Source organism: Marmota flaviventris, chromosome 14 (genome assembly GCF_047511675.1).
Source record: "Marmota flaviventris isolate mMarFla1 chromosome 14, mMarFla1.hap1, whole genome shotgun sequence".
Lineage (NCBI taxonomy): Eukaryota > Metazoa > Chordata > Mammalia > Rodentia > Sciuridae > Marmota > Marmota flaviventris.
Window position 1 is genome coordinate 88495859 of NC_092511.1, and position 69932 is coordinate 88565790.

The following is a 69932-nucleotide window of genomic DNA, read 5'->3' on the forward strand; positions in this document are numbered from 1 at the left end:
TTCTTCACTTGAAATTGATCTGTTTAAATTGTGTATATCATCCTGATTCAATTTGGGCAAATTATATGACTCTAGAAATTTGCCAATGCCTTCAATATTGTCTATTTTATTGGAGTACAAGTTTTCAAGATAATTTCTAATTATCTTTTGTATTTCTGTAGTGTCTGTTGCAAAATTTCCTTAAGCTTCTTGTCAGCAAAAGAAACAATCAGTGAGGTGAATAGAGAGCCTACTAATTGGAAACAAATTCTTACCACACACACGTCAGATAGAGCACTAATCTTTAGGATATATAAAGAACTCAAAAATCTTAACACCAAAAAATCAAATAACCCAATAAATAAATAGGCCAAGGACCTGAACAGACACTTCTTAGAAGAGGATATACAATCAATCAACAAATATATGAAAAAAATATTCAACATCTCTAGCAATTATAGAAATGTAAATAAAAACTACTCTAAGATTTCATCTCACTCCAGTCAGAATGGCAGCTATTAAGAACACAAACAACAATAAGTGTTGGCAAGGATGTGGGGAGAAAGGCAAATTCATACATTGCTGGTAGGATGCAGATTGGTGCAGCCAATATGGAAAGCAGTATGGAGATTCCTTGGAAAACTGGGAATGAAACCACCATTTGTTCCAGCTATCCCTCTCCTCGGTCTATACCCAAAGGACTTCAAAACGGCATACTACAGGGACCCAGCCACATCAATGTTTATAGCAACACAATTCACAATATCTTAAACTGTGGAACCAACCTAGATGCCCTTCAGTAGATGAATGGATAAAGAAAGTGTGATATATATACACAGTGGAATATTATTCCACATTAAAAGAGATTGGCATTTTCAGGTAAATGGATGAAGCTGGAGAATATAATGCCAATCCCCCAAAAACCAAATGCCAGATGATTTCTCTGATCCATAATATACTGGGGGAGGGGGAGATTAAATGAAGTCTAGATAGGGCAAAGGGGAAAAGGAGAGAGAGAGAAAGGGAGGGGACATGGGGGGAGAAAGATAGTGGAATGCAATGGTCATCATTACCCTATACATGTAAGAAGACATGAAGGATAAGACTCTACTTTGTGTACAACCAGATATATGAAAAATTGTGCCCTATATGTGTAATATGAATTGTAATACATTCTGTTGTCCTATATAATAAATCAAAAATTAAAAAAAGATGTCAAGACTGCCCAAAGTAACCTACACATTCAATGTAATCTCTTTCAAAATCCCAATGATTATTTTTAGATATACAAAAAGAAAATCCTAACATTCATACAGAATCTTAAAACACCATGAATAGCCAAAACAATCTTGAAAAAGAATAAAACTAAAATAAAATAAAGAAAAGAAAAAAAACCTTTCAAATTAATGGTTTTGCAATTTGGAGCAACTCTATGGTAAACTAGACACCTAAGAATCATCCGTTTCCAATGAAAATTTGTTTGTTGGCCAACAAAAAATTAGGGTGACAAAACAGTTCTGCTTTTTTTTTTTAAACTAACCTTATACCTTCATCAACATCTTGATCCCAGAACAATAACAAGCTAGACTGGGGGTGTATCTCAGTGTTAGTGTTTGCCTAGGATGCATGAAGCCCTAGATTTGATAACTAGTATGACACAACAAACAAGCAAACAAAGGATCTCTATGTCCCACATAAAAATTGTTATGCCAGTCATGTGGAACAGAAATCAAAAATTAAAAAAGAATGCGAATAATTTTTTAAATTATTTCTAAAAATGTTTCCCAAGTGAATTAATTAATCAACCAAACCAGACTGGCAAACAAAAAAAGTTTTTCTAAATTCAAGATCGTTGGAAGGTTTGTTGTTCCAGTCAGTACTAGCTAAATTGTAAATATCTAACAAGTACTCCTAAATATAGTTATGTGGTAACTTTAAGATCAATTAACTAAAATAAAATTTCCAGAACTCAAATAAAGAAATTGATAGGTTCAAAAAACTGCTAGGGAAGATCAAAGAGAACAAGAATTTATTACATGAGAACAAAGAAACTAATGAAATGTATGGGTTTTGTGACTTTTATTTAAAACATTGTTGATTCTTTACATAACATTTTTGTTGACTAGATTTAAGGAAAAAAAACCTTTTCTTTGCGTGATCTATATTTTGCATCAATTTGGTAAGTTATATTTTTATTTTTTTTTTGAGAGAGAAAGAGAGATTTTTTGATATTTATTTTTCAGTTTTCAGTGGACACAACATCTTTATTTTTTTATTTTATGTGGTGCTGAGGATCGAACCCAGCGCCCTGCGCATGCCAGGCAAGCTGGTTACCGCTTGAGCCACATCCCCAGCCCTAAGTTATATTTTTCTAAACAAAGGTGGAAATATTTACTTCTTTTCTTCCCTATTTGATTCTTCCCAAATTCAGAAGCTGTGTTTATTTTTTATAGAAATAAGTCAATTTTTATAAGTTCAATAAGAATCTGTTCTCTTTATAACAAAATATATATGGAAACATTGGAATGTTCAAAACTATACACAGAATGCCTGACTTCAGAGGTTCCTAAACCTATGGGTGAATAAAACTGTCACTTTCTAGTAGACTCAGGAACCTCATGAGGTTAGGTACTTCAGGTGAAATCTAAAACCTTGGTTTGGCATTCTAGACTTGAGAGGTTTCTAAATCTGAGATTAATACATAGTAGGTAAATTTCATGCTGTTTTTATATTATTGAAACCATATCTGATAAAACTAAATTTGTTTAATAAACACATTGGTTTTTCTTTGATTATCTTTGGTGAAAAATGGTATGACTACAGAAAGAAAAATATGTTTCTACAGAAAAATTATAGCACACATGTTTTATATTGTAGCTCTCTTTGGTTTGGGGTTTTTCTTTTCTTTTTTTTTTTTAATCTACCTACAGATTGAACTAGATCCTAAATTCATCTAGTTTTCTCCAATCAAATTTTCTCCCATGAAATTACTAATAGAAATTGCTTTTTTCTAGATCCCTACAAACTGAAGCTGGAAATTTGAATATAAATTTCAAGAGACAAACCTCATGACTGATGTGTGGACTGCATAGAAATTTCACCAAACTTCTCAGTGCCATAACCAGAAATATTCAAACCACACACAGGCTGAGAAAATAATGTCAGAATAAGATTCTATATACTAATGAGACTCTTACCCTATTGATTGTCCCTCATTTATGCCTACCTTTCACTTGGCAGAACAATCATGTAGTTAAGATTTTACAATTAATATCTATTGTGACTAGCTATTGACAGATTCTAATCTAAGAAATCTTTTGGTACACATGGTAACTTTGTCAGAATCCCTAATTTGATCAAATTATACTAATGGTCCCTTTTTTGCAAAATTATTTAAATAATGCAATCATGGAATATCAAGTTGCAGCATTACTCTAGATGGTTTATTGGTTAAATAAGAAAAAATTTCTGTTATTGCTAATACTGTTTCTGAGGTTACTGGACCCAATTGCTTGCAGTAAGAGAACAGGCTCAATTACTGCAAAATGTCTCACCCAGCTCCATTTGGTCATTTGATTATTCAGTTGCTTACTGTTGAGACTAGATTCTTGGTTCAAAATTGTTATGCAAATGAAATTTGTTATGCTCTTGTTGGCTTGCCTTTTTATTTTCCTTTTTCATTTTTATACTTGTTTCCTGCCACTTTTTTGCAGAAATATAATTCCTTAAAAAACAATGTGTACCTGGTGCTTCAAGATGATAGACATTATCTACAGAACAGATACAAATGAACTTAACAATGGACTCCAGGTAAACTTAGTCTGAGAACCACTTCTTCCAAACCACCTTGTAGCTCAAATGTGGCTAAAAGGGTTTACCACTGAATACTAGTCATTAATCATGTCTTCCAATGTGAGATGAGACCATACCAACAACCAGGACAGGTCTATCCTGCCAACAAGGGATAATCAAAATCTAACTACAGGCTGATTTATCAATAGGGTTACAGGAAAAAGATCTTGATTGAAAAGGGAAAATGCAAAAGTTGTCATAATCAAAATGGAATTGCTTGTTCAATCTTAACAAAAAATAAAAATGATAAGTTATGAAGGAACAGTTCTACACATGATTGATCACACTAAATAATAATTGTAATTATTTCTAATCTTGCACCCATTAGGGTTGTTCTTAAAAGATGGTTTTGATGATCTACTTATTATTCAACTTATCATTTTTTTGTATAAAACATTTTAATGACTTTTCAGGACAGTATAGATGTCATTTACCATCACTGGAACAAGTTCTTCACATATACTTTATAACTCTATGCCAGCCTTCTTTGTTTCAGCTAATGCTAATGACACACATTCCCAGATGATGCTACATATGCCAGCAGAGTGTCAGCTTCTCTCAGAGATTTAGTCAGTTGCTCCAAACATTACGCACTCTGCTTCCACTCTTGAAAGAAGTTCATCTTGGTGTTAATTCCAAAATTGGATTTTGATAATTTTTTATACCTTTATTTTATTTATTTTTATATGGAGCTGAGGATTGAACCTAGGGCCTCACATGTGCTAGGCGAGCGCTCTAACACTGAGCCACAACCCAAGCCATGGATTTTAATAATTTTTTGGAACAAATCATCTGAGTTTTCCCATATATAGAAGTCATAATGCAACTAATAGACCTAAGAATAAATTTAAAAGATTTCATAAATACCAAATATTGTAAAGCTATTTCAAGCAACATGTGGTTTCTTCTCCATTTGATTATATACTTTATTAAATTTTAAATTGGACTTTTAATTAGAGAATATAAGATTCAAATCAAGTTTCATTGTCTGTTGTACAGAAAATTGCAAAGACATGCAACTTGACTGCATAATCTAACATGAATTCTCCATTAACAGAATTCATCCTGTATCATTTTTACATTTCAAAAATAAAATATCATTTTACTTTCCATGGAATGATAGAATGTAACTAGTTTATTGAAATTTTATTGGTTCATATTTATTTGGCTCATAAATATTATTTTGTCTCACAAATCCTCTTAAAGAAATGTAAATGTTGAAAAGTTTAAAATTCTATTAGCACAATTTTTTTGCAATCTTTTTCAACTTAAATTTAAATGGAATTTGAGAACTTGTAGATAGAACTTTAACTAGAAACACAAAACCATAGTATTCTACCTTGATTTTGAACAAGTAGGTAAAGAATGCCAAAATAAAAATTAGCTTACCTTAAGTAGTAAATTCAGATTACTACTAAACCAAAACCTTAGTGTACAAAGATTATTAATGACCTTTAAGGTGGAATAGTGCTTGAGTATCAGAAATATTTAAGGGAATTTTTTAGATTCACTGATTTTAATCATTTTCAAAGGAAAATTAACTTTATACCTTAAAGTGAATTTAGATTACATACAGTTATATTACAATCATAAATGCCTACTTTCTAAAGTTTAGACTAATCATGTGATAAAATATTCATTTTGTATCTAGTAGATCCACTTAACTGCTGAAACTTCTAACAATTATTTTTTCAATAAATTTCCAGCAATATTATTGTGAAGATTATTATACTTTATATATTATATTTGTGTTGAAAGAAAATAAGGCTAAAAAATGTGTATAGCTGAATTATTTATGCTATGTTGCTAAGAATTTATATCTTTTGTTTTATACAATAGAAAAAATAAGTATAGAAAATATTCATAGAAACATGGTGAACATAACCAAGATTTTATAAGTACTTTTTCATGTCTAGAAATTGAAATAATTCTTTATAATTTTGTATGGGCACATTTCTGAACATTTGCCAAATATAATATAGCCATCTAGAACAGTGATTTGATTTAGTATATTCTTAAATTCTTCTGCATGTCTAACTGAAAATTTTGGGGAAAATAATTTTTCATTTGTTTAAACTCTTTATTGATTTATTTTGAATTTAATAGAATATACTTAGTTGATAATGTTTAATGTAAGCGTCAGAATATGATATGCTTATTACTCAACTATTAAAGCCATGACGATTTTTTTTCCTGTTTTATTTGTAGAAAAAAAAGTCTCTCAATTTGTCTATTTTTTTAAATTTGTTCTTTTTAGACATACATGACAATAGAGTGTATTTTGGAATATTATACATACATGGAGTATAACTTCCCATTCTTGTGGTGGTACATGATGTTGAGTTACACTGATTGTGTATTCATATATAAACACAGGAAAGTTATGTCCAATTGAAGCTATGAATTTTTCTCAATACTCTGCCTATTTTCAGGCATTCCCTTACTTTTTTTTTAATTAATAGAATTTATTTTCAGAGCAATCTGTAGATCAAAAAGCAAAAAGTACACTTTTCATATATTCTTTTTCCTCTTCTCCCCTCACCTCCCCCCTCCAGTTTGTCTTATCATTAATTTCTAACATTAATGTAAGATACATTGTAATGATACATTTGTTGCAGTTGATTAGCCACATACTGATACATTATATTAACTAAATCCATTAACTCTAGTCCATAAATCAGAGTTCTCTATGTTTTATAGTTCTAGGGTTTTGACAAATTCATAATAACACATATTCATAATCATCATCACAACACATACAAAATAATTTTACTGTCCTACAAATCCTGTGCTCCCAAATAGCTCCTCTTTCCCTCCCAATCCCTCGCAACCACTAATCATTTTATGGTATCTATAATTTTGTCTTTTCCAGAATGTCATCTAGTTGGAATCATATAGTGTGTAGCCTTTTCAGACAGTCTTCCTTCACTTTGCATTATATATTTAAGATTCTTTCCTATCTTTTTATGTTTTGATAGCTCATTTGTTTTTATTGCTGAGTAATAATCTATTCTATGAATATACTAGAGTTTGTCCATTCTCCTATTAAAAAATACCTTGATTGTTTCCAGCTTTTAGAAATTATGAACAACTGCTCTAAGCATTCATGTACATATTTTTCTAGGAATATAACTTTTCAACTCTTTTGAAGTAAATACCAAGGAGCTCATCACTAAATCAGATGGTATTAATATGTTCAGTTTTGTAAAAAACTGCCGAACTGTCTTCTAAAGTGGCTCTTGAAATGAATGAGAGTTCCTATTACTCCACAACCTCACAAGAATTTGGGGTTGTCCGTGTTCTGGATTGTAGCTATTCTGATAGGAATGTAGTGGTATGTATGTGTTTTAATTTGCAATTCTCTGATGAAACATAATGTCATTTAGGCATATAACCCATTTTGAGTGAATTTTTGTGAAAAGTATAAAATCTCAATCTAGATTTTTAGTTGATATCCAGTTGTTCCAGTACCAATTATTTAGCATCTTTTCATATGTTTATTTGCTATCTATACATCTTCTTCAGGGAAGCATCTATTCAGATCTTTAGTCCACTTTTTAATTTAGTTGCTTATTCACTTTTAAGAATTCGTTGTGTGCTGGGATTGTGGCTCAGCGGTAGAACGCTCGCCTAGCACAAGTGGGACCAGGTTCGATCCTCAGCACCACATAAAAATAAAGGCATTGTGTTGTGTCCATCTACACCTAAAAATAAATATTTTTTAAAAATAAAATAAAATAAAATAAATCTGTGTGTATATTGGATAAGAGTCTTTTTAAATCAGATATGCCTTTGCAAATATTTTCTACTAGTCTGTAGCTAGAATTTAATTTTCTATTATTCACATACAAAAAAAAATTGATTTTTTAAATTTACTTTTTAAATACACAACAACAATGGAATGCATTACAATCCTTATTACACATATAGAGCACAATTTTTCGTATCTCTGTATATAAAGTATGTTCATGCCAATTTATGCCATTATACATGTACTCTTTTTTGCATTAAAATTCTTAATACACATATACACCACAATTTTTCATATCTCTGTTTGTATATAAGGTATGTTTTCACCAAATTCAAATCTTCAATGAAAACTACAGAACCCTACAGAGAGAAATCAAAGAAGACCTTAGAAGATGGAAAGATCTACCTTGCTCATGGATAAAAAATTAATTTTAATGATGTCAAATATCATTTTTATTTAATGGATATTGTTTTTCATAAATAAATATTGTTTTTCAACACCTAAATACTCAAAATCAAACTCAAGGTTACCAAATTTTTCTTTTGTTACCTTACAGGATTTTTATAGTTTTGCATTTTACAGTTAGGCATATAATCCATTTTGAGTGAATTTTTGTGAAAAGTATAAAACCTCAGTCTAGATTTTTTAGTTGATATCCAGTTGTTCCAGTACCAATTGTTTAAAACAATATTCTTACTCTGTTAAATTGCCTTTGCTCCTTCGCAAATATCAGTTGACTATATTTGTATCTATTTCTGATTCTCAATTTGATTTCAGTGATCTATTTGTTTATTCTTTTGCTAATACCACAATATTCAATTATTACCTTTATAGTAAGTCTTGAAGTCAGATAGTATCAGTCCTCTGGCTTTACCTTTAATAAATACTTGTTGGCTATTCTGGGTCTTGGCCAGTATCTATATAAACTGAACAATCAATTTGTCAATATCTGCAAAACAATTTCCTGGGATTTTAATTAGTATTATCTTGGATCTATAAATTAAGTTGGGTGAACTAACATATTAACAATATTAAATCTCCCTATTCATAAATATAAAAATCTCTATTCAAATATTTGTAGTTTTTCTCATACACATTTTGTAAATGTTTTGTTAGATTTATTTAGAAGTACTTTTGTTGCATTGTATTCTAAATTTCAAATTCCAATTGTTCATTACTGACATGTAGAAAACAACTGACTTTTATACATTAATCTTCTGTCCTACGTTTTAGCTCTAATCACATAACAATTCCAGAATTACTTTTCTTAATGCTCTGGGATTTTCTAAAAAGACAATTATGTCCTCAATGAAGATATTTGTGTTTTCTGCTGTTGTTCTGGTTCCTTCTCAATCAATAACCTATATTTTATCTTTTATTTTTTCCCCCAGGGATTGAATCCAGGGGTGCTTAACCACTGAGCCACATCCCCAGCCCTTATTTTATTTTTATTTTGAGGCAGGGTCTTGCTAATTTGCTTAGCCCTCACTAAGTTGTTGAGGTTGGCTCAAACTTACAATCCTCCTGCCTCAGCCTCCCAAGCTGCTGGGATTACAGACATGCACCACCATGCCCGGCTAGGGGTGTGTGTCTGTGTGTGTGTGTGGGGGGGGTGTCTGTGTGAGAATATTATGCTTTGTTATATTATATATAATATGGATATATATTATGCTTTTTATCAAGTTAAGCAAGCTCCCTTCTATTCCTAGTTTTTATCATAAAAATGCATTGGATTTTGTCAAGTACTTCCATGTTTACTGATGATGAACATGTGTTTTTTTTCTTTTTTTCATCTGGTGACATTCTGGATTACCTTAATTGATTTTCAAATTTTGATCTAGACTTGAATACCTGGGATAAATCTCACTTGGTCATCATATATACCTTTTTAATTTTCACTTTGTTGGTTCAAGTTACTAATATTTTGTTGAGGACTTTGCATCCATATCCATGAGACATATTGGTCTATGGTTTTCTTGTAATGTGTTCGTTTTCAACATTTGTGTAATTTTGCCCCCCCCCCCCCAAAATAAGTTAGGAAGTGTTTCCTCTGCTTCTATTTTCTGGAAGACATTGTGGAAAACTGGTAGAATTTCTTAAATGATTGGTTGAAGTTGCCCATGAAACAATCTGTACTTCCTGCTTTCATTTCTGGAAAGTTTCTAATTAGTGATTTGTCATTTTAAATAGAAATGGCCCTTTTCAAGTTCTCTCTTTAATCTTAGATGAGTTTTTTGTAGATTGTGTCCTTCATAAAATTGACTCATTTAATCTAGATCATCAAATTTATAAGCAACAAATTGTTCAGAATATTCCATTACTATCCTTTAGATTTCACTTAAATGTCTGGCTCCACTTCCATTTATGATATTAGTCATTTGTATCTTTATTCTTTTTCTTGGTTAGTCAGAACTAAAGATTTAACAGCTTGGGTTTGGGGTGTAACCCAGTGGCAGAGTACTTGCCTACCATGCAGGATGCTCTGAGTTCAGTACTACAAAAAAAAAAAAATCAATTTTATTGGGTTTTATACAGACTTTATGTACCTTGTGTGGTTTCCATTCTATTTGTTATTTTGTATTTGTTGAGACTTGTTTTATGGTATAAAATGTTATTTACTTTGATGAATATTCCATGTGAACTTGAGAAGAATATGTAATCTCCTATTGATGGATACTCTGTAGATATCAGATTCATTAGATTGATGGTGCTGTCAAGATTTATTATATCTTTACTGGTTTAATGCTGCTGAATCTTTCCCTTTCTGGTGGAGGGGTGTTAAATTCTTCAACTACTATAGTAGATTCTTACTATAATAGTGATATTTCTACTGAAATGGTGATTCCAACGATTATAGTGATATCAGTTTTTGTTACATGTTTGTAAGCTTTGTTGCGATTCACATTCATTCACATTAAAGATTGTTATGTCTTTTTGGTGGGTTGACCATTTATTATATAGTAGCCCGCTTTAGCAATGATAACTTTCCTTCTTCTGAAATCTCTTTATTCAGGTGGTATCATTATCCACATTTTGCAGATGAGAAAAAAAAAAGCCTCAAAAAGGTGCAGGTATCTGTTCAAGGCTTATTCATCCCTGCTTATTCTCCTTTTAAAGGACTAAATGGGGTGCCAAGTGTGAGCACTTTATAAGCTCTGAGAGTCGAAGATGCCATCACTGGCTGGGTTTCTGTTCTCACGATTAAAAGGCTCAGGGGTCACTCCAGTTGAACTGGGCTAACTGGGCTGCACAAAATAACCACATAAGAGACACAAATACCTTTTTCTTTGGGGTCGCTGTGATGGCTCCTCTGACCTTAAGGGTCTGCAGAAAAAGAGAGAGCGAGAGCACTGCTGACCCCTTTTATTGAGGGAAGCTATTCAAATGAGGCAACGGGTGAGGTTTCAGGGGCTGAGTATCTTCATGATGTCCCCTGTCAGCAGGTTGACTGACTCCTGGGTAGGCCACACCCAAGGGCACAGTAAGAGAAGGGGACACACACAAAGTACTTCCATGGAAGATTCTATCCTAAACAGGGCAAGGGGTTATATTACAAAGGAACAGGTGAGCGTAGCTTCACCCATGGGGCTGTAGCAAGACACACCCATGCACGAGACACAGACCACATTTCTGTGACTGAGCGCCTCAGCACCCAGCCGGGGAGTGTGACCCAGTCATGTGTAAGGTTGGTCTCCCACAATCACTGCTGGTATTCTGCTGTAACCCATGTCTCTCTTCCTCAGCTGGTGCAAAGTAAGGCCGAGTTCTTTCACTCATCCAACAGTCAGACAGGGATCTCAGGTTTCACTAGGCCCCTTCTCAGGCTCTTTCTACAGCTCCATTTTCTCTCTTCCTGCTTCGAGATCTGAACCTCAACTGATCTGGGTCCCTCCTTCACCCTGTGTCATTCCACAGTGCATTTCTTCAGGCTGCCCGCCCTTCGTATTACGTATATGTGCCTTAAGTTTGAACATAATCCTTTCCAACTTCTCAAATCAGATCCAGGGCCAAATAGCCTGAAGTTGGGGGCTGAGGATCATTTGCTCCACAGCAGCTTGTCCTCAGGCAAGGGCCAGCTGACTGCTCTCTCTACCTTCCACCAGGCTGGGTTCCCTCAGAGTACAGAAGCCCTCCAGTCCCTGAACCCCAGAATAGGTCCTGTTTGGTCTCCCAGCATATTTGAAAGCAGGATGCCCATGTCCTTCAGAGGAGACCTGGGCCCCACCAACAGGTGTAGCCACAGGCAGGGTCCCATAGTGAGCAACACATGTCCCAAGGTCAGTTATTTCTTCTTAGCACTTCATATTTAGGAAGAAAATTTACTTTTTTTAAGGACACATTCTGGTTAAAAAGATACCTAATTCACATAGCTAAATTTACCACCTCTGTCTGTAGCAACTGCATTTACATTTATGATGACTTATGTTTCCTCCAAAAGCAGTAGATGGGTGATCTGTAATCTCTTCCCCCCTTTTTCTTGGCAAGATTAGGGATTCTCCCAAAACAAAGTCTGTGGCAAAGTGGTCAATGTCTCTAGGTCCAAAATATGATCACTGCCAGCTACAGGGAAATGCCAATTCCCTACCAAAAGCAGACTGTCTCAGGTAGCTCCTCACAGGTGTCAATGAGGGAGCACACCAGATGTTGCTCAGATGTTGCCTCTGGCTACACACGACTACTTGATAGGTAGCCTTGGGGACACAGCGAACACTTCTTGTTAATGCAGAAGATGACTGTCCTAACATCAAAGCCAGAAGATGAGACCCAGGAGCAGCAGACTGCCCCCTTGGTGGCCTGTACCTAACCACACCTGTGTAGGGCTCAGTGCAGCCCCTCTCTCTGGAGTCACCTGGTACTCTCCCAAGTGCCCTCAAGGCCCATGGGTCCCTGAGACTGAAATTCCCATTCCCACATCAGGAAACAAGACTCTACAAGAGCCTTGAATAGGTTATTTTTATTTGTTGCTTTCTATATTTGTCTGTGAACCAGCTCTAAACTTCCTGCTAGGAGAAAAAATGGAAAGTGCCGAGGCCCAGTGTTGAGATCTGCTGAGCAGCAGGTTCCCTGTGGCTGGCACTCACATCATGCCATCCTGTCCCTATGGCACCAGAGCCCTAATGCTTCTGCTCTCCCCACTTCCACCAAAGGATCTAATAGCCCATTAGGGTCTGGACGATTCACTGTCCAGAGCCTTCTGATGTCTCCTGCCCTCTGTGTCAGATGCCAACTTCTGGCATTGGCTTCCAAGGTCCCTGTCCCTTTCATCTGCCCTCACAAACCCCTCGGTGTCTTGTTCCTTCCTCTCTGCCTCTGGCTACCCACATTTACTTACTTCATGGCAGATCCCTAAGTGGTCTTCTCCTTTATTTCTCATCTCCTCCCCAAGATGTTTTCCTGTGTGTGAACCTAGCAGATGGTCCATAATTAAACTGTCTGGACTCACCCCTCCCGGTTAACTACATCTCAAGACACATCCTTCAAAAACTTTATCTAATCTCAGTTTTCGCACCTATAAAATGGGGGTGATATGTAATAGTGGCGTTATGTGTCAAGTTAACAGGGTGTCAGGCCTAGAGTACATTTAATTCTTATTAATGAACTTTGGCCGCTGGTACAGCCCTGGAGCCCTATATTCCTTTCTCTATATCCATGCCCTTCCAGTCTGTAAATTTGTATAATTTCTGTTCTTAAAATGTGAGAAATGCATTTAAAGCAATGACATTTTCATGAGTCAGGTTGAGTTATTTATCCATGCACTAGTAAGAAACATTTCTGAAGCCCCACAATGGGCTACTATGTGCAGTCACAGACAGTCTGATATTGGCAGTTGTGGACAAGGCCCTGTAGGGGTCCAAATAGAGAAGTCAGTCCTGTTGGGGACCCAGATTTCATAAAAGGCTTCTTAAGATTCTTGAGCTGAATCTTTAAGGGGTTTGAATTGGCAGATAGGAGTTAGGAAATAAGAAACATGTTTGAGCCTTCCCTTGAAAGGGTCAGAGTGGATTGGAGATGTAGCTCAGGGGTAGAGTGCTTGCCTAACATGTGCAGATCCCTGGACTTGATCCTGAGGATTGAAACAAAATAGTCACGAGTTGATGGAACCCAGCCTACAAGTATGGAGGGATTAATTCATTGATTTTTATCATTGTGCCTAAAGTAGGCAATAAAATGCAGTGAACACAACAAACAACAAATTTATTACTTTTATCACAATTCCAACACAAGAAAATTAAATTAAATTGAAAATAGGTGAATGAAACAGGCATGGGCTTGTGATATCAGCAGCTCAGGAGGCTGAGAAGAGAAGGATTTCAAGTTCAAAGCTAGCCTCAGCAACTTAGCAATGCCTTGTCTTAAAATAAAATACAAAAAAATAAAAATAAAAAATAAAGTGGTGTGGATGTGGTTCAGTGGGTGAGCACCACCAGTACCAAAAAAAGAAAAAAAGTGAAAGGTGAATGAGGAAAACAAGATAAGAAAAAAGAACAAGAAAAGATACACCAGAAGTAAAACTGGTTCCCAAAATGCCTGCTGGATGTCCTATACACTCGCCAGAGCCCACAAACTGAACTGTGAGCTTTCCAGCAGCCAATTTAAAGATTAGACATCAAGCTGGGAACTCATGGTATCCATACATAAACTCAAAAGAGTGCTCAGAAAATTTGCAATTCCTGGCACTAAGAACAGTAACTTCTTCTTGAAGATACTCAGGAAGAAAAATTACAGAATGAGGTGTGTTTTGTTTAGCTGTTTATCATATAATCAAAATACCTGAGATGAACAACTTAAAGAAGAAAAGTTTATTTTCATTGTTTCAAAGGTTTTATTTCATGACTGGCTGATTCCACTACTAGGGCCTGGGGTGAGGCAGAACTTCGTGGCATAAGGGCTTGATGGAAGAGGTCAGGGAAAAGATAAAGTACCCAAGAGCATGCCCACAGTGGGACCTACTTTCTTCAACCATGCCCCACCTGCCTACAGTTTCCACCATCTTCTAGTGGACCATTCAAATTTTAATCTATCAAATGGACCAGTCCACTGCTGAGCGTAGATCCTTCATGAGCAACACATGAGATTTGGGGAGGGGGACATTCCAGATCTAAACCATAACAAGTTGATTGAGATCCTACACTTAGTCCCTACTGAAAATATCACAGCTTTTCATAGAGTTCCAGGCGTGGCAGAAAAACTATAGAAAATACCAGCCCACAGATGGAAAAATCCTCTTATCTCCAAATGAAAGTTAATGGCACAACACTGAAGTGCAATTTAGATAAAGTAATTACTGAGGGTGGGCAGGGGACCAAACACAAATCATACCCAAGGATAGTGATTTCTTCCCTGTCTAGAACCTGCCAAGGCCAGGCACTTGTACCCTCTCTTTGTCCCTACCAACATTTTCTAGCATATAGACTCTTAAGCCTGTGGAGTAGAAGTAGAGCTCCCAGGTATCCTGCAGTGTCCTTGAACGAGAGAAGTCCCTGGGCCCAGAATATCTTTCTGAAGAATGAATGTCTTCATCAGCTTTGTGTTGCAACAACAGAATACCTAACACTGGGTAATTTATAAAGAATAGAAGTTTATTTGTCTCATAGTTCTAGAGGCTGGGAAGCCCTAAAGTATAGTGCAGAATCTGATGAAGGTCTTCTTACTGCATCATCACATGGCAAAGGGCATCAAATGTTGAAAACAAGGAAATGTGCCTGCTCATGTTTTGTTATGCCAGATTTGTGAACCCCAATAGACCTCCAGGAGCCGAATCCGATGCAAGCACACAAGAGTCTTTATTGCAAGCTCGAGCCTGGACTCACAACTTTTCCCGATGCAGCGGTCCCAGAGAATGAGTCCTGGTCCTTTGTTCAGTGAGATTTTATAGGTTTTTTTGGGGGGGTACTCTATGTGTCACAACATCACACAGCAAATCATTCCATACCACGGGAGAGTCAAACAACAACTCTTAACATTGATTAGCACATTCACTGGCGGGAACAAGTTGGGAAGGGGTGATTGGTTAGTACAAGAGGGGGATTCCTTTGAACTGATTGGTTTAAGCCACGAGGGGTGTACGTGCTGAACTACATGGTTTCCCAACATGTTATCAACCACCATAAACTACTGGGGGGTCATCTGGCATTCCAGGTATCTTCCCTGTCTCATGCTGATTGGTGGTTGCTAGGGGGGTTGCTATGGGTCCTCACCTAGCCTGACTGAGTCAGGGACACCTGGCGCCCCAGACCTCTCCTGTTATTTACAGACAAACAACTCAGCAGGGTGGGTATGTGCTGAGTGAGCCCAACCAGTTGCTTGCCACATATCTCACCGGGCATGGGAGCTGCCAGCCCCCCGGCCCTTCTCTGGCTATAACTAGGATGGGAATTTCTCTCTATGGAATCTGGAACATCCTTTATGAATGCAAAATTGCTTTGCCCAAGTTAAGTGAGGCCCCTGGCAGACACCTTCTTCAATGTGACACTAGAGAAACCCACAGCCCTCACTGAGTCCACCTGGAAATGAGCTGGGAACACAATATCAAGGAGTGAGGCCCAGTGTGACTAGGCTGCTCCACATACTTCTGTGGCCCAGCTGGAGACAGGGTGGTTTAGTCTGGCTGACAAGGTGAATCCACTTTCTAATGCAAGGCTGTGGCAGACACTTCCAGGACTCATCCCATTGGTCCTGACAATACCCTATGAGGGTGGTCCTCTAAACTCCTCAGTTTTCACACAGCAAATTGGGACTTAGAAAGTTACAGGCCATTCTCAAGTTCAGCTAGGTGGTGGTATCTTTGGGTTAGAAGGTTGGGAGCTTAGCTTGGGAGCTCCGCAGGCGCAGCACCTGCTGAGTAGTGATGAACCTTGAGTAGTTGCACACAAAGGTGGTACCGAAGTCTGGGTTCCTGCATACAAGACAGGCATGAACGGCTTCACGAGCTCTTCCTCCCTATTTGACTCAATGGTCTCTACAGATACTATCCATGTTCTGAGTGGGCTGATTTTCACACTGGGGTGGGACCAAGAATGGTGGGTTTAAAGATGGAAATAGCAGCAAACAGAAAAATGACTCCTTCCCATAAAGTGAAGTAAAACCATTGCAGAACAGTTGTCCTCAGTGTACACACACACACACACACACACACACACACAGGGTGGGGAGGAGAGAGTTGGAATTCTGGGCCATGAATGAGTGATCAGACATGAAGGCCTGCCTCAGCTAACCTTCCCTTTGCTACTCAGTGTTAGTCTTGGGCTTCTCTGGAAAAATCGCCAGAGGCTCTGGCAATAGGGCAAAGGCCCACCCAGTGTTCCTACACTTGAGCAATGGGGCACCCCCGAGATTTCCTGAGGCCTGAGCCTCAGCATGCTGTGGAACAGAACATCCCTCTTACTCCAGCCTCCCCAAGCAAGAGAGCTGGGACAGCTTTCTGAGGAAAGTGGGTACCTTTTTAATTTTTTAACCAGGGTTTCATGTTCTGTTTGAACCATCAACCAAGTGAAAGCACTTTCTGTAGTCCCTGTACCTGAGCCTTTTATTCACACAAGACCACTCCAGAGTCCCATGGACTGCTGACTGTCCCCCCCACCCACCCACATCAAGTACACAACTGAACAGATTTTCACTAACAACCCCCATCATCCCTTGCCCAGCTTGGCTTTGAGGATTCAAAAACTGGATTCATAACCAGTCCCCCCTCACCAGCTTTGTGATGCTAGACCTACCTTTGTGCCTCTCATGGGTGCTCCAGTGTCCCCAGCTCTTCCCTGGGAATTAACTGTCACACCACTTCCTAGGATGTCATTGGGCATATATGCCCATGAATGCCTGTATTGTCTGTGAAACCCATAGACAGGATTCACAATTACAAGAAGGAGAGAAAGAATGAAACCTAACTCATTCAGGCCTGTGTCCCACACAGGGACCTGGGCAATGCCACTTTCCCTCTTGTTGGCAGTTCCCACTCTGATCTATAGCAAGTTTGAAGCTATTGGGATTCAGAGACTGTCACCCTCTAGCATAGAACTTCCCAAGACTTCTTGTGAGATTTCACATTGGCCCAAGTGCCTCTTCTCAGTCTAGGAGATAAGTAACCCACAGAGACCATAGCTTCCTGGTTCCCAAAGGCAGTACACCCCTCACGTGGAGGTGGATCAGACTCTTCCCTCTTGTGTCTAAGGAATAGAATTGGGCAAAAGTGATGGGATGTCACCTCCAAGATTGAGTTATGGGAAGTCTGACTTCTGTCTGGCTCCCTCTCCAGCATTTTCCCCAACTCTGTCTCCCTTTCAATCTTGATCCAAGGAATGAAATGATATGCAGTCTTTGTATACAACTTTGTGATAAAGACCAGTCCTCCCATCAGAAAAGTGTTGAGTCTCAGCCAAACTGGTTTTTTACCAGGATCACAGGCGTGAGCTCAGAGGCAGATTCTCCCAACTAAGCCTCAGTGGGGTCTGCAGTCAAAGCCTCCAGGGACATGGAGACAGAGGCATCCAGCTGAGCCACCTTGGACCCAGTTGCACATAAACTTGACCTTATAAATGCCCATGGCTTTCAGTTGTGAGTTAGGGGGTGGTGATCCACAACTCTGGACATTGAGTGCAGTCTCCAGGCTGTGTGGTGTGCCCTAACCTATCCCTATCTGCCCAGGCCCTCCAACCATATTGGTCTTTTATCCATCCTCCTCTTGTGGCCACATTGAATCAGGACTTCCAATTTCTATGTGGCCATGCCTTCCCCAACACACTGTTCCCAAAATGAGCAGGACTGGCTTCCTTTTGTCATTCTAGTTCCTGCAGCAATGCCACATCACTGAGATGGTTCTCAATCCCTACCTAGTGACTCCAGCTTTCCTTCACACTGGGCCCTATTTTGGTCTGGCTCTTGTTCTTTTCTTTCACTTGCATCTGCTTTGTGATTTTGTGCACCTCCACCTGCATACGTGCAGCTACCAGAGGGTAGGGCTCATGGTGGTGATTTTCAGAGCCTGTGAAGGCCCAACATGACCCTTAGGTAGGGTGAGTGCTGGAATACAGGGATGAGTGAAGAAATGAATTCAGAAACCCCCTGCCTCTTAGTTGCTCCTACTATGCACAGGAATGCTAATGATGGGAGGTCCCATGGCATGGGACACTTTGGACATACCATGACTATGGGCCCTCTGAGCATGGACAATACTGCAACCCCTGGTGGCCAGCATCAGCACTATGCCCCAGGGAGGAAACCCCAAATCAAAACCTTGACCTGGTGTGGGTATTCCCAAGGCAATGAGGTCTCAGGATCCCTGGCACAAAGTAGTAAATCCTCTAAATTCCAGGGAAATCAGAGTCTCCCTTGTTTCTTTTTTCCCTCTGCAGGACCCAGAGTGTTGTCCTCATTTCAGGCAGGGCTATGACCCTGGCCCCATACCCAAATGAGGATCATTAGATTTCAAAAGGACAGTCCTTTCATTGGACCCAGTGTTATGGGCCAGGCTATATGGGCAATGACCAAACAGATCCCATTGTACCTTGAGACTCCATATCATGTAACAAACGCTTCTCCCATGGGAAAGCCCCGCCTCTGTACCTATTAATAGTTATCTAGCATAACATACTTGGCAACACAATAGCAATTCTTATACAATGTAAAATTGTTCTTTTTGGTTTCCATTTTTCTTGGGCAATGTACCTTCTCAGAGACCGATTGTCTAGACTTAGTAACTATTTTCTAACTTGTACTGAACTAGGGTCATTTTGACCCACTTCCCTTCTTCTTGCTTGCTGCTATGCCAACCTGGAAAGTCCCATGGGAAATACCAACGTAGCCATTGCATTGTCTTGCTAACTGCCTAATTCAGTTTCTGTACCTGCTTGCTTGCAGCTACATCACCCCAGATGTGGTTTTTTGCCTTTAAATATTCTAAAATGTTCAGGCTCGGGGCTGTTCCTTGCAGAGACAGTTATGGGAGTGCGGGGAGCAGTCACTGGCTGTCTGGCTAAATAAAGACTCTTCAATTCAGACAAAACTGGGACGTGGTGTGTTTTCTGAGTGACCTGCCCCATGATACCAGGAGGAGTGGTCTAGTCTAACAACCCTCTGCACAATCCAGGTCCCTATTCCCCCAAACCCCAAGCTTCTTGCTCTTGAGAAAACCCGGGAAAGGAAGATAATTTTCCAAGGATCATGATAGGCAAGTGATTCATGGATGGTGAACTGTCACCATCAGAAACTACTGCGAGCATATATGGACCTTGCATCCCTGGCTCATGCACCTGGATTTTTTTTTCCACATTGATTTTTTAAAGGAAGTGAGGCTTTCTCATGTGGCACCCCCACACTAAGGTGTCTCATACTTACTTCTTCCATGGGAACAAGTGGTGGGCAATGGACCTCATACTATGTCTTTCAAGAGCATGCTGGGGCATCCCCAGCCCATCCTGACCCTAGGGAACCTTGGGGACATCCCACAAACAGCATAGCATTTCTCCACTTCACATGCAAAGATCCCAGGTGAGAGCCCTACATTCCACTCTGGACTCTGCCCCTGTCATGTGCCTTGAACAGTCCTACCTCTTTCCTGTCACAGTTCTTGATTGTCCTTCTATGGTTAGTTCATGGAACCCAGGGGGCTTGTGGCCCACCCTACCCTGCTGGGATCAACTGTTGAGATTCTATAGAGAAAGTTGTGACACTGTGGAATATGTCTGGGAACCTTTGTATGATGGAAAGTCCTACCCTCCAGGTTTTCATCTTCAAGGTAATGTGTAGAAAGGGAGCCAGAAAGGTTCTGCCAGATAGAGACAGGTGTGAGAACTGACTGAGCCTCAAAAGGTGCCCAGATCTCTGGGTGCAGAGTTAGTTTTATGTGGAATTGCTGGGGACCCTGAAGAAAACCTATTTACCTTTATGCAAAGAGACAGTGGACTCCCTCAGTCTGGTCATGCTGTTGTGCTTCTCAGATCCCTGGGACATCCTAGGTGTGTGGAGGTGGGGAGTCCACATAACATCCCAGGCTGCACCTGGGCACCTCTATCTGGACTTGAAGCATGTGTATATGCCTCAGGGATCATCAGAACAATGTAACCCCCTCTGAAAGTGGGCTTAAAGACAATCAGGTCTGAATTAGTCCTGCCCTCTGGACTCCCTAGTCCCTGTTCTTTAGGGACTAGGGAGTCCAGTTCTTAGCCCACAGACTGGGCCCATTCAGATCCCAGGAGAATCCAGGTAGTGTTTCTACCTCTAGCCTTCATGACCCACAAGACAGTGTATGGATGGACAAAATCAGATTCCTCTGCACCATGGGGTTGGCCCCAGCCCACTTCTTAGCATGCTCACGGTCTGTACATTGGCCTGTAGAGACCTGGAGAAGGAGGGAACCCACAGGCTGGGACCCAAGACCCTAGATCCTATGATCAGAGCAGTCCACTGACATGAACAAACAGGTCATAGCACATAGTCATCACTCCCTGTTACTGAGAATTCAATTGAGACACCTGCAGAGTTGAAATTGATCTGGTATTCTCAGTAGTGGGGGTAAACTGCATCCAATTACAATGATGGTTTTCACAAAAACATAAATTTTTTAGAATTTCACTTACCTCACATTCCCAGTAATCAGGTTCATAAAAATATAAAGTAGAATTTCTTTTCTGGGGCCTGGGGAGGGCACTAGAATTCAGTATTGACAGCAAGATGAGAGTCCTGGGGATGGATGGTGGTGATGGCTGTGCAGCAACATGAATGTACTTAATGCCATTGAACTGTGCACGTAAAAATGGCCAAAATTACAAAATGGATGTTTCGTGTATTTTACACAATTACAAAATTAGAGAAATTGTTGATTTACTCCTTGGGGTTGTTTGTGTTGTGATGGCAGAGACTGTGAATTTATAGAAGAGATTTTATTTCTCAAAGTTCTGGAGGTTGGAAATCCAATATCAGGTGCCACATTCTGAGAACATTCTTGCTGTGACCTCCTGTGTCAGAAGGTAAAAAGGGTGGGACAAGGGCTGCTTTGAGAAGCCTCCTTTGGAAGGACCTTAATGCCATTCTCAAGGAAGGAGTCTCCATGGCCTAAAGACCTCTTAATGACCCACCTGTTAACACATCATATTCAGGAGACACACATTGAAAGTATAAAACCACTAAGCAGAGACAAACACAATGATATAGCATGGTCCTGCTGTGCCTTCCCAGGGCCCCTGTCCTCCTGTGCAGCAGTCCCCTCACCCTGACCAGCTGTTTCAGACCGGAAAGCCCAGCATCCGGGCGAGTCCACACGGTCCCACGGCCACGAGGGGGCAGCCGCAGGCCTCACACTAGGGAGTTTGTATCTAGGTGAGGATCTTGTGGCAACCTACCTCACCAGCTGAGGTGACAGGCCAGCAGGCGGAGCGCGCGGAGGGCACTGCCCCCAGCAGGCCAACCCTAAGGGGAAGCGGAGCCTATGCCAGGGCTGACTTCATGAACCCTAAACCATGTGCCAGCAACTTTTTTAATCTGTTCACACATTTTCCCTGTCTTCCCAATCCCTACACGGAGTAGATTTTATTATTACATTCTTTGTTACCATGGTGGAGGGAGGCACACAAATTGAGCAAGGGACATAAGGTTTTTTCACCCAAAATGCCTGGCACCAAAGTCTGGCTTTTCCCCTCTTTTTACCTTGTTGTGTATAACCATTTTTCATGTTGTTTTTTCAGCCACATTGAAATACAACTCACATACCATAAAGTTCAACCATTTGAAATGCACAATTCACTGGTTTTGAATATTTTCACAAACCTGTGCACTCACCATTGTAAACTAATTAGAACAATTTCATCACTCCAAAAAGGCAGCTTTTTAGCTATTGCCCCCAGCTGCCCAGTGACCCCCAGCTTCCCAAGTGGCACCCAGGCCCAAGTCACCACTGATCACTTTTCTACCTCTTACCTTTAGGTCATTAGAGCACTTTGAGTTAAGTTGTGCCTAGAGTGTGAGGTGGGGCTCCAACTTCATTCTCCTGTGGGTTTGAACCCTGTTGTTCCAACACCATTTATTGAATCCATTTTTCCCCCATTGAGTGGTCATGGCCCCTTTGCCAAAAGCCAGTTTCCCGAAAGTGCTGTCCCAGCCTGTTCTGGAGGACGACGCTGTGTGAAGTTTGCACAGGGCAGTGCAGTCAGAGCCTGGTGCGTGGGGGCTCCAGAGGGCAGAGGGTCAGGGAGGTTTTGTAAGAGCTGCTGTGCTGCAAACCAGGAGGACCTGGTGGAGACACAAAAGTGTATCAGAGTGAGCTCAAGACTAACTGCAGGTCTGGATGGCTGTGGGGAGGGTGGGGCAAGGGCAGCAGGAAGCTGGTGTGGAAGGCTGGGGCCACGTGGCAGTCCTGCAGGCTGTGCCCAGAATTCCTAACTGGCAGCAGGGATCCAGGAAAGGACATGTCAGGGCTGTGAATTGACAAAGCTACCTAGTGTAGAAAGGTGGTAATTTCCAGGGGAGAGGTGAGAGACCCACTAGGAGACCCTTACCCTATGGCCCAGGGATGCGGAGGCCTGAACAAAGAAGTGGCAGCAGGATGAGAGCAGAAGTGTGGCCGCCAGGCAGAAGAATTTTTAAGGGGACAGCCAGGCATGGTGCCTGGTTGGATGGGAGGGTGAAGAGAAGGTGAAGCCTTGGGGCAGCTGCTTGGCCAGTGGCCACCGAGCCTGGAAATCACTCGTCCACATCTCTCAGGTCTTTAATTCTGTGGACAGTGTGATCTGTGGGTGTTTACTGTTTTATTAATTTTAGGGGGTACTGGGGAATTGCACCCAGGGGTGCTTCACCACAGAGCCACATTCCCAGGCCTTTTATCTTTGAGACCTGAACTTGGGTTCCCCCTGCCTAAGCCTCCTGGGTATCTGGGCTTGTGGGTGTGTGCCACAATAGCTGGCTCAGGTTACTATTTCAATGTTCCTCTTCATGTGGGAATGCATCTTTAAAAATGTTGTTTTTCCTGGGGGCCTGGGGATGTAGCTCAGTGGAAGAGCACCTGCCTAGCATGCCTGAGGCTCTGAGTTCTGTCGCAGCACCAGAAAACAAAACCACTTTTGCTGAGGGCAGTAGTCCTTGCCTGTAATCCCAGCAAATTGGGAGGCTGAGGCAGGAGAATTAGAAGTTGGAGACCCTAAGTAGGGGGGGTGGGAATGTGGCTCAGTGGCGAAGCACCGGGACTCCAGTTTCAAGGCCCTGGGTTCAACCCCAGCACTGGAACAAAAGAATATTTATTTATTTACTTTTAATTGACAGGTCGTTTCTGGTGCAGGCAGCTCTCCTGAACACCTTTCCACAGTTTCTGTTTGGGCGCTCAGCATTGGTGAGATTCATTTGGCAACTCCCTTTTCCCATAGATTTAATAATAGTTTCTGTAGATTTCAAAATGTAAATGGACAAGGCATATCCTTGATGATGGTAATACAGTCTTGAGTGTTTTTCAAGTTTCTCATGAGTTCAGATGTTGTAATTCATGGCTTTAAAACATAATGGTCTCCATGGTTGGGCAGGTGCTGGGCACTGGGCTTAAACATGTCACCTCGTTCAACCCTCACACTGGCTTTCATGAGATTATTCCCATTTAGAGATGATAAGGTGAGTCTCTGAGGGGCCAAGTGACTTGTTCAAGGTCATACAGCCAGGCCAGGCACAGGGGTGCACACTTGTAATCCCAGCGACTCAGGAGGCTGAGTCAGGAGGATCGCAAGTTCAAGAATCGCCTCAGCAACTTAGCAAGACCCTGTCTTAAAATAAAAAATATAAAGAAGTAAGGATGTGGCTCTGTGGTTAAGCACCTCTGAATTTAATCCCCGGTACCAAAAAAAAAAAAAAAATCCCACAGCCAGTGATGGCAGGGCTGGTCAAGGAGCTGTCTGGCTGCTGTGATGTCCCCTCCTGTGGACACAGACTTCCCTTGACATAGTGCAGGGCCTCTCTTCTGCCACCTCTGGGGAGTGGAGGCCAGGCCAGCCTTGCTGTACAGGGAAGCCTGGCCCTTTCACCTGGGCTGTGTAGGGCAGAGCTGAAGTCCTGCTGTGTCCTGAGCTTCTGGGACTCCTGAGTGCTGGGCTTCCCTGTGGGTCTCCTGCCTTTTCCTCTTGGAGACTGGCCTGTGAGATGCCTTGGAGATCCTGGGAGAAGTCCAGCTGACAGAGCTTTCTGCATAGTGGCAGATTTCCTACGACCTGTCACACCCACTATGAATCAACCAGTTTGATTTGTGGCTTGGTTGATTCACTCACTGATGTATAAACAACTCATTTGCCCCTTAACATGTGCCAGGCACTGCCCTGACCTGAGCTGGCAGGGGCCTGGGAAAGGCTTCTGGGAGGAAGACCAGCGAAGACCACTCTTGGCTGAGGGGTGGCCCAGGATGGGCTTTGGGAAGGAGCACTGATTTGGAGCGACACTTCCCACCTCTGCTTCCAGGTGCACGTTGACACCTGGGTTTCCTCCTCTGTAAATAGGGATAGCTGTCCCCACTGCAGGTTGCTGTGCTATTCCTTAAAATATTAACTTCCAGGCTGGGGGTGCGGCTCAGAGGTTGAGCCTTGCTTAGGGTGCCCAAGGCCCGCAGTTCAATCCCCAGCACCCACACCAGAAGTTTTAAAAAAAAAAAAAATGAGCTTCCATAAAGTAGTGAAAGACTCAGAGCTTTCACTCCTAGTCCTTTCCTGCTCCTTCCCATCATCTAGGGACACTTTCAATTCTTTCACCTTCCTCTGGTTATATTTCTAAATCCGTTGTGTCTGCTGTTCTTTAATCAACATTGTTATGCTACTTGGAGATGTAACAGTCTATCCTTACCCTTACTTTCTTCCAATATCGGTAGAAGCACAGTTTGGACTGTATCTCTGGGCATTGTTTGTTATTAAATTATGTGCACATTCAGAGCTGAGCTAGGGTAGTATTCTACTGTTACAGTTTCTTTTTCCTGGAATTAATAATTGCCTGACTTTTAAGAAGTCGATTGCTTTCCTTAGTACCTGTCACTGTATTTTTCTAAATGCTGCAACAGATCAGTTAGAAACATAGTAATCTAAAATCTCTCACCAACCAGTTTGGTTTCATAGAAGAGACCCAAGTGAGAAGGAAGGAGTTCTTGGTGTGGAAAGTGATGTGTGCTGAGGTAGAACCCTGGGGGCCCTCGTGTCCCCACCTGAGGGGCTTCCGACTTGGGGATGCAAGGTGTTGCTTCTTGAGTCTCGGGTCTCATGGCCTGAAATGAATAAGAACTCAAAGAATCAGAGCAGAGTCGATAAGTGAGATGATGGTAACCTGTCACTGAGCTTCAGAACGTGACTCAGGGTGACCTTTGGGGATTTCTTCTTTAAAATCTTATGATACAGGGCAGGAGCTGGGGATCAGCGGTAGGGCGCTCACCTAGCATGTGTGAGGCCCTGGGTTCAATCTTCAGCACTACATAAAATAAATAAATAAAATAAAGGTATTGTGTCCAACTACAATTGAAAAATAAATATTTAAAAAAATATTATGATACAATGTTAGCACAGTCAGTTGTAGACTGCTGTTTTTGGTGGTATTGAGGATTGAATCCAGGGGCACCCTATCAATGAGGCCGTTCACTGGCCCTTCTTATGTTTTATTTTGAAACAGGGTCTCTCTCTAACTGCTTCAAACTTGTGATCCCCCTGCCTCAGCCTCTTGAGTCACTGGGATTACAGCCTTGCGCCATCGCACCCAGCAAACATGACTGTTTCTAATGTACACAAGGCCCTGGGTTCAATTCCCAGTTCTTCCCTTCCCCCCATTAAAAAATAGTGGCTATTTCTAAATTCTGAAGTTGATTTCTTTCTATGTTTGACAGTTGAACTCTTTTAGGCTGGATACATTATTAGCTATGAATGATATTTCTGTCTTTCAAAAATAATCTGGGGAAGGGAGGGGGCATGGGGTAATTAATGATAGTGGAATGTGATGATCATTACTATCCAAAGTACATGTACAAAGACACGAATTGGTGTGAATATACTATGTATACAACCAGAGATATGGAAAATTGTGCTCTGTATGTGTAATAAGAATCGTAATGCATTCTGCCATCATATAAATTTAAAAAATTTACGTAAAAAATAAACTCAGACACATTCTCAGTGTGAAAAAAAATCTGATAGTGATTTTTACTCTTCTTGAAATATATCAGAGGTCATAATGGTGCACAGGGCAAGATGAAATGTTATTATTAATTAAGATATCGTGTTGAAGATGAAGGGGTTCACAAGAATGGCTAAAATGTGTACAGCAGAATGAGATTTGGGATGACAAAGTTCTGAAGTCTCATAGGCCTACATTTCTTATCTTATGAAACAAAAAGGTTGTTATTATATTCTCTCTGGTGATTAAAGATGATCCCTGTGTTTCATTGTCTGTATTCAGAGGAGATATTGTGACGGCTTCCTACCACCCTTAGATGTTGCTCTCCCTGTCCTTACCTGCCTTCTTTCTCTGGCCCTGTGAGCCATGGTTGGTGCTGCTGATGAAGCTGCAGTTACTGTCCTCTGCATGGCTTCACTCAGACTTGAAAACAGCTGTTGTCAGGTTTTTGTTTTCTGTTTATCAATCCAATGCCCTTAAGGCCACTTTCCCTCCAGGGCTGTTTTAATCCTGTCACTTCTCTAGTGAAGCACAGAGCTCTAGAATCTGTGCATACACTGATCCTGCCAGCACTGTCCCACTCCTTCATAGCCACCTGTTCCTGTCACCTCTGCCTTCTTCCTCACCTGACACCGCCATCCCTGGGACTGGTCAGATGGCTTCCTCTCAGACATGGCTGTTCTAAAACCATTTCTCAAGTAATAGATGCATGTGGTTAAAAAAAAAAAAAAATCCCTCAAAATACGAAAACGCAGGTCTTTCACATCCAGCCTTAAATGCCCCTGTTTTCTTCCACAGAGGCAGCCGCTCTTCAGTTTTTTGCATGATCTTCTGGTGTTGTCTACAACATGCATTCCCTGCCTCCCTGTGTTTTGAACATAAAGGGCAGGGTACCCTCTACACATTGCATCTTGTTCTTCTGAACAGTTTCACTTGAAGGTCTTTCCTCATCTGCCCACTGCCCAGCTGCATACAGCAGAGGGCGCCATTTGCCCAGAGCAGCCCAGGAGCTCAGACTGGATAATGCAGGGCAGAAACCCTGGCTGCACAGAGCTTTCTTGAGACTGTGACATCCACTGAGTGAAGCAACTGTAACCTCTCTTAATGAGGATGGGCATTTAGCTGGCTATCAGCCAAAAATTTGGTTTAAAGAACAATTGTCCTCAAATATGATTCTCAAAAGATTAGAATTTTTAGTGACTTTAGTGACAGTTATTTGGTGCTGACAACGCCACAGCCAGGGATGTCTAACTTGGTTTTGTTTCATCTCTCTGTAGGCCCTTTGTCACTGTGGGGAGCCAGAGACAGCCGACACTTCACGAGCTTGAGCCATGCGCTGCAGACACAGTGCTGTATCTCTCCTCCCATCAGCTGGTCAGGCCAGCAGTACAGACCCTACAGCTTCTTCACTAAATGTATGTAGACTGGCACACACTTCCACCTCCTGCAACAGGAAAGTAGGGGTGCTTTCCTTTATTGATTTTTAAAGAATTAACATTTTAGTGATTATTAAACTAAAAATGCATGTTCTTGTTCAAGTAGCTCCTAGAATTATCTCATGTGCCACAGCTGTATTTGGAGAGCGCTAGTTTACTTGGAGCCCCTTATTTGGGGCACCTGAGGCTTAAAGGTATTGAATTGTGCCCCAGATACCCTGCTGATTTAGAGTCACACCAAGAAGGCACACACTGTTTTTAGCTGGGCCTTAGCTGAGGAGATAGGACATCGCATCTTGAAAAGTTCAAGACACATCACTACTCACGCTTCCTATTTGTGATAGTGTTTGAAAGTGTGATCTGGACTAAATTAGCTTGTCAGGCAATCATTGAAGATGGAGTTCACAGTTTAGCAGTAGGTTAAATTTTGGATAACCAAGGCATTTCATGATCATTCTAGAATGTCCAGCAGATATAGAAAAATCAGAAGGGATTAGCTGGCCAGTGATCTGCTGCTCCAACAATGGACTGCCGCTCTTTTCACACAGCACCATGTCGTGTGCTTCCCCGGGTTGTGTGGTGACCGTGGAATTTTCCACTGTGAAGATGCGGATCATTTTAGTGTGGAAGTCTCGTGGTACCTGGATTAGTGGTGTAGTGACACAGAAACGAGGGTCAGGTCATGGGGCTGGAGTACCACAGGCTTGGTTGTACCTGTGGATTTAGGTTCAAGGAGAAGAGAGGTGGCTAGAGCTGGGCCCACTGGTCTCTCCCCCTCATGCCCACAGCCTCATTTTTTTCTGAGTTGACTCTTACCCTTAGAGGAGTATTTTAGACCCAGAGGCCTTGGGAATTTTATTTCTGATCATCTTTTCCCTGCTTGAAAAAGGCTCTTCTCCAACTCTTCTTGTTCGAGCGTGCCCCTCATCCTCACACACCTGCACTGTTGGCCCACATTTGCCTCTGACTCTCCAACAGCCCTCCTTGTCCTCAGTTATGTGGACTTATGAGGTCACTGCTCCTGAGTCCTGCTGAGCTGGGCTGCAGTGGGAGACCTCTGTGGAAGCCAGCATGCTTTGCTATTTCAGGAGTGTGAGGATGGCCTTAGGCCTGAGCCTAAGTGACTCCATTTTAAAAACTTCAGTTTGAAACCTGCAGTCTCACCTGGCATGCCTAAGGGAGCCCTCAGACACAAACAAGTCACTTCTCCCCATCCTGAAAAACAGAGTGAAGCCTCTGTCAGGCTGTTCTCCCCTGAAAAGAGGGAAAGGCGAGAAAATAAGGGAGGGACCACCAGACCAGATGTTTTAACCCCAGGGTGAATGTTGTCACTAAGAAATCTGGTGGTAACTGATAAGGATTGAAAGGGGGGTCAAAAGCCCCAAAATTTAGTATAAATAATAGAGTAAAGGAACAGACATTCAGCCAGCCAAAACAAGGATGCACCCAAGCTGGAGAGTCTGATGAGGATCTGGACTGACATCTCATCACTTGTCATCTTGTGCCTGATCCTTACCGCTCTCCAACTCTACAGCCACATCTTGACCCTGGTGAGAGCCGCAACTTCTTCCTGTTTCACCCTCTTCTCAGCCGGCCGTCAGCTCCATTCCAAGAGAAGCCTGCCTTGGTTCCTGACCTGATCACCACTGTCTGAGTGAGTGTGTATCTGCTGGACATAAAGCCTAAGGCTTCAGACTTTTGAACTTAGCATGCAGAGGGAATGTCTGTCATTAGCCTGTCATGATTAAGTGTGTTTTCAGTGCTTAGAATTAATCTAGAATCGTTTGCTGTGAATTGATTATGTATTGCAGTGCCTAGCATGAACGATTATCGTCTTCTTGATTAAGAACCTATAGAGTGAAATTTTATTGAGTGATTCTAGTGAATAAAGCATTGAAAAGGGCAGAAGTGCAGGGACATTCTTTATTTCTCCCCCTCGACTGCATATGTTGCAACTTTGCCCCTCGAGACAAGGAGGAAATGGCTTTTGAAATTCTAGATCTCCAAGACACAAAAACTCATGGGTTTTCCAAACTTACTGAAGAGGATGTAACCTTGTACTTTTTGAAACTGTCCCCTGTTGTAGAGTCCTCACTTAAATTCCATGGGTCCCATTTAGTAAGTGGTGTTACTTGCATGATTAAGAAAGAACTTGGGTTGGGGCTATGGCTTAGTGGTAGAGCATTGGTCCAGCTTGCACAAGGCCTTGAGTTCAATCCCCAGCACTGCAAAAAGTAAAAAGAGATCAGTCTATCAACGTTGATGCTACAATGGATTGTGCATGCGGTGTGTGTGCACATGCACACATGTGTTTCAAACATGAACTTCACTCACATAAGTGTAAGTTAACAGGTGTATAAGTTAACCTCATTGTCCCTCCAGAAAGTGTCAGAAAGAGTTGAAATAATAGTAAATCTAAATAGCCTTTGAAGTTCAACAGTCTTATACTTGATATTAAAATAGTAAAATTCATGTTAATAAAGAACTTAATTCAACGGGTGGGCATTAAAAAATCATAGTTGTGAATAATATTTATGAATGTGGGAAAATATTCACAGTGTAACAGTCAAATAAAATTGTGCCTATGCAGGACCTATATAAAGGAAACAAAAGCAATACAATAAAAAAATTTCTGATAAACATAAAAATTAAAATAACAAAAATATTACCACTTAAATTGATAAATTGAATAATAATAAAATGAATAATAATACAAAATTTTAGTTTTATCTAGTGAATCATAAGTTTCATAGAATTTATTTTTTTGTTTTTTTTTTATTTTTATTTTTTATTAGTTGCTCGAGACAATACAATGATCTTGACATATCATACATTTGATTCAAATGGGGTATTCTCATTTTTCCACGTGTACAGATTGCAGGATCACATTGGTTATACAGCCACGTATATACATACAATAATACTAGTGTCTGTTGTATTTTGCTGCCCTCCCTATCCCCCCTCCCTTCCCCTCCCCCATATCACCTCTCTCTACTCAATCTACTTTGACACATTTCTCTCTCTCACTCTTTTTTCTTTCCACCTCACACCAACATATATGTATTTTGTATAACGATAAGGGTCTCCTTCCATCTTCTGTGCAGGGTAATTGCACAGGAGTTCTATAGAATTTCAATGCCACTTTTTAACTTAAATGAATGATTAAAACTGTTACCTTGTGGGGTGCAGTGGCACACGCCTGTAATCCCAGCGGGTCGGGACCTGAGTCAGGAGGATTTTGAGTTCAAAGCCAGCCTCAGCAAAAGTGAGGCTCTAAGCAACTCAGTGAGGCTCTAAGCAACTCAGTGCTGTCAGATAGGCTGCTGACCTAACGTGAGACAGCAACTAACTAGCCTCCTCACCTGTCCCCAATTTCCTAGATGTGAGGCCTGTGGCTGCCTCTCTAGGCGTGGGACCCAGTGGACACGGCCCTGGATGCTGGGCTTTCCAATGGGAAATGGCTCCTCAGCCAGGGGGATGGGACTGCTGCCCAGAAGGACAGAGCCCCTGAAAAGGTGCCTGCCACTCCCCTTGCTTGCAAGGGGACACTGTGACATAGGCCAGGCAGGGAGAGTGGTGGCCCAGAGCAAGGCCCAGACAGAGCGCTGGATGGGCATTGCTTGTAAAATGACTGCTGTGGGTCAGGACACCAACAACCAATTGCCATCTGCCTTAATAGTCATTAGGAAAATATCGCTCACAACCATTTTTCTACCTCTATTATGTGACTGTATTCCATTCCCCATGCTTAAGGTCACAGGCATGTGTCGTTCTGTCTTGCTTCTGTCTCTTATCCCAGAGGCCCCTGGTACTCTTTGGGCTCCAGGACTGGAAGCTCTCTTACCATAGGGGTTTTCTGTAAATTGATTTTTTAAATTCAGTATATGTGACAGCAGAATGCATTTTGATTCATTGTACACTACTGCAAGAAAACTTTTCATTTCCCTAATTGGACACCATGGAGCATTGCACCCTATGTTACTCATCCATGTACCTGGGGGAATAATGTCCATCTCATTCCACCATCTATCCTGCCCCATACGTCCTCCCCTCCCCTCCCTCCCATTTGGTCAAAATTTCTCCATTTCTCACATTCCTCCCATTTGGGATCAGCATCCAGTTCTTAGAGAGAACATTCAGCCTCTGGGTTTATGGGATTGGCTTACTTCACTTAGCATGATAGTCTCCAACTCCATCCATTTACCTGCAAATGCTATCATTATATTTTCTTTGAATGCTGAGTATTAGTCCATTTTGTTTATATAGGACAATTTTTTTGTATCCACAGTAGAACATCTAGATTGCTTCCACAGTTTAGCTATTGTGAATTGAGTCGCTATAAACATTGGGGTGGCTGCATTGCTACAGTATGCTGTTATTAAGTCCTTTGGGTATAGACCCAGGAGTGGAGTAGCTGGGCCCAATGGTGGTTCCATTCCAAGTTTTCTAAGGAACAATAGAGTTTTGAACTGGCTGTTGGTCACCTGATGGTACTCCATGGGTTCCTCCAAGCCTGGCTTGCATCTGCCTCCCCTCATCCTCTGGGATGACCCAGAGGCTCAGTTGTGTCATCTGCAGTAAAGATGGCTTTCCTATGTCCTGTCCCTCATCAGCTTGCAGTGCTGGGTCTTCCCCCAAGATGGAACTGAGCAGCGGATGCACAGGCATTGCTCCAATGTCCTGCTACCTCCTGACATGGAAGGAACATCTCTGAGGTTTGTTGTATATCCAACCCCACCCCTGCTTTTTTTTAAATAACTTTATTTATTTATTTATGTGGTCTGAGGATCCAACCCAGGGCCTTGCACATGTGAGGCGAGTGCTCTAACTCTGAGCCATAACCCCAGCCCCGCCACCCCTGCTTTTGCTGTCTCTCCTTGAAGTCTTAAGTGACCTCATTCCACTTATTCTAACAAGACTTTAGACATTCCGCTTCTTCAAAACAATGGCTTTTCTCCTCTGATGGATACCCCTCATTCAACACCTACATTTGCAAGTTGCTGAAAAGATAAAAAAATTAGGTGCTATACTAAAATTCTCAGAACCGATGCTCTAGCATTGAAAATGCTGCAGACACACTTGGCTCCACCACGAACAAGCTCTGCCATTGACTTCAGGTCCTTCCCTGCTAGGAAAGGAGGCCAAGTGCTATCCAGATGCAGCTAATAGAATTATCTCTGTTCTCTGGCTTTGATTCTTCAGAATCAAACACACACACACACACACACACACACACACACACACACACTCTCTCTCTCTCTCTCTCTTTCTCTCTCTCTCTCTCTCTCTCTCTCAAAGAAATAAAATTTGGACATCGGCACACATATCAATATGGTAAATACTAATTATTTACAGAAGAAGGTTCTAGACCACGTGTTTGCTTGACGTTACTGTTTTTATTATTTTCTCAAGAGGCTAGGAGCAAAGAGGATCCTGTGGCTGTCCTCCTTAAAGTCTTCCATGGCTCTTCCTTTCTGGCAAGTCTCATGGGTTGTACAGCCAGGAAGGGGAATGAATTTGGAGGCCAGAGCTAAGGACAGCCCAGCCTGTGAAATTAGATTTGGTGTTTTCTGGCACAGTTTGGAACACTGACCATCTGAGCCCAAAGATCTGTCCAGAGAGTCAATTTTGAAAACACTTGTCTTTACACATGAAAGGCACATCTTCAGGAAAAGATTAAAGGAAGGAAATGTAACTTATAATTACTGCTAAGCATGTGTGAGCAGTTGTGTATACTAACATGGCCCATTAAGAAGGCCAAATTTATGCCCTGTTTCCAAACCACACACACACACAAATTCTAACAATTAAAACATCCATGACACCTATCAAATAATTGCCCAAAAGGGGTAAAATTATATGTATAGCAAAGGAATTTCAGAATACGCTGCTGAATTTGTAAAATGAATCAATTTTTAAAACCCGTCAATATGATGTCTGTGGGTAAGGTACATCAAATATATGTTTATTCAGTGCAAAGTGTTTGTTTCTTTCAAGAAAATGTTTCATGACACAAATAGGCCAGGAGCCAAAACCTGGAGGCTTTCTCAGTTGAGAGAAGCCAGGAACTTTGTGTTTCATTGGAGAATTTCTGCCTAAATCTCAAAAGCAGTACCTCAATGACATGACCAGATAGAGGGTTTATTGGAGAATGTCCCCCATTCCTAAAATGATAGTATGGACCATAGCCCGCTAGGCCAAAGGTAGCTTTGGCTTCTGACTTCTATTTGATGCCATTTTCCCCTCTCTGCTTCCCCCTCCCCACCAGCTCACTCTTTTTTTTTTGGTGGTTTAACTTTTTTATTCATTGTATAAAATACATATAACACAATTTACCAATTTTACCATTTTAAAACCTTTAGCGGCATTTACTATATCCACAATGTTGTTGGAACCATTCCCTCTATCTAGTTCCAGAACATTTTTATTACCCCAAAAAGAAAATCCCGCACTCATTAACAGTCACTCCATTCCTCCCAGCCCAGCCCCTGGCAGCCACTAACCTACTTTCTGTCTCTATGGATGAGCTTATTCTGGTTATTTCATAGGAATGGAATCATGTCCTCTGTGGCCTTTTGGTGACTGGCTTCTCTCAGGCCAGCATTTTCAAGCTCCATCCATAATACAGTATGTGTCAGTACTTCAGCCTTCTCACACAGTTTCATCTTATGGATGTACCACATTTTGTGTGTCCATCATGGGGTAACATAAAGATCCCTTACCCTGTGCCAACATAGTCCTCAAACTTAACTATAGACGACAAAGCTCTCAACATTAAAAAAAAAAATGGAGTTTTTGTTTTTCACAAGGAAAAAGATGTGTTCAAAATTCTATCTCACAAGATCCTATGACTGCAGCCTTCTGTCTTCCAGAACATAATAGGAGCCTGTGTGCAGGTCAGATAACTCATGTTGAATTCTGCTTCTGCCACCAGGCAAATCAAGGGGCCTCTTGTTGTTTTTTGTTGTTGTTGTTGTTTGTTTTTTGTTTTGGTACTAGGAATGAAACACAGGCTCTGCCACTGAACTACACCCCTATACACCCCAAGCCCCAGGGAACTTCTTTGAGGCTCAGTTAGCTCATCTGCAAAATGAAGGAGATAATAATACCTGCTCTTTTTTCTACAGTGGGGTAGTGTTCAGATTATGGAAGATTGAATTATTTAATAATGTAAGGTATTGGGTCTTTTTTTTTTTTTTTAAACCTCAATATTCTATCTCTATATTATTTCTTTTTTTTCTTGAAAGGCATTCTGTTCTGCCAGCCATAGTGACATCTGCTGGCTGACATGGGAAGTCACCAATCTGTGGGGACCCTCTCAACCAAACCTTGTTAATTCTGCCATTTATCACAGGGGCAGGGGTGCGGGCTCTGGAGGGCTGGGCGTCATGTCATTTCTCCCATATCCTCTCCCAAGAGAGCAACCGTGTCTCAAGCAGCCAGTTCCCACCTTCCATTCGCAGAACTGAAAGGCAGGCAGATGCAAACCCCAATGTTAGCGTGGGCCCTGGAAAAGAAGCCACCATTCCAGGTGACAATAGACTTGACTGGATGCTTGGGGACTGAAGTAAGGTAGTTCTCACCCACCTCTGCACCCTCCTCATTTTCAGCAGGCCTCTGCCTGCGGCTAGGAGAGGAGTGGAGCTTTGTCCCCCACCTGGTCCCGCTGTCTCAGCGCTGCTTTAAGGGCAAACTTGCAACTAGATGAGTCCAAAGAGGATTATTCAAACTCAGAGTTTCTTTTCTTCTGAACTAATGCAGGAGATGTCCACTTTGCGTTTCTGAGAAGTTCATGGTGTCCTAAGAACTCCACGTCACTTTGGCTACTCCAAGTGTGGTCGATTGGTCAGCAGCACCAGCATCCCTGCTCAGAGCTTGTTAGAAACGCTGCCACTCACAGGTGCTGGAGTTTTGCACTGACAGAAGCCACCTTTGAAACAAGCCCCGAGGCCATACCTGCACACACCCAAGTTCATGTGCTTGTACTCCACACTGGGTTCCTCACCTTGGCGCCCTTGGCCCATCAGGCCAGATCCTTCTTAGTCTGCAGAGGTCTTCCCCGTGCAGTGTAGACATTCAGCAGCACCCATGGCCTCTACCTGAGTTTTGCACCAGCACCCTTTACTTGTGATAACACAAAAGATCTCCAGGCATTGTCAAATGACCCCAGGGGAGGGGGAAAGTCACCTGTGTTGAGACCCAGCACCTTCAGGGTCACCTGGGACCTTGTTACAAACACACATTCTCAGACCCCACCCCAGATTGGCAAAACCAGGAACTCTAGTGTGGCCTGGGAAACTGGTTAACTCTCTGCGAGACACAGGCACTCTGAGGTAGAAGAGGACTTGGGAAAGGCCCTGCAGTGAACCACTATTTGGTGACGGCCAGCGCATTCCACGGGTATTGATGAAGGTCTGCTGTGCGCCTGGCACTATGCTGAGAAGTAGACGCTACATTGAGCACAGTCTCTGACCTTGCCCTGCTAAAGATCCCAGGGATTCAAAGCTGGATGACATTGTCCAGCACTATGCCATTTCTTCACATCCCAGCTGACCTCCAGCCCCCAGCACCATGGCCCATTTGCCTACAGTGCAGGCCAGCAGCAGCTTCCTGCCATGGCTGGAAGGAGTGGGTGGAGAACACCCCAGCTCTCTCACCCTGTAAGAGGACTTCTATTAGTAGCATGATCTACATGGACCTCCAGCATTCCTTATCAGGACTGTGCTTAGTCACTCAGTGACAACAACTGGCTGGTACACCCTGTCTTCCAGTTCCTAATCACTTCCTGTTCCCACCTGGAGTTTTCTAGCATCGCCTCCCAAGAACACTACTTGCTAACAAATCTGGATCGCAGGGTCCCCACACTTTACCTCAGGGAAGCCAGAGCATGCAAGAAGGTTCTAGAAAGGTGTACAGTGACCCCAGTCTATCTGGCCATTTTATGCCTGAATTGATAGTACTCCTTGGCTGCTCTGACTGCCCTGATAGGTTTAGGAGAAAAGACAAGCCATATTTTGGCATGTAAAATGCATTCAGGCCGAGTCTCTTTCACACAAGCTACCAAGTAGGGGCAGAATCTCATGAAATTTTAAGTACAACAGAATGCCAAATGACTACTCATTCCATGAAGACATGCTGCAAATAAGACTTAGAAGACGTGCTGCAAACAAGACTTCGAAAAGTGTCCTCAGAGAAGATTCTATCATTCTGCATTTGCTTCTGAAAGTTGAAGCACACAGTTCTGATGAGCCCAGGAAGACAAGGTTGATACCCAGTTGAGTTGGCATATGATGTGCCAGAGCTCAGGACTTTAAGGCAGCTGTCAGGTGGTTCCCGGGCTCTTCTGGTCCTCAATTTCACTCAATGTCTTTTTGTTGGTGATGTAGTTCAGCAATGGATTACTGGGCCAGAGACTTGTTCAGTATTGCTCAGCAGTAGCAAAACACTGTCACCAGTTGTAGGTAGCCAACTCCAGGTGAGAAACATGATAGATGTTAACTCTCACGGCTTCACACCCGCAACCTGCCCCTCAGTGATCATGCTCTCTAAAATATACACCATGCTTAATTGTGTGGAAGAATTCTACATCTAGCCAAACCACACGAGCTTTCAAAAGCCAGCCCAATAACATTTAGAGGATTCGCTCTCCAAAGCAAGCTTGCCAATGCCCGAGTGCCCCCACACTCTATTGGCGCCAACCTCACCTCCTTTTAGAATGCACACATCCACCAAGATATCACTGCCTGTGGTGGTTGAGCGGCCTTTCCGATGGACGAGGTGGATGTGAATGTAACACGTGAATGAATTAGCATTTACCAACAACTGGAAGAAAAAAATTCACTCTCTATGATATGATGACGGAGCTGCTCTGTGATCTAGACCATCCCCCTCTCCTACATCCGCTGTGTTTTCCTCTGCCTGGATGGACCTCCATCTCAGCCCAGAAGGATGTGTCATTTCTAGTCAGAAGCCCTGTCATTGCTTCCAATTCCAGGCCCTGATTCCTGGTTAACGCAGCCAGATCTCGCTTTCAAGGTAGTCTCTTCAGATCCCTTCCCTACCCTAACCACAGTGTGGGCTCTGGCCCCACCCTTACTCTCTACACCACTATTCCACATTATGGTCTTCCTGTCCCTCTCTGTGACCCAGGACTGCCCATGACCGACCCCACCCAACAACAAGCTGTTGAACCAGGTGCCATCAGAGGGTAGAAATGACCAGAGATTGCTAACTTGAAGATTTCACAGATAGTTAATGAGACAAGGAATATCCTGAACCAGTCAAATGACATAAGAGGAAGTCAATGAGTTCTAACCTCAAGGGGAAAATCCTACGGTACACTGGCTCTCAAATTCAGCTGCACACTGGAACCACCTGGGAACTGTACATAATACTGACCCCTGGACCACCCACTGGCCCTGGGCTGATGGAATATCTCTGGGCTAAGATGGGACACTGGGGTTTGTAAATTACCAGTTGAGTATAATATAAAGCAAACTTTGGAAACATTCCTTTTTTTCCCCCACATGAAGAACTGTGTGCATACAGATACAGAAGTACACAAATCTGCAGCATAAGGCTCCTTGAGGTCCATAGATTAAATGCACTGCAGTGACCAGCACCCTGGCTAGGAACACCACCAGCCCCCTGGAAGCCTCCTATTTCCACCTTCCAGGTGATCACAGCCCTGCCATCCAAGCATGGAGGAGTCCTCCCTGCTGAGAGACATCCATGTGGAGAATGGAGAGCCCCTCTCTCCTCGGAGTCCCTGCTTTGACAACAAGTGCACTGGAGAAGTTTAAATCAAGTGGGAGGCACATGGGCAGGCTTCCTGGATGAGGCCCTATTGAAAGGAGGATGGGATCTGAGGAATGGACCAGAGAGAGGAAAGATGGGAAGTACAGCAAGTACATTCAGAGCCGAGGTCACGCCCAAAATACAATATTGGCTGACAAGAGAGTCCTTGCACCAGGATCACCAATTTTGAGAAGGCAGTGAGGACTGCTGAAAAGATCAATTCCACAAAATTCCATGGAAACCACTCATCAGACCTTTCTGAAAACACTGGAAATGCAGGTTTCATGCAAGGAACTCTGGGTGACAGATGGCAAAGTTTGCCAAATGCAAACATGCCTACCAGCTCTGAGAAGCCATTCTCATTCACACTGCTTCAACCCGGGAAAAATCCCCATGTGCTCACTGAGAACAAGTTAGCTTGTGCCACTTGAAGCTGCTTCCACAAACAGCTTCACTTCTGCACTTCTAAGCTGTTCTCCTCAAGAACTTTCAGAGCACAGTTCAGGCATGAAACACGAAGGGTGCCAGAAAGAGATCTCTTGAATCTAGCATCACCAACTTGCAGGGGAAAAGAGGACCAGCTGAGAAGATCAGTTCTCCAAAGTCTCATTGAGAGCCATTTGTCACACTTGTTTACAACATTCACTTGAAGTACAGGTGCCACATGAGTGAACTGTTTTTGATCAATGGCACAGAGGCTTCAATGTGAAAGCATGCCTGTCACCTGTAAGAAGCAGTTTTGATTTCTTCTAGGTCACACAGAAAAAAATAGCATGTGCCCACTTACAACAAAGTTAATCAACAAAGCAAATTGAAACTGCTTGCAGCAAACAGCTTCCATTCTCCCACTCCCCAGCTATTTTCAGCAATCACATCCAGAGTCCAATTCCAGCCCAATATAAAATGTGTGCTCCCAAGGAAGCCTTATAATTGACATCACCCAACTTGGGGAGGCAAGGGGAATGCTGAGAAGATCAGTTCTCCAAAACTCCTACTTTTTCAGAAAACTCATTGAATGGCAGGGCCCCACTTGCAGCCATCAGTGGTTGACAGATGGCACAGAGGCTTCAATGTGAAACCATGAATGCCAATCATTACAAGTGCTTCTGACACACTCTAGTTCAACCAGGGACAACCCAAAGTGCTCAAGGAGAACACACTTTGTTCCTGCAAGTGGAAGCAGCTTGCACGAACTGCTTCAGTTAGAAAATTCCAAGCTCTTCTCAGCAAGCACATTCAGAGCACAGTTCTGGCCCAATAGAAAAAGGGTCCTAGCAAGAGTGTCCCACACCTACGATCACCTTCATAAGGTAGCTTCCCATCTTCTGTGTGGAAATGGGTTTCTCCTTGGCCCTTATGCTGTGGAGGAGACCACTAGGAGCTCAGCTTCATGTAGGACCATCTGACCATTTTGCAAGCCCTATAAAGCCCTCACACATGCTCAAATGCTACAGGACTTTGCAGACCAGTCCAGGCAACAGTAGACATGCATTCATTGTCTAGAGTCTACAGATTCCTAGATGCATGGCATTCATTATCATCAAATGCACAATTTTGATCAAAAACCATATATCAATCATTGCGATCTGAATCAAGAAAATCAGAAATATCCCCAAATCCAAAGAGTGGATCCCCATTGTGATGCTACCAGTGGAAAATTCTACAGCTGACCTCATGGGATGGTTCACAGTCAAAACACAGCTGCAAGAAAAATATTACATGACATGACCTTCTGGTTATGTGAAAAGTGGCATGTGAAGTACACATGCATGTCTTCTTCAGACATGGGATTCATTTGCAGGACACCTTATGCAATTGAAAATACTCTAAAATGGGAGAAATCAGAACCACGTCTCCAAAGTATTTCAGGAGAGACCAACTCCATCTGTCTATCTATCTCTCAGTGAGTGTGTGTGCTCTAGTGTGTGTGTGTGTGTGTGTGTGTGCTCTAGTGTGTGTGTGTATGTTCTAGTGTGTGTGTGTGTGTGTGTGTGTGTGTGTGCTCTAGTGTGTGTTTGTGTGTCTTTGTTTGTTTTTGTATCATGATAGCCAATACTTCATTGCCCCCATTGGAAAACTGACTCAGATAATGCCATCTGCCATACTCCTAAAAACTAAAGTTCTTGCTGATAGAATGAAACATTCCTTCCTGTTGGTTTGGATGTGTCCTTTAGGAATCACTGCTACATTAATATACTCAAATCATCAGAGTAGATCAGGTAACAAAAAATATATATATTTTAAAATAATAATATATTAATGGAAACAGCAAATACAGGATAGAGTAACAACTGTCTTACTAAACAAGGTCAAGGACAATGGCAAACTATAGGTTCAAACTTTGAAGCAAATAGTAATCAATGTAAATATTCCTGGGCTGCCTCAGCCCCGCCCAGGCACACAGCAGTAGAATGGTTTTGCAAGCATCCTCAGGAGGGCTGGAGCCTTCTTTGCAGGACGAGAGGGAGGTTGAGGCTGGATCCATTCATCATTCTTTTGGGAGAGGCTCCTTTTCCTCAGCACAAAGTTGGGTTTTGTGTGAGGGTTCTTTGCATAAAATACATTGGCCTGCGCTGGAATCCTCAGCTCTGGGGAGAGAGGGGTGTACAAAAAGAAGGTGGCACTCAGGAGGTGCTCCCTAGGACACCCCAACCTCTGAGAGCCTGTGCCAGAAATGGCCTGAGCCACACACTTGAGAGCTCTCCAATTCAGCACCAATACCAACAAAGACAGCCTCCACAGTCCTCCCTGAGGAAAAACTAGGCAGAGCACTTCAACAGACCTAATGTCTGTTCCTACCAAAGGCTTTGGACTCCAGAACATCCCAGGTCCTCTTGCATCTGCCAAAGCACACCACTAGGGTTTGCATCTGAAATCTCCCACAAAAGGCTCCTGTGCCAAAGATTCAGACCCCACATGGGCCATCTTCATAGGTGGCTTTGGAGGGAAGCATTCGATGGTGAGTGCTCTGATGTCATCATGAAATTCTCATTCAAGATGAACATACTACTGGGAGGTAGGAGGGACTGGAAGAAAGGTTGGGTAAGGTTGGAGGAAGACCTCAACAGGGTTGCGCCCTGGGCAATAGTACCTTGGCCCTGTTGGCTCCACTGAATCCTCATCCTCCAAGTAGAGGTCCTCCTTCTCCTCTCTGTCTTTCCCTCTTCTCCCTCTCTCCCAGCCTCATTCTCTCTCCCATTCTATGCCTGTTTGGCAAGGGCTGAGGAGCTCTCCACTGCCACACACTAGAGCGTTATGGAGACCCTCAGGGCACAACCGAAGAGAAAGCTATGAAACCCGGAGAAACGGCCTTGGATTCCTCCTCTGAGTTATTTTCCTCAAGTATGGCCACAGTGAGGACAGGCTGACCAGCACAGATACCACATTAGAGCCATGCTTCTGTGTTGGTGGAGCCCGCCTCCATGTGGACCAGCCTCCGAGAATGGAGGCCACATCCCAAATGCTGCCCTACTAAGAACAATGGTTCCAAAGACCAGCAAAGGGAATGCTTCCCTCCAACATGGTGTATGGTCCAGTGGTGCCATGACCCCGAGTGGGGGAATACAACAGCCAGCTTCTCCTTCCTCTGACACCTGTTTCGTGCCACCCTCCTCTAACCTACAGCCTGTTCTCCATCCCTTCTGGGTTGGATGCGGGGATCTCTGCTATGAATTTCTTAGGCTACCAAGGCCTCAGACAGACTTCCTCTTCCAAAGGCTCTACTGACCTAACAGTACGTTAAGATAGGAGAAAATTGATCCTAGAACTCATAGGGATGGTGGTCTTCAGCGTACATAGGCTGGGATCATGGCTGCTGTGGTGTTTGGCTCACAAAAACCAACCAACCAACCAACCAAAAAGCTCTGGCATTATTATCAGATGAGCTTTGTGGCCGACGTGCTCAGGAAGCCCTCATGTGACTTTAGTTAGGGTTCTTAACCTGGTATGGTGATCACTCCTTGGCAAGTGGAGTCAGGTGCAGAAGACCATGGAATTTATCCAAAAACAGATGATTCAGGCTGTCTCCCAGCCTGTATTTTCTTTCCAATTTCATCCAGTTACTGCTTGCTAGAATCCTGGCACTACTCTGCCCAGGCAGTGGTTTTCTGGTCACAAAGAAGGCTTTCAATAGTACTGCTTCAGTCCACAAAAGTGCCAGTTCCATCTTTAGCCCATGCATTCCCATGTCCCCCTGAAACCACTCCTATCCCAGACCACGGAGCCATACGGCTCCTGGGAAGAGGCTTTCCTCCTCACTCCTCAATGATGTCAGCTTTGGATGCCTGTTCATGTCCAGGGGAGGGCACCTGGTGGGGGGCCGCAATAGCCACTGGGGTATACCATAGAACCTCGAGACCTTACACCAGCAGAAGTGCAGTTGGCTTTGTGCACGAGCCCCGACACACCGTGTTGGAGTGTTCTTGGGGGTCAGAGACTACTCTTTGGTGCAAAGAGTTGACCTGAGTCCACATCCTGACCCTTGCTCCCTGCCATCTGATTGTCCCACTTACTCTGACGGCGAGAGATGATTTGGCCCAGCTCATATTCCTCCGGCTTCTCCTGAGTAAGCAAGTGTAGCTCGAGGGCCCTGCGGATGACGACAGGAGCCCTATCCTGGCAGGTCACCTGGAGCAGCAAGGGAGACAGGCCTTCAGGAAATGGGCCTTGAAGTGACTACTCAAGAACAGTGGGCAGAGGCATTATGGAGGCACCTCAACTCTAAATACAAAGGCAACATCCATGACCCTACTACCTGAGGCTGGCCTCCTGCTCATCGCGTGGGCTCTTCCCATAAGCTACTGGCCAATCCTTGTACATAGGACTGCCTGGACCTGCCATTGCTCTTTGTGGAGCCACACTCCACTCGAGGTGAAAGGACCCCACTACCTGTATACACATGGAATCTCATCCCACAAGTTGGGAGGAATGGGACAGTGGCCTCCAAGATCCCAGGTCTGCCTGAGGATGCAGGCGGCATTTGGGGTAGCCCCGGCACAAAACCTAGAGGCTTTGGTCTGGATTGCCAGGGCCCAAAATAGACCCAGGAACATGACCACACACAGGAGTGCTGAAAGATAGCCACGAGAGCTCCTGGCCTCCAGAGGCTCAGTGCTGGCTGGGGTGTAGGAGGACACCTCATCCGGCAAGGGTGGTCATTGGAAATGGCTCCTGTCCTGCAGGTTACCTGGACATTTAGTGTGCTTGCTCCACATCCATATCGACTCTGCAGACAGACCCTCTCAGCTCCTTGTTCAAGGAACATGCAGAACCTCATACTGCTGTCCTCCTCCATGGACGCCAGCATCCCATACAGGGGAACCTGCAACCTAGGTCCTGTCCTATTCTCATCTGTCACCCATACCTGCCCCTGCCCTTCCAGACTGCATGCTTCCACCAGACACACAGACTCCCTCAGACATGGCGGTGGACAAGCTGCTGCTCTCCCTCATCTCAGCTCCGGCCCTTCACACTGACCTCTCCCTTCTTGATTCCCATCTATCCTCCTGATCATCCAGAAGCTCCAAATTCAAGAGGGCATGAGTAGTCCATGGTCTTGGGCCAGTGTCTGTTCCCCACCCAGGTGTAAGCACCAGGGGACACCCCTGCTCCCAGGCTTACCAGGACCGTCTTGGCCATCTTTGGACTTTGTGTTTCTAAGTGGACACGAATTAAGCAGGTGTCTCCCACCAGCTTGTGGGAAAGCGGCCTGGAGGACTTGCAGGTTGATTCTGAGAACTGTGGGGGATGGAACATCAGCTAAGCCCAGAAACAGAAAGCCACCCAGCCCGTCAGTTGGCTCTATGGGCTTCTTGCACATATGTCTAGGTGATGAAGCTTCTTATTTCCCCAGGTGGAAGTGGAATGGCAGCACAAGTACAGCTTGAATAAGGTAGGAGTTTACCTCCTTTCCCTTGACCTGGGGGCGTTTCCTCACCATGAAATGATATTTTATTCATGGATTCATGGACAAATACATGAGTGAGTGGTCAGGGACCTTGATTTCTGCAGAGAGAAGTGGAGAGAATTGTTAGGTGGCACTCAAGGATTATACCACAAAACACCACCAACCCCTGAGAGTCTCCACCAGGGTGGGCCTGCACCAGAATTGAGAGCCCTCCAATCCAGCTACAGTGCCACCAAAGACTCCCTCAATGATTCTTCCCTGGAGAAGATGATGTACAGGATTCTAAACCAAAAGAGCACCTGACAATGGAAACAGCACCTTGGGCCCCGGAACTTTTCAGTGCAGGTCAGATCTGCCAAAGAGACACTGCTAGGCTTTGCATCGGGATTGGCAAAGGCTCCTGTGCTTAAGCCTTTCTCCACAGTGCAGCCATGCTCAGACATGGGCATTCAGGGAATCCTTGGATGAATCCACTTATGGATGAATATCGGAGGGGAGGTGGTATCCATCAGAGGTGTGTTGGGCATGGACATGGGAGGACTTCAGCAGGGTGATCCCTGGAGAACTCTATAGTTTTCTAGGTTCGCTCTCCTTCCCATTGTTTCTCATCATGAGCTGTCTGCTCGGTGCTTGTATTCTGGTTCTTGTTCTACTTCTGGCTCTTCTTTCTGTCCTGCATCTTCTTGTAGTTCTTTCTGGGTCTTTTTCTTGTTCTTACATGATTCCTTCTTGTTCTTTTTCTTGTGTATCTCCCTCCACCCTTCCTTCTGTTTCACCTCCTTCCTTTTCTTCTTCTTCCTCCTGCTCTTCAATGTGTGATCTTCTCCCCATTCAGGAATGTCCTCTTTCTCCTCCTCCTCCTCCTCCTCCTCCTCCTCCTCCTCCTCCTCCTCCTCCTCCTCCTCCTCCTTCTTTCTCTGGCAATGGTTGGGCGTCCTCTGAGGAGTTCAAATCTATCACATTCTTCTGCCCAGATGCAGCCTCGGTTCAGAACCCCAAGATGAAATCAGTTCTCAATCAATGGTCGGGAGTGAAACCAAGACCAAAGAAAAGTGACTTCCTTTCTTTGTCATTGTCACAGTCAGGAAAGACTGAATAACAGACACCGCATTCTGGATAGGCTTCTACCTGTGGTAGTCAACACCTCATCTGGACCAGGATTGCTAAAATAGATTCCCCCTCCAAAAAGCTTCCCCAATGAAAACAAGGTTTTCAAGATCTAGGAGAGGGCCAGCATCACTGCCACCCTCCTGCCATAAGGCATAGATGCCATCACACCTAGTGGGTTCCAGGCCCCCGGTAGTCCTCACTTTTGATGTCTGTTACACACAAACCTCCCCTGGTCTGGAGCTGCTCTCAACTGATGCTTGGGTTGAAAGTGTGTTTCTGAAATCACCTTCGTAGAATCTCAGTTTGGTAATTCCTTATTGACTGGCTTATTTTTGTACCAGGGATAAAACCAGAGGCACTTAAGCACTGAGACCATTCCCAGGCCTTTTGACTTGGGTACAGGGTCTCCCTAAGTTTCTGAGGCTGTTAGGAAATCCCCATCCTCCTGCGCAGCCTCCCAAGTCCCTGAGATTCACAGACACTGCCCCCTTGCTAGCTCCTTGCACCTCAGTCTTCCTCATGTGTAAGACAGAGCCAACCCAAATGAGGTGGTGTTTGAAAATGGGAAAACTCACTTACATGCCTGACAGATGGTGGGTTCTATTGTGGACAGGCTGGGATGGTGGAGGCTAGGGGTGTCTGGCTCACAAGAAAGGAAAGAGCACTGCATTGTGGACAGCTCAGCATTGTGGCCTATGTTTTTCAGATGCCCTTCTTAGTTGCTGGAAGGAATAATAACCTGGCCATTCTGATATCTTCAGGAGATGGTAACCCAGGCACAGAGGACTTGGAATTGTTCCAAAAAGAACCCAAACAGGTGTCCCCTGGCCTTGACTTCCTCTTCACTGAGTTCTGTTCCCAGTTGCTGCAATCCTGACATTCTTGTGAGTAGGCAGGACTTCTCATATCCTGGCTATGGATTGGGACCTGTGCTGCTTCCGTCCATCCAATGCGATCCAATCAGGACCCATGTTCTCCTCCTCTTCATTTGAAGGTATCCTTATCAGTGAGCCATAAACCAAACTGATGATCAATTGAGCCTCTCTCTTCCTTGCCCCTCATCGATATTAGCTTTGCATTGCCAGACCAGGTCCAGGGGAGAACACATTTAGGGAGGTCCAGCAGCCCCCTGGGGCCTCATTGAGCACCTCCACATTGGACACGCCCATCATTGCAGTTGGTTTCCTGCACCAGGCCCACCACACTCTGGCTATTTTGGGGCCAAGGCCCACTTTCTCTTGGCTGTGAGTTATCCTGAGCCCACTGTGGATCATTTCTCCCCACTGTCTGATTGTCCTACTTATTCTCATGCAGAGACATCATTCTCAGCAGCTCAAAGTTGTCCACATCCTCATGCTGCAACAAATTTTGGTCCAAGGCCCTGCGGATGAGGCTCGTCACCCTCTCCTGACAGGTCACCTGGATCAGGGTGGGACGAATGTCATCAGAGAATGGGTTTTAGAGGAGCTACCCATAAGATTCTGGTCAAACATTCAGGAGAAATCTCAGCTATATATACAAGGGCACAATCTTGTTATCCTGCTACCTGAGTGTGGCCTCCATATACCCCCTGGGTTCTTGCAACATGCTACTAGAACAATCTTGGTACAAATGTCCGCCTGTACCTGCCATCTCCCCTCCCCCTGGGGAGTCACATTCCACTCAGGTCAAAGGACCAAACTGCCTATGCACAGACACACTCTCATCTCACTGAGATGAGAGCAATGGGCCAGGGACCTGCGTGCCAAGTGTGCTCTGGGATGCAGGCTGCCTTTGTGGGTGCAAGAGGGAGATACACTGAAAATTTTGGTCCTGACTGCCCCGGGGTTGGCTGTGTCTCCTGCCTTCCACTGTGTGGACACCCAGGAGGCAGCTCTGCTGTCGGGCTTACCAGGATGCGCTTTGTCTCCCTCGGGCTCTGTCCCTCTTGGAGGACGTGAACCAAGCGGCTGTCTTCCACCTGCTCGCTGGAGTGAAGCAGTGAGGAGCTGCTACTGGTGACTTTTCTCATGCAGCGCTCATTGCTTTGGGTGGCCTGGGGCAATGGTCCTGCAGCCACTGCAGAGCTGCTGCTCACAGCTGCTGGGATCCTGGATGCCACTGCCATAGAAGGCTCCAAGAACTGTGGGGGATGACAACATCAGCAAAGCCCAGCACCTGCACCCCACCCAGCCTGGCAGTTGGCTCTATGGGCGTTCTACAACATCCATCCAGAACCTGAGGTTCTTGTCACCTTGGAGGATGTGGAGTGGCACCAGGAGTAAAGACTGAAGAAGGTGGCTGTTTACCTCCTTTGGCTTGACCTTGATCCACTTGCTGGCAGCTGTTTCCCGAAGAAGAAAGTTATAATCCACTCTGCCATCCAGGGCGTAATATACGTTCCCATCAGCAGGGATCCTCAGCTCTGGAGAGGCAGGGGCAGAGGCATGGTAGGTGACACTCAAGGAAGACACTACCCAACATCCCCCACAAGTGAGAGCCTCTGCCAGCTCAGGTCTCACACACAAACCTGAGAGCCCGCAAATCCAGCTACTGTTCCACCAAAGACTCCCCACTGATTCCTCCCTGAGGACCCTCTGTGCACAGGAGGTCCACTACAGGAACACCTTTCAAGGAAATAGCCCCTTGCACCCCAGAACCTCTCAGTTCACATTAACCTGCCAAAGAGAAACAGCTAGACTTTGCATCTGGATTGGCCCCCAAAGACTCATGTGTTGAAGGTTTTCTCCCCACTGCAGCAATGATCACAGGTGGGTTTGGGGAAAAGCACTTGAGGGTGGGTGCCTCCACCTTGCCAGTGGATTCATCCACTCATACAGGGCTATGCTAATTTGAGGGGTATGGATTGGAGGTGTGTTAGGCGTGGGTGGAGGATGTCCACAGCAGGGCTGTGCCATACAGAGAAATATGTTTCTCTTGAGTTCCCCACTTCTGCATTTCCTCATCAGTATAATTCTTATTCACAGTTTTAATCGATTTATTGTTATATTAGTTGTTTGGCTTGTGTTTCTCCTTCTTGTTCTTGTCCTTCTTCATTTTCTCCTCATGCTTCTTCTTATAGTCATCTTGAACTTCTTGTTCATTGTCTCCTCCTTCAACTCATTTTCATTTCATTTTTCTATTCCTCCTTCTCCTCCTCCTCTTCCTCCTCCTCCTCCTCTGCCATCTTCTTCTTCTTCTCCTTCTCCTCCTCCTCTTCCTCCTCTTAGTCCTCCTCCTCCTCCTCCTCCTCCTCCTCCTCCTCCTCCTCCTCCTCCTTCTTCTTCTTCTTCTTCTTCTTCTTCTTCTTCTCCTTTCTCTCTCTCTCTCTCTCTCTCTCTCTCTCTCTCTCTCTCTCTCTCTCTCTTTCCAAGAAGAGTTTACAAGCTGTGAAGGGTTCTATTCTACCACACACTTCTCTCTAGAAATGGCCTCTGGTCCTAAGTGGACTCAGTTTGCAATGAATAGAAAGATTGGAAGCCAGAAATGATTCTTCATTGAACTCCTTTTCTCATGTACTCATCTCAGTCAGGAAAGGCTGCCAAAGTAGGCACCCTGTGGTTGTCTGTCTTCTTTGACACAAGACAAAGGAGCCTCTCTTCTTGGCCCCTCATGGATAATAGCTTTGCAATGCCTCCTCAGACCAAGGAAAGAACACATGGTAGGCAGGTCCACAGCCCCTGGGGAACATGAAGAACCTGCAGATTTATGCCCCATCATTACACTTTGTTTCGCGCACAAGTCCCACCATACTCTTCCTGGGCATTGGGCCAACGCACACTGTGTTTTGGCTCCCAGTTATCCTGAGCCCACTGTGACTCACTGCTCCCTACCCTCTGATTGTTCCACTTACTCTGATGGTTCGAGACAATTTGCAGAAGCTCAAAGTTTTCTGGATCCTCCTGCTGGAGCAAGTGTGCATCTAGGGCCCTGCGGATAATGACTGGAACACTGTCCTGGCAGGTCACCTGAGCAGGGTTGGAGAAAGATCATCAGAGAGGGAATTGGGGAGTAGCTACCCAGAGGACAGTGCTCAAGGACAATCAGAGACAACTGGGCTCTCAACACAAGGGCACCATCTTGTTACCCTGCTACCTGAGGCCTTCATGTGATCATGTGGGGTCTTCCTATGTGCTTCTAGCCCAATCTTGGTACAAGAGTTTGCTTGAACCTGCTATGCCCTACAGGGAGAAGGGAACAACGACCAAACAGGCTTTGCACAGACACACTCTAGTCCCATCAAGATGGGAGGTATGGTCCAGTGAGCTTCCATATCCCTGCTCTGGTCTGGGATGCGGCAGCATTTGTGTGCAGATCAGGAACAATCCCTAGGTGCTTTGGTCCTGACAGCCAGGGCACAACACACACTCGGGACTCTTTAATGATAGGCATGGAAGCTGCTGGCCTCAAGAGTGTCAGTGCTTGCTGGGGTGTCAGGAGGTATGGACCCAGCAGGTGAGGTGGTTCAACATGGCTCCCCTGCAGCTGGACACCAGAGTCTCATGATGGATACTCCACACCCAGGAAAATTCTGCAGAGAGAGCCGCTAACTCTCTATTCACATACATGCAAACTAGGACACTAATGGACCCCTCCAAGGCCCCCAGTTGTCTGTGACCCACACCTACCCACCCTAATCATCCCACAATGGCTCCCTTCCCTTCAACCAGCAACATATCCCCTCCCACACACAAGAAAATGACTGCCAACTCCTCTGCTTCAACCTCCACTGTTCAATATACTCCTCCTCAATACCAAGGTCAGTAGAGGACGGCCTGTACCCTCGATAGTTCTCTGACCTCTGAACCCAGCACTCGCTCCTGCACTTCTGGCCTGCACACCCCAAAACACGCAGGCCCACTCCCACCCAGACCTGGCATGCTGCTGCTCCCCGCCTCTCAGGTCAAGCTCTTAACACCGAACTCTCTCTTCCTCATTTTCTGCTCTCCTTCCTGACCTTTCAGAAGCTCCAATTCAAGAAGACAGGCCTAGTCCAAGGTGTTTGCTGTGGACTCGGTCTTCCCCAGTGTGGGCTCCCAGGAGACTCCCCTGCTCGAAGACTCACCAGGATGCTCTTATACTTTGTTGTCCTTTCGTTTTCCAGGTAGACGTGAATGAGGCAGCTGCCACCCACCCGCTTGTTGTACTGGGGCTGTGAGGAGTTCCTAGTGGAGACCCCTGATGTCCTGGACTCTGGCTCTGCCCCTTCCCAGGGAGAAGGCTCTGGCTCTGGGGTTGGCTTAGGAGCCGTGACAGGAACTGAGCTTGTAGCTAGAGGAGAAAAGATGCCAACATGACTGCCTTGCCCTGACCTTCGCACAGACAGACAATACCCCTGCTGCCAGGAAGAACTCAGGCCCTTAGCCCACACAGGACCTCTTTGCAGACTGGGGTCACTTCCTGAGTGGACAAAGGCTTATCCTAATTTCCATCCCAACACCAGGCATACAGACTCCCCGCAGTGGGACAACAGTCGGACCTTTCCTCATAAACCCTTAGGTGCTCACCCCAGTCCGCCTGGCTCTCAGGCTCTGCCTGGCTTGATTTGCCATCGTCAGTCTGGGCCGGCAGGTGGTGGGCTTGGTGCTCCAGGTTCAAGCCACCCAGAAGGAGCCACATGGATAGCAGCAGCAGCAGCTGCAGACTCAGAGAGCCCGGAGGCTGATGGGAAGCCTCGGTGTAGAAGTCCACCCAGGTCCCCGGGAAGGAAGGTGAGGCACTGTGGGGAGGCAGGAGTGGAGTCAGCAAAACCCTGGCCTTGCCTTCGCCACGGCCTCCAGAGCAAACCTCTGACGCTACACTCCTGAACCTTCCCTGGCTCTGCACACACCAGTCCACCTCAGACAAGTCACAGTGGCTGTACAGGCAGGGACAGGACAGGTCGCGAGGCAAAGAACCTTCAATGAAGGAGCATTAGATCCATGGTATGACCAGCTCTCCCCTCCTCTGGGCAGGCCTGACACTCTTCTTCCTCTTGGCTACGTGCTCTCCAACCTGGATCGCACCTTCCAGGAGTGTCTGTCCTCCTGCCCACTCTTCTCAGGGCTCCAGAGACACCTCCCCCCTGGCATGGGCTGCAATGCTACCTCATTCTCTGTGAGCTCTCACTGAGTCCCCCTGAGCAGCAACGGACCTCTCTTTTCCCATGAGTGCAGAGCACATCTCTGTGGCCCTGGGGGAGGACTGGGAGGTGTAGTGTGGGGGGATCCATTGTCCCAGGGCCTTCCCCAGAGGACCATGACTACCTACAACTCCCTGCCTTACCCCTCCTACTGTTGAAGCCCCGGAGCTTACACTGCATGCAGGAAACAGAATTGGGGAGAACAGTCTTTCCTCAGCCTTCCCAAGTCAAATCACCTTGCAAGTCCCTATTCTGGAAACAGGGGCCCACCCTCTTGACCCCAAGCCCATTCCATGTTGAAGTTGGTCCAGGGTCCACCATGTTCACTGAAGAGGACAACGTGCAGTTATGCCTCATGGAGTCAGGGATGCTGTCACATGTAGGATATGTACTCATGGCACCTGCGGTTTCAGGCTGACCCCCATGAAAAGGGACACAATGGCAGTCATTTGCACCCCATCTTTCACTGAATTATGAAACGTGACTGGAAACGTGTCTTCACACAGTGGGTGCTTTCTCCTTGTTCATCAGTGAATGAGCCCAAATTGCTGATTCCCACATATCTCTCTGGTTGTGGGAGCTGCCATCTCCAAAGCCCCCATGCAGCTATGTCCCAGCTAGGAAGCTCTGGCCCACTATGGAAACTAACATGTCTTTATTAATCCAAAAGTGCTTTGCCCAAGGCCCGAGTTTTGAGACGCCTCTGGCACAGATCTACTTTCTTCACGAAGCCAACATCACACCAGAAAGACCACCTGGCCTCACTGAGTCCACCTGGGAATGAGCTCAGTGCATACCTTTGAGCTGTGGTGCCCAGTGTGTGGGGACTGCTCCACGGACGTCTGTGGATCAGCTGGAGTCAGGATGGTTTCTCTGCCTGAGAGGGGGGAGTTCACTCCCCTTGCAAGGCTGTGGCAGGCACCTCCAGGACTCGTCCCACTCGGGGCTGACATTCCACTATGAGCGTGGTCCTCTATCTCACTAGGTATCACAAACCTTTGGGTCCCTGAGAGGTACATGGCAGCCCCAAGACCCAGGCATGAGGGGGCTACACACTTGGGCTTCGTGGTCTGGTGCTTACCTTGGGAACAAGAGATCCAGCACCTGCTGGGTGGGGATGAAATCCCAGGAGATTAACCCCATGTTGCTGCTGAAATGTAGGTTCCTCCCACACATGTCAGGCAGGAGCTCATTCCTAAGCTGGTCCTGCCTGTAAGGTACAAGGCTCTGTACCCTGAAGGGCTCCTCCGTGTTCTGATCATTTTCACCCTGGGTTGGGACCAAGAATGGTGGGTTCAAAATGGAAATGGTGACAAACAGAAAAATGCCTTGTGCCAATACACTAGAGTCAAAGCACAATGGGACAGTTCCCATCAGTACAAACACACACACACACACACACACACACACGCAGTCAGAATAGGAGTCCTGGGCCATTCATCAGGGATCAGACTAGAGGGCCTGCTGGGCTCCCCTGCCCTGTGCTACTCACTGTTACTCCTGAGCTCCTCTGCGACAATTGCCAGAGGCTCTGGCGTCTAAGATGAAGCCTCACCCAGTGTATCCACAAAAGGGCTAGTGGGCCCCCCTGAGATTCCTGGGAGCCTGAGGCTCGGCATTGTTTGCAACCACAGGAGAACATCCTTCTCACTCCCGTGTCTCCAACCAAATGAGCTCGGATGGCTTGGTCAGTGAAGTGGGTGCCTGGATACCAGGGTTCCATGTTCTGTTTGATCCATTGTCAAGGCGATGATGTCATTTCCTGTGCCCATACCTGAGCCTCTTTTCACATAAGACCACTTTCAAAAGCCCTATGGGCTGCTGATTTCTCCTCCATGCCTACCCATATAAGGTGCGCATGTGTTCACCAACAACTACCCAAATACCCCCACCAGCGTCTGCCCTGCTTGGTGCCAGTAGAGTTCCAGCTTGGAGCCTTCAAAAATGCATTCACAACCAGTCCTTCCCACTCAGCAGCTTTTGGACCCTGGTCCCATCATTGTGCAACTCATGGTGTGCCCAGTCTTTTCTGGAAAGTAGGGTAGCATCTAATCTCTAGGGTTATTGTGTCTATTGGCCCATAACACCCTCTATTCTCTCTGAAACCAGAGATGGGACTCACAGGTGGCTAAAGCACAAATGTAGAGATGGGACAATCACAAGAAGGGGAGAGACAAAGAATGCACCCCAACTCAATCAGGCCTGTGTCCCACACAGGGACGTGGCCAATGTCCGTCCCATCCTGGCTGCAGTTCCCACTCTGCACCATGGCAAGTTGGAGGCGACTGAGATGCAGAGGCTGCTCCCCTCTGCCCTACAACTTCCCAAGGCTTCTCCTAAGAATTCCAAAGGGCCCAAGTGCATCGAGTGTTGGGGTCTCACAGAGACTCCGAGGTACCACAGCATCCTGCTGCCCAGAACCAGTTCACCCCTCACCTCAAGGGGGCTCAGCCTCTGGATTCATGGGAATTGAAGTGGGTATAGGTGATGGGATATCATCTCCAAGACTGAGTTATGCCAAGTCCATGACCCCTGTCTGCATCCCTGTCTCCAGCACCACTTCCCTCTCTCTCTTTCCTCCTCAGAGCAAACAAATCCATTTAGCAAGTGTGTCCTGTGATAAAGACATGACAGTCACCCATCCTCTCATTACAAAAACACTGAGGCTCAGCCAACATGGATCCTACCAGGAACACAGGCATGAACTCAGACTCTGATCCTCCCAGCCGAGCCTCAGTGGAGGCTGGACTCCCAGCCTCCTGAGTCAAGGAAACAGAGGTGCCTAGCCGAGCCACCTTGGATGCAGCCGCACACAAACTGAACTTATCAATGCCTCTTGCTCTCAGTTGTGAGTAAGAGGGGAGGTGGTGTCTCACAACCCTGGACATCAAGTGCAGTCTCCAGGCTTTGGGGTGTGCCCTGGCCTCTCTCTATCTGCCCAGGCCCTCCAACCCACACTGGCCTTTTACCCAACCTCCTCCTAGGGCCAAACTCAATCCTGCCTCTCAATTTCTGCTGCCTTCCCCAACACACTGCTCCCCAAAATGAGCGGGGCTGGCTCTCTGTTATCATGCTGGTGCCAGCAGCAATGCCACCCCACTGACATAATTCTGAGTCCCAACCTAGGCACTCCAGCTGTCCTTGCCACACCTGGCCTGTTTGGGCTCTGGCTCTTGCTCTTTTCATTCATGTGCATGTGTTTTGAGGTTTTGTTTCTCCCACTGCAGAACTGCAGCTGGAGCAGGGTAGAGCTCATGAGGGTGACATTCTGAGCCACATCCAATCCCATCAGGACTGTTAACTGGGGTGACTGCTGGAACACGGTGATGAGTGAACACATGGGAGGTGGTTGGGCCCACCTTGCCTCTGAGGGGCTTCCTTTCAGGACAGGAGTGCTAGGGATGGGAGCCCCTGGCGTGGGACGCTTTGGACAAGGCGTGACCATGGGCTCTCCTCCCTGGCAAAAATGGCTCCACTGAGCATGGAGAGCACTGTCATTCCTGGTGGCTAACAACAGCCCTGGACCCCAGTAAGGACCCCACACTCAAGACCTACTCCTGAGTGTGCGTGTCCTCAAGGAAATGAGGTCTCCTGATCCCAGGTGCAAAGGGGTAAGTCCTCTAACTCCAGGGGCCATGAAGGGACTTCTGAGTTTCCCTTGTCCTTCTTTCCCTCTGCTGAACCCACGGTTTCCTCACACTGACCACAGTTAGGACCCTGGCCTCATTCCCCAATGAGGATCATTAGGCTCCATAGAGGACAGTCTCTAAGATGCTCAGTGGACCAACACCCTCTGCACAATGCATAACCCTATTCACTCAAGATGCAAGAGGATTTCTATTCAGGAAAACCAGGAAAGGGAGAGCCTTTCTCAAGGACACAAGGACATTAGTGAGTGAGGGAGTGATTAATGGAGAACTATTTCCACCACCAACTTCCAGGAGCATATATGGCCCTTTGGGCACAGGTCCATACCCTTTTTTTCCAATCAAGTTTTTCAGAGAAGTGAGACTGCCTTCTAGATGGCACCTCCACACTAAGGGGGTCTCCTACTTCTTCCACAGGTACGTAGTGGGCAATGGGCCTCCCACTATGTGCATCCGAGAACACTCTGTGGGCATCTGTAGCCTTTCAAGACCCTGGAAACCATGCGGGCAGCCCAGCACCAGCAGAGCATTTGTGCACATCACAACAATCACCCCGGGTGAGAACTCTCCATTCCACTCTGTACTATGCCCTGCCATCTGTACACATCAGTCCAACCCCTCTCCTTCCTGTTTCTTGATTATACTACCATGGTTCCCACACATGGATGCCAGGGTGCTTGTGGCCCACTCCAGCCAGGAACAAATGACACAGTGGAATGTGTTTGGGAACTTCTGGATGACGGGAAGTCCCACCCTCCAGGTTTTCATCTTCAATGTAATGAGTGCAGAGGGAGCCAGGAGGGCTCTGTCAGGTACAGAGGTGGGAGCTGACTGAGCCTCAACTAAGTGCCCAGGACTCTGGGTTCAGAGCTGGTGTTATGTGGAATTGTTGAGAGACGTGAAGAAAACCCAGCTCACTGTATGCAGAGACAGCAGATGCCCTCACGTGGTCAGGCTGCTGTGCTTCTCAGAGCCCCGAGATGTTCCACGGGTGTGGAGGTGGGGAACCCACGTGCCAGCCCAGGCTGCTCCTGAGCACCTCTACCTGGATTCGAAGCACGTGACTCTGCATCAGAGTCATCACATCAATGTATCCCAGCCCCCACCCCAAAAGTTCTCTCAGAGACACTGAGATTCCGCTGGCTCTGGACTTGCCCTTTCCTCTGGGATCCTGGGGTCCCATTAATTAGGAGGTCACACCAATTCTCAGCTCACGGGCTGGTCCTACTCAGATCCCAGGAGTATCCAGGCATTGCTTCTATTTATAGTCCATCATGACCCAGGACACTGTGGACACGTATTGCACTCACCTAAGGAAACCACCAGGCCCAGGGCCTTCGCGCCACTGGCCTGCAGAGACCTGGAGGAGGAGGCAACCTATAGGCTGCGGGGAACCCAAGACCCTAGATCCTGGGATCTGAGCTGGACAGACAGCTCATGTGCACACAGTCACCACTGTCACTGAGAGTGCATTTGAAACACCCACAGAGTTGGCAGAGGACCTGGTATGCCCACGAGTGGGGGCGAACTGCATCCTTTGAAAATGATCGTGTCCAGAGAAAGGCAAATTTTGTAGGATTTCACTTATCTCAGATTCTCAATTATCAGGTTCATTAAAAGATAAAGTACAATGTTCTTTTCCTGGGCCTCAAGGGCACTAGAATTCAGCACTGATGGCAAGAGTATGTCCACGTGAGTTCTGGAGATGCAGGGTGGCGACACCTATACACCAACATAAACATGGTTAATGCCACTCAACTGTGTACTCCAAAATGGTTTAATTACAAAACGGATGTTTGGTGTCAATTACCACAATGTAAACACTTGGGAGACTGCTGATTGACTCATCTTAGCATAGTTTGCGTTGTGATGGCAGAATACAAGACACTGGGTAATTCATAGCACAGATTTTGTTTCTCAAATTTGGGAGGCTGGAAGACCAAGACCGGGGGCCAAATGTATGAACGTTCTTGTTGTGTCCTCCTGGGGAAGCAGGTGAAACAGGGACAAGGGCTGCTTTGAGAAGCCCTTTCCTATGGAAGGAGAATCCATGGCCTAAGCACATCTTCAAGTTCCCACCCGCTAACACATCATAATGCAGAGACAGAATAGAATGACAGCTCATGCTCCCCAGAACATCCCAACTTCTTGGCAGGACTCCATTTCTGCAACATTTCACAAGTCGATTTTGGATAAGACAAGAGTTAAGCTGAACACATGGGGAGAGGGCTCCCTTCTCGTCTGCTGCTTGCAGTGTTGCAGGTGGCCTTACAAGCCATCACTGAGGTTCTGCACAACAGCTCCGACTGCCCTCCTACCACATCCCCATGGGGCTGACTCACACACAAGTCCTGAACACTCCCAAGTCCAGAAACCAGAAATGTTACAAGAAATCCAAGGGAGATTTGTTCAAAGTCCGCCCAAAACACCAGTCCACACAGGCTCAAGTCTCTTACAAAAATGCCAGAGTATTTGCATCTAAACGCTGCATATCTTCTTCCTGTAGCACTTCCATTATCTCTAGATGACTTCTGACACCTAACACAATGAAAGGGCAATGTCATTCTCTGTAACACTGTAAGATCCAGGAAACAATGAGGAGACAAGTATCTGTCCAGAGAGACACAATTCCTTTCCTAATAGTTTGGTTTTTCCAGCTGGTGGGGACCATAGATGCAGAAGAATGGGTGCAGGGCCAACTGCACTTTCTTGCTTTGCATTGAGGGGAGGAAACACTGCAGCCAGGATGAGGGCTTCTAGGAGCTGATATCCTTCAATTCAACATCAGGACACATCTGACCTTCAGGCCAGAAGACTTTCTAGCAGGGGATCCAAGGACTTGCCTACTGTGGGAGGAATCCAAAAGAATAACATACTTCAAAGGGCATCAAAGAGGTTCAGGAGGGAGGGAGCCAACCCAATTTTCTAGACCACTTTTAGAGGTCAGGGGGTGGGTTCCAGTGCAAAACACCACAGTCCCATGGAGAATTCTGCAGTGTGTTGGTGATTAAGGAGAATGTGTGAATCCAGGGGTCACTAGGTCCTATCAGCCATAAGGAGGGAACCTGCCATAAAGGAACGAGGACAAGGGTACGAGGAAGGCTCATTGGGGGGAGATCTGAAGGAAGGAAAGTGTACTCATCAGAAAAGTGTTCCCTGAAAATTGTTAGCCACCCAAAATTCATGTGCACTTGTGTGGAAAAAGAGTCTTTGTAGAGTGATGAAGATAAGAGCTCACATGATGGATCACAGCATCAACTGGGACCAAATCCAATATGTGATATTCTTGTAGGAAGAGGGAAGTCTGGACCCAGAGACCAGGGAGACTTGGGGATACAGCCTATGTGAGGTTGGAGCCAGGAGGGGATGCCCATACGGGAACCACAGATCGTGGGCAGCAGGAGGAGAGTGGGAAAGGGCTGGGAGAGTTGGGGGGACAGTCCCCTAGGAACCTGTGAGGGGTTGTGGCACTGGGACAGCCCAACACCTACTGTGTTGAGCCTCTGGAGCTCAACGGAAGACCCTTCCTCGGTTGTCGGCCACCCAGGTGACAGGGTTTGGTTGCAGCAGCCTAGGACCCAGCTGAAGGTCTGAGCATGTTGGCCATGCAGGGTGGATCTGGACCGCAGATAAGCCCTGATGACTGTAGGGTCTCAGCCCTGTGTCAAAACAAGCACCAAGTCAGGCCAGGTGGGGAAAGGGCTAGGCACACACTGGGGGCTGGTGTTACTGGGAGCACTTCTGGCCCCAATTCCCTGATCTGCTGCCAACACAGGCTACAGAGGAGGGTAGAGGGACACAGAGCATGGATCTGCCCCACTCAGTGGGCCCAGGCATACACCATGGCCAGCAGCCTCGTGCCATGCCCAGTGAGTCCTGAAGCGGCCCCCTCTTCCCATCCTGAGAGCTCTTCCCTTCCTCATGTGCCACTACCTCCCCACTGTCTCTGGTCCTCTGGCAGTTTATTATTTAAGTTAAAAAAAAACAGGTCTTGGTACTCAAAAATATTTGATTTGCAAATCCTCATCCCCCAACCCCAATATTTTCATTATTTCCTTAACATATGAAATTTTAGTCGCAGAAAGGCAGAAAGTTAATTTTGTATAATACAAATTTGATTGAAATGACATTGGTATAAATAATCAATCACCATACTTTCAATTTTTGTTCTCCTTTCCTTTTAGAAACCACTTGGATACAAGAGAACAGAGGACAGACTCATGGAAATGCTTGAAATGACAAGAAGCTCCCATTCAAGCCAGGGAGGACAGCTAGCTCATTGATCATGTACTCTAATCCATGTGCCTGTTTAATGACCTGTTTTTTCTTCTTGGGTTTTAAGGGAGACAGTGCTACAACCACCAGGGGACAGAGAAGCCCCCAAGTGGTCTCTTCCTTTACTGAAGACTATGATGTAGAAATTGATTGCAGAAGAAATCTCTTTCCTGACCATGAAATGTTTTGAGCTTAGCAGTGCTTACCTGCTACGTGGCTAAATTGATCCTGCTTCAAATGCTGGGCGGGATCTTCAGGGGTGTAAGTACCACATAGGCAACATGATGCCAAAGCGAGGTCTCTCTGCCCCCAGATGCAGGTCCCTTCCCTCATGCATCAATCCTTTGGGGATAAATGGGAGAAGCCCTGCCTGGGGTTCCAAAGCCTTTGGAAAGAAAGTTGAGGGATCCCGGAAGCAAAGAGGGTTGGGGACGTGCCAAGGAATGAGTAGGAGGTGCGCACTGGGAGGAGGGTGCTCCACGCAGGCCTCCACTGTGCACCCAGTGTCCCACAAGGCTGGTTCAGAGCCAGGGCTGGAGGCCAGAAACATCCAGGGCACATTGCAGGTGCAGGGGACTCTGCTGAGCTCAGGGAAGGGGATACTGGGGCTGAGCAGAATGCATCAGGGAAATCGGTCGCTCCCACCTGACAGACCCCTTTCCAGGGCAATCTTGGGGCCCTGGTACAGGGACACCCAGTGAGGATGCTCAAGGAAAACTTTCTGTCCAGGAAGGTGGTGGGGCTGGTGCTGGCTGGGGTCCTAGGGCGAGCTGGCTGCGGCTTTTTACCTGAAGCCCCCCTGTACCGCCCCTTGATGATCCTCCTGGAGTCGGGCCCCAAGTGACTTCTCCCTTGGAGGTCCTTGGGAGGCACCAAGGAACTGTCTGGGGCCCTGGACCTGGGGACAACAGGGCTTTCAGTGTTTGTTGACTTGAGTCGTGGGGAGTTTGTAAGGAGGACTCCAGCCCATCACCTCTACCCACAGACGTCCAATGGATGGCTAAAGGCAGAATTAGAAGGGTAGCATCTCTGCCTCAATATATTGCCCATCCATCCCCTTTGCCTGAGTCACCTTGGATTTGTTACTGGGAGCCCAGCCCAGGGACCCTGCCTGGACCCTGCTGGCTGCATCAGTGCCCACCAGCAAAAGGAACAGGCAAAAAAAAGAAAGAAAGAAAGAAAGGAAGGAAGAGAATAAAAGAAAAAAATGAACTTTATCTGTTTGATCAAACTGGGGAGAAGCAGCTAGAAGGCTTGGAGGAAGCCCCTGTCCCACAGAAGTGGTTACAGTTTATAGAAACAAAACCCAAGTGATCTACATACGTGAATTTCCTTGGCCTGAAGAAGAAGCAAAAACGGGACAAAACACAGAAAATGCCTAGCAGATGGCCTGCTGCCCAGGCCTGAGGAAGGGCGGGACCCATCTTAGCTTTCCTGGCTCCTGAGGTGGGCGTGGGGGTTGCAGCAGAAGGAAGTTGCTCTTAATTCAGAATTGAGACCCCCCCGCCCCCATGCAGTGTGTTTCATGTCCCAGGAGCAAGGTCTGATCTGATGCGCATCTTGTGAGAGCCAAAGCAGGTGACACAGCTCTCCTGACAAGGCCCCACCTGGCCAATCCTGAGATGATGGACAGACCTCACCTGGTCAGGACCACCTGCTTTGGCAGCTGTGCAAAGCCCAAGCCCTTGCCCTCATTCCCCTTTCTATAAAAGCTCCAAGTCATTGTCACCCCCTGAAGACAGGCTAAGATGTGGGTCCCCCTGCCTTCCCCGTGTGGCTACACTGATAAAAGTTCCTTTCCTGCTGGGCGTGGTGGTGCATGCCTGTGATCCCAGAGATTCTCAGGAGGCTGAGGCAGGAAGATCACATTTGAGGTCAACCTTGGTGATTTAGTGAGACCCTCAGCCACCTAGCAAGACCCTGTCTCAAAACAAGAAATAAAAAGGATTGGGGTGTGCTCAGTGGTAAGGCACCCGGGTTCAATTCCTGGTCCTTCACCTGGAGCTGAAGCTCCCTGCCTCCTTTTCTTTTCCGGGTTAAAGCTTCCCCTGTGCATTCAGTCTCATTGGACTTGGAGTTACCGTTGACTCAACTCAGAAGTTCCCATCTCTGGTATCTCCACCTCCTCTTGGTACTGGGGATTGGACCAGGGGCTCTGCCACTGAGCTACATCCTCAGCCCTTTTAATTCTTTATCTTGAGACAGTGCCTCACTAAGTTGCTGAGCCTGGCCTCAAACCCACAATCCTCCTGCCTCAGCCTCCCGAGTCACTGGATCATAGGTGGGTGCCACTGTGCTCAGCCTGTGGTTGCATTTGGATGCAGTCCAAGCTGCTGCAGGTTTGGGGAATGTTCTGTGGGCATCTATATAACAGTACCTGGACGGGGGTGCTTTCTGAAGGGTGCACCAGACCCTCTCGCTGTTTGCTCTGTGGATGTGCTGCCTGGCCTGCAGTGGGTTAGTCACGGAACATTCAGGAGAGATCTAGGGCACTGGGCAGTGCCCTCCATCCAGCAGGTGACCTGGCAGGAAGAGCCCTTGCAGCAAGGAAGGGGGTGGCACTCTGTAGGTGAAGGCACAGAGCTCTCTGATGACTAGTGACCAACTCAATGTGAAGCAGAAAAATCCCATGAACTTCATGTTCAAGTACAAAGTTGGCTAGGATGACTGGGTGGCATTGCAATCTCCTGAAGGTCCTTCTTGGATTCATACACAAAGAGAGAGCGAGGGATTAAGGGGCAGGAAGGAAACACAACTTTTTCAAACACTGAGATCTGGAGTCCAGCTCCTGCCATGTAGTCAGTGAATGAATGGATAATAGTTGTTTTTACAGGACCATGTGACCTGGGGCTGCTCGGCTTCCTGTGGGCCCTCAGCATCCCCATCTATAAAGCAAGGGCACAGACCAAGGGTGCTGTCCGCTTTCTGTTGCTGTGACAAAGCATCTGAAGGAATCCCCTTAAAAGGAAACAGGGTTTCTTTTGGCTCATGGCTGCATAGGTCTCAGTCCATGGGACCTTAGCCCTGTTGCTTTGGGCCTGTGGCAGCACAGTAGGACATCCTGGCAGCTGGAGCATGTGACAGAGGAGGCTGCTCACCTCTGGGAAGTGGGGTGGTGGTGGGGGTAGGACTGGGCTGGGTCCCAATATCCCCTTAAGGTCACATCCCTAATGACCTCATTCCCTCCACTAGGCCCTACCTCCTAAAGGTTCCATTATGTCCCAAGGGCCACAAGCTGGTGACCAAGCCCTTAGTACATGGGCAATGGGGCATTTAACATCCAAACTACAATGCCAAGTGATCATTAACTGGGGGCTAACCCCTGGTCACCGGGTCAACCCCTCACCACAGTCGAGGCCTGGGGAGATTGACTGTCACCCGCAGGCCACCTCTGCAGGCAGCTGCCCCAACCAACATGGAAGTCCCTAGCAGAGGCTCGTTCTTGACAGTGGGGTTTCCTTGGAGAGAAAGCTGTCCCCTGCCCTGGGGAACATCCCTGGTTTGCCCACAGAGCAGGGCTGTGTTACTTTTTCTTATCTCTGAGAGCAACTCAATTCATACCTAGTAAACCTAGCCCAGAAGGTTGTGTGATTAAGAACAGTGCAGAGCTGGGGCAGTGGTGCAGCCTGTAATCCCAGCAACTCTGGAGGCTGAGGCAGAAGGATTGAAAGTTCAAAGCCAACTTTAGCAGCTTAGGGAAGCCCTAAGAAACTCAGCGAGACCCTGTCTCTAAATAAAATAAACAAAATGGCTGGGGATGTAGCTCAGTGGTAGGTGCCCCTGGGTTCCATCCCCGCCTCCAAAAAAAAAAGAAAAAGAATAGTGCAGAAATAAAGGAAAACCCAGCTAAGACCTTAACCCTGCAAACGCAGCTGCTTGAGAAAGGTGCTGTCTCCAGGGCTAAGGGGATTCACCCCACCAAGACTCAGTTAGCAAATGCTGCCAAAACACGTCACCCTAAGGGCTGGGTGAGCTCAGTGGTAGGGCACTTGCCTAGCACGTGCGAGGCCCTGCGTTCAGTGCCCAGCACTGAAAAGAAAAAAAACATGTCATCCTCAGGTCCAGGGAGAGCAGTCAGAGCAGCTGTCTGTCCCCTGAGACTGGGCCTGGGAGGACTCACTGGGAAGATGCCTGGGGGCTCATCAAGGGTCCGGGGAATTGCCACCAGTGCGGCTAAGGTCACTCCTTGATGGCAAACTGAAACCTGTGAGCCATGTTTTCTGTGACTCTCAGGAATCCCTTCCACACCTCTGTCCTTAAAACAGGGAAGAGTAATAATGTCACTCAGTCCCTTTGTACTGCTGGGACCACAGTGGCCTTTAGAGGAGATCTCATGGCTGCCCTGGGTCACCCCTGCTTCACATCCCCTTGGTGACCAGTGGTCTCTTCCCCCCTGAATGCTGTCCAGCCCCGACTCCTGGGGGGCAAGCCTTCCCCTCCACCCTCCACCAGTGCTCACCAGCTGCCCTGGGGCACGGGAGGCTGTGACCCAGGCTTGGGTAGGGCTTCCCCCCTAGCCAGAGCCGTCCTGACAGCCCCAGGCTGCAGCCCCAGCCTGGAAGTGGCTGCCTGGAACAGAGCAGGAGGTTGCTCCCCGTGGCCCCTCTGGTCCCTCCCTTCCTCCTGTTGAAGGAGCAGGTGAGGAATGGCTTGTCCTTAACCCTGTGCAGAAGCTTCCAAAGAAACCGCTTCAAAGCCCTGGAGCAGGGGAGGGGGTTGAAAGGTTTGGAGATGGAGCCATCTGAGAAGAAATGGCAGAACTTCAGAGCATGAACAAGAGAGCAGGAGTTCCAAGCCTCTGTCGATGGAGTTTCTAGCAAAACAGGATGTTGGTTGCAGGAGCTGGAACAAATGGCCCTGGAGTGTGCCTGAGATGCAGCGTCCTTTCTCAGGCCCTGCGTTTACTCAGGACCAAACAGAGTCACCCCCACCCCTCCCTGGAGAATGGGGCAGAGCAGGGGATTCGAGATGGTTCCAGAAAGTGCAGGGCTTTGCCCACACTCATCTCAGGGCCTACGTGTTCCCAAGATGGTGCACGGCCAGGGCTTCCTGTGGGAACGAAGCTTGCCGTCCTCTCAGCAGAAAGCCCTGTGGGGCTGCAACAGTCATTTTAGTTTGAGCCTCTGAATTAGCTTCTCACCAGATAAGCCATGTCCATGGTTCTACTCACCTAGGATGGCCGCAACCTGGGTTGGCTAAGGGCGTGTTCATGGTGTCTTTGTGGACATTACCGAAGCTCGGAGGTCATTGCACCTAGGCCTTTCTGCCCAATGACAGCAGGTGGGGAAATCCCTTAGAATCTGAGTCAGCTGGAGTCAGTTGGTGGTAGGGACTCAGTAAGCTGAGGGCCACCTGCCCTCTCCCACCCCAGGCTGTGCCCTGGCCAAAAGGCTCACTCCATGCCCTCCCCTTTAATGGAGCTCTCATTGTCACAGACTAGGATGACACAAGCCCTGGAGAGGGCCCGGGCCAGCTGGTCACCCAAGTGGGGTGGGGGTGAGGTGGCTGCCTGCTTAGTGGCCAGGGCAATAGCCACCTAGCTACTCCTTAACTCAGAGGTCACTGCTGGGCCCAGAGAGGCCCTCGCCCTAGGACTTCTCCATGTCTGAAGAGCCCTTGTTAATTATTTTAAATTAATTCACAGATGGGCTCCTAACCACGACACGTATTAATGGCCAGTACACTTCTAGTAACTTTTGATGGAGAATAGCAAAACCTGTGCTCTGAACTCAGCAGTGTTTTAATGTGGGCATCACAAGCACATCTAGACATACTTTAAAAATAGCAATAAAAAGGATACAGCTCCAGGTGTGGGAGCGCACGCCTCTAATCCCAGGGACTTGGGAGGTGACACAGGAGGACTACAGTTTGAGACCAGTCTCGGCAACTTAGCAAGGCCCTAAGCAAACTTAGTGAGATCCTGTCTCAGAATAAAAAAATAAAAAAGGGGTTTACTGGGGATGTGGCTCGGTAGTAAAGAATGGAATGCCCTGATTCCATCCCCAGAATGAATGAATGAATAAACAACAAACAAACATATACAGACAATAAGGCCCCAGAATAGGACAAAAATATACATATATATTGGCACTTGAACTGCAGATGGATCCTCAGATCGGGTCCCAGGGGCCCTTAGCATGGAAGCTACAGGTATAAAAGTCATAGAGCACCCCTGCTCTGGCTCCCCAGGGAGAGCAGCAGCTGAACATGGCAGTGTGCACAGAGGCACGCACACCCCACCCCACTAAGGCAGAGCTGGCACTAGAGGGACCACATGTGTCCATGTCATCCTCAAGACCTTCCAGAAGCCCTCCATCACCAGCACAACGAGGCTGAGGCCAGAACCTTCCAGCACCTTCTGAATCACTGAGTCCCTGAACTGGCTGCCTGTAAGAGTCTCTAGAAGCTTCTTAGAAATGCAGAGTGCTGTGTCCATCTCTGGGCAATGGGATGAGACTCTCCGGGGCTTGTATTATTTTGCCCAGGCATCACACAAAAGAAATCTGCATGTCGATCTCACATATGCACCCAAAGCCAAACCCCAAACACATTTGTCAATTTAAAGCACGTTGCAGCATTTCTTCTTGGAACCTGCTACAGTTGGACATTGTTTCTTTTCTGGGGGAAGCCTCACTCTAATTTCTTTGGTGTGGAAGATAAGTGTCAAGACGCCAAGACACGGAGACCCGTTAAAGGGCTGCTCATCGCTGGTCATCTCTCGGCCAGTGTGCGGTTTCTCCCTAGCCAGAATGTCCCTGACTCTAAACTGGTGGCTCATTGGTCCCTGAGCAGGCTGCAGAGGGCTTTGGCTGGAATGCACAGCAGACTCTGAGGGCCTAACAGGTGGGCGTGGGGCATTTGGGGGGCTTGGTTCTATCCCTTAAGCAGAACCCACAGGTCTGCCATCGTCTGTCAGGACCTGAAGCTGTATCTTCCCACTAAGCAATAAGCAGGCACAGTCCCCAAGCTGAGCAGACAGGGAAATGGCAGCCCCACCCTATATAAAATGTGTGAATTTTATTATAGTCAAATTATCCCTCAACAAAGTTGATCATAAGTTATTATCCTAAAACTTCCAGACGTTTTATGAAAGCCTTTAATGTGAAATAAAGAGATTAAGAAAGAAGAAATGAGCCCAAGGAAGAAGCAAGTGTTCATAAAATTAACACATTAAAAGAAAAGGGGGGGGAGAAAAGATACATGAAGCAAAGAGAAATGTCTTTAAAAGCGAAAATCGGCATAGAAAAGAGCTCTTGAGAACAAACTTTTAAGAAAACAACAGTAAAGTGAAAAATTCAGTAGAAGGTTTGGAAGATAAATTTGAGGAACTTTCCAGAAAGTAGAGCAAAATGACAAAGAGAAAAATGGGAATGTCAAAAAGCAGCTCAGAAAACTGCACTCAGCCCACAGGCGGAGCGTGCCACTCTGTGGTGGAGCACTGGCCCAGCATCTGTGTGTCCTGGGCTCAATCCCCAGCACTGGACGGGTGGGGATGAAGACCAGAAGAGAATGCTCAAGTAACACAAGTCCCAAAACAGAGCAGAAAAAGCAGGAGACGACGCCTTCACTGGATGACACAGCACCTCCGCAAGCCTAAGTGCAGGGGCGCAGCGCCTCCCACATTCTGAAAGAAAATCACTCTTAGCCCAAATTCTATCCCCAGCCAAACTGTCAACCAAACATGAAGGTAGAATAAGCCATTTTCAAAAAGAAACAGAGTAATCAACAATCAGCTGGACTCCCATTAAATTGTATCCTAGGAAACTACGGGAGCACATGTTCCCCCCAAAGAGAAGGCAGTCCAAACAAGAGGCAGGGATGGTAGGGGCGACAGGAAGCAGAAGAGCAACCTGGGAGAGAGAGGATGGGGACACCCAGGGCCACGATGCAGGGACAGTTGGGCACAGGTGTTGAGGGGAAGCAATGCAGTGCAGGTGGATATGGCCAGGAGAGGCCTCCTCAGCATTGGAAGGCTGATGGAATACCTGCTGTGTCGGGGGATCTTGGGACTGATTTACAAGACAGTCACAGTATTGAGGGTGAATAAATATAAGTAAATAGAAGAAAATAAACCCAGTGACTCTGGGAAAAAATAAGCACACGTGCGTGCGCGTGCACACACACAACACACTCAAAAAAGCCCATAGGAAATTATTAGCTCCATATGAAACGAATAAAAAGAAAGAAAAAGTAACTATAGTTCACTAAATGGCTTATTTCTGAATGCATAGTTCAATATGTAACATGGTTTCCTACCATAAAGAATAAACTCTGATCTGAGCAAGATTACCATGTGTGTTAGCCTGTTTTCTGTTGCTATAGCAAAGTACCTGAGGCTGGGTGATTGTTTGAGTCAGTTTTTTTTTTTTTTTTTTTTTTTTGCTGCTGTGACTAAACGATCTGACCAAAACAATTATAGAGGAGAAAAAGCTTATATGGGGGTTCACAGTTTCAGAGGTCTCCATCCATGGACAGCCAGCTCCATTCTTTGGGGCTGAAGGTGAGGCTAACATCAAGGCAGAAGAGTGTGGCAGAGGGAAGCAGCTCACATGATGATCAGGAAGCAGGGAGAGAGGTCACTCGCCAGATGCAAATTACCCCCCCAGGGACCCACCTCCTCCAGCCACACACTATCCGTCTTCAGGTGCCACTCAGTTAATCCCATTGGGATTAACCCACCGATTGGGTTAAGGATCTCAGAACCCAATAATTTCTCCTCTGAACCTTCTAGGATTGTCTGACCCGTGAGCTTTTGGGGGACACCTCACATCCAAACCACAATGGTTATGTGTAAGGAAGGAGTTGACTCTTGGTTCTGAAAGCTGGGAGCCCAAGGGCCTGGTGCTGGCAGGGGCCTGGTGCTGGGTGAAGTCCTGGTGGAGTGGAAGGGCCAGTGGGTATCTATCTGCTGGGGAGGAAAGCACGAGGGCAGCTGGGCTTTATAGCAACTGTTCTTGCAGTAGTTAATCTAGTGGGATTTTTTAAAATATTTTTTTTAGTTGTTGATAGACCTTTATTTATTATTTATTTATATGTGATGCTGAGAATCAAACCCAGTGCCTCACACATACCAGGGGAGTGTGAGCCCAGCCCCAATCCCCATTAATCCAGTTTTGAGAGAGCAAGAACTCTCTCCCTCCAGAAAGGCACGAACCCCTCTTAGTGACCTAATCACCCTCTTAAGTTCCTGCCACCTTTCAGCACCAGAATCAACCACAGGACATGTAACCTAACGGGAGAGTGGAGGGAGGGGAGTGAAAGCAGAGGGGGCAGAGATGTAAGAGAACTACCTTATTAAAAAATGCAAGAAGCAGCTGGGTGTGGTGGTGCACGCTGCAAACCCAGGGACTCTGGGGGCTGAGGTAGGAGATCACAGTTTGCGGTCAACCTGGGCAAATTAGCAAGACCCTGTGTCCAAAAAAGGGGATGAAAGTGCTGGGGATGTTTCCCAGTGGTAAAGAACCTCTGAGTTCAAACCAAAAACAACCAAACAAGCTAAACTAAAAAAATTGAAGCTCCTATACTTGTTTACGTCTACAGGCAAACACCAAAATGATCAGCCCCAAAAGATGAAAGAGGATGTGGTTTTGTATTAAATATTTGAACTCTTTAAGCCATGATCCAACCGTATCTAAGCTTGATAAAAGTAAAAATTTTTTAATTGCTAACAAAGATGAAAAGAGTACACTGGATGTAAAGGAGTGGACGGCTGTTAGATGACGAGCGGTTGGGTAGCATATACAGCATGGATACACTGGACGAAGGCAAGATGGAGGATAGCTCAAGTTTCCATCATGCTGTGCAGAACAGCACATGCTTTAACACTTATGAATCATGGAGTTTTCTATGGCAAGTGAAATCATGGGAAGTAAAACTATTGAAAAGGGAAGACAGCTGTATACACTGTGGAAGACACAGCAGGAGCAGAGTCGGCCCTGGAGATGGGGGGTGGGAAGTGTGTTGGGAGGAAGCC

The 69932-nt window shown here is 45.8% G+C and overlaps 1 protein-coding gene and 2 long non-coding RNA genes across 7 annotated transcripts in view; 2 read left to right on the forward strand and 1 right to left on the reverse strand.

Moving 5' to 3' along the window:
• The window catches only part of LOC139701832 (uncharacterized), a 20280-nt gene extending 11801 nt beyond the window's left edge, over positions 1-8479 (forward strand). Inside the window, exons 2-3 of the long non-coding RNA XR_011704428.1 lie at positions 3693-3789; positions 7897-8479. This is a non-coding gene — a long non-coding RNA (uncharacterized lncRNA). The remainder of the gene's footprint in view (positions 1-3692; positions 3790-7896) is intronic.
• Positions 8480-23827: 15348 nt separating this feature from the next.
• On the forward strand, positions 23828-30033 carry LOC139701753 (uncharacterized). The gene is made up of 3 exons (XR_011704265.1): positions 23828-23897; positions 27967-28104; positions 29660-30033. It is a non-coding gene; the product is annotated as an uncharacterized lncRNA (long non-coding RNA).
• Positions 30034-41137: 11104 nt separating this feature from the next.
• On the reverse strand, positions 41138-57041 carry LOC139701833 (uncharacterized). 5 transcript variants are annotated; one of them, XM_071601871.1, is made up of 10 exons: positions 56995-57041; positions 53119-53306; positions 51424-51635; positions 50982-51187; positions 49770-49884; positions 48226-48341; positions 47829-48059; positions 44542-44658; positions 43434-43548; positions 41138-41510 (listed from the first exon to the last, which is right to left on the reverse strand). In XM_071601871.1, exons 2-10 carry the CDS (start codon positions 53211-53213, stop codon positions 41305-41307), a joined length of 1413 nt encoding a protein of 470 aa, XP_071457972.1. In that variant the 5' UTR covers positions 53214-53306; positions 56995-57041; the 3' UTR covers positions 41138-41304. The 5 variants fall into 5 exon arrangements, 4 of the variants coding, with proteins under 4 accessions (XP_071457972.1, XP_071457971.1, XP_071457974.1 ...); XM_071601870.1 differs by lacking the exon at positions 56995-57041 and having other exon boundaries at positions 53119-53661; XR_011704429.1 differs by lacking the exons at positions 41138-41510; positions 43434-43548; positions 56995-57041 and adding an exon at positions 44825-44925 and having other exon boundaries at positions 44573-44658; positions 53119-53678.
• Positions 57042-69932: the final 12891 nt, after the last annotated feature.

Excerpts from the sequence above, each read along its gene's own strand:
- LOC139701833 (XM_071601870.1), bottom strand. The coding sequence starts at position 53,474 with ATGGCCCAGGACTCCTATTCTGACTGCGTGTGTGTGTGTGTGTGTGTG. Across the intron at positions 49,885-50,981 it reads CAAAGTATAAGAGCATCCTG|GTGACCTGCCAGGACAGTGT; the intron begins GTGAGTCTTCGA and ends AACCCTGCTCAG. Across the intron at positions 48,060-48,225 it reads TCAAGGTCAAGCCAAAGGAG|TTCTTGGAGCCTTCTATGGC; the intron begins GTAAACAGCCAC and ends CATCCCCCACAG.